General features: G+C 43.3%; 1 protein-coding gene across 1 annotated transcript; it reads left to right on the plus strand.

The window, feature by feature from the left end:
- Positions 1 to 13,180: 13,180 nt before the first annotated feature.
- SNX18 (sorting nexin 18) lies at positions 13,181 to 42,475 on the plus strand. Its single transcript, XM_068535337.1, has 2 exons — positions 13,181 to 15,000; positions 39,716 to 42,475. The coding sequence occupies exons 1-2, from the start codon at positions 13,377 to 13,379 to the stop codon at positions 39,967 to 39,969; spliced, it is 1,878 nt and encodes a 625-aa protein (XP_068391438.1). The 5' UTR covers positions 13,181 to 13,376; the 3' UTR covers positions 39,970 to 42,475.
- Positions 42,476 to 72,089: the final 29,614 nt, after the last annotated feature.

Genomic DNA, 72,089 nt, shown 5'->3' on the forward strand with positions numbered 1-72,089 from the left:
ATCATAAAGATCAGAGCAGAAATAAATGAAATAGAAACAAAGAAAACAATAGCAAAGATCAATAAAACTAAAAGTTGGTTCTCTGAGAAGATAAACAAGATTGATAAACCATTAGCCAGACTCATCAAGAAAAAAAAGGAGAGCACTCAAATCAATAAAATCAGAAATGAAAAAGGAGAAGTTACAACAGACACCACAGAAATACAAAGCATCCTAAGAGACTACTACAAGCAACTCTATGCCAATAAAATGGACAACCTGGAAGAAATGGACAAATTCTTAGAAAGGTATAATCTTCCAAGACTGAACCAGGAAGAAACAGAAAGTATGAACAGACCAATCACAAGTAACGAAATTGAAACTGTGATTAAAAATCTTCCAACAAACAAAAGTCCAGGACCAGATGGCTTCACAGGTGAATTCTAGCAAACATTTAGAGAAGAGCTAACACCCATACTTCCCAAACTCTTCCAAAAAATTGCAGAGGAAGGAACACTCCCAAACTCATTCTATGAGGCCACCATCACCCTGATACCAAAACCAGACAAAGGTGTTACAAAAAAAGAAAACTATAGGCCAATATCACTGATGAACATAGATGCAAAAATCCTCTACAAAATACTAGCAAACGCAATCCAGCAGCACATTAAAAGGATCATACACCATGATCAAGTGGGGTTTATCCCAGGAATGCAAGGATTCTTCAATATACGCAAATCAATCAATGTGATACACCATATCAACAAATTGAAGAATAAAAACCATATGATCATCTCAATAGATGCAGAAAAAGCTTTTGACAAAATTCAACACCCATTTCTGATAAAAACTCTCCAGAAAGTGGGCATAGAGGGAACCTACCTCAACATAATAAAGGCCATATATGACAAACCCACAGCAAACATCATTCTCAATGGTGAAAAACTGAAAGCATTTCCTCTAAGATCAGGAACGAGACAAGGATGTCCACTCTCACCACTATTATTCAACATAGTTTTGGAAGTCCTAGCCACGGCAATCAGAGAAGAAAAGGAAAAAAAAGGAATACAAATTGGAAAAGAGGAAGTAAAGCTGTCACTGTTTGCAGATGACATGATACTATACATAGAGAATCCTAAAGATGCCACCAGAAAAGTACTAGAGCTAATCAATGAATTTGGTAAAGTAGCAGGATATAAAATTAATGCACAGAAATCTCTTGCATTCCTATACACTAATGATGAAAAATCTGAAAGAGAAATTAAGGGAACACTCCCATTTACCATTGCAACAAAAAGAATAAAATACCTAGGAATAAACCTACCGAGGGAGACAAAAGACCTGTATGCAGAAAACTATAAGACACTGTTGAAAGAAATTAAGATGATACCAACAGATGGAGAGATATACCATGTTCTTGGATTGGAAGAATCAATATTGTGAAAATGACTATACTACCCATAGGAATCTACAGATTCAGTGCAATCCCTATCAAATTACCAATGGCATTTTTTATGGAACTAGAACAAAAAATCTTAATATTTGTATGCAGACACAAAAGACCTCGAATAGCCAAAGCAGTGTTGAGGGGAAAAAAACGGAGCTGGAGGAATTTGACTCCCTGACTTCAGACTATACTACAAAACTACAGTAATCAAGACAATATGGTACTGGCACAAAAACAGAAACATAGATCAATGGAACAAGATAGAAAGCCCAGAGATAAACCCATGCACCTATGGTCAACTAATCTATGACAAAGGAGGCAAATATATACAATGGAGAAAAGACAATCTCTTCAATAAGTGGGGCTGGGAAAACTGGACAACTACATGTAAAAGAATGAAATTAGAACACTCCCTAACACCATACACAAAAATAAACTCAAAATGGATTCGAGACCTAAATATAAGACCAGATAGTATAAAACTCTTAGAGGAAAACATAGGAAGAACACTCTTTGACATAAATCACAGCAAGATCTCTTTTGATCCACCTCTTAGAGTAATGAAAATAAAAACAAAAATAAACAAATGGGACCTAATGAAACTTCAAAGCTTTTGCACAGCAAAGGAAACCATAAACAAGACGAAAAGACAACCCTCAGAATGGGAGAAAGTATTTGTAAATGAATCAACAGACAAAGGATTAATAAAATATATAAACAGCTCATGCAGCTCAATATTAAAGAAACAAACACCCCAATCCAAAAATGGGCAGAAGACCTAAATAGACATTTCTCCAAAGAAGACATACAGATGGCCAAGAAGCACATGAAAAGCGGCTCAACATCACTAATTATTAGAGAAATGCAAATCAAAACTACAATGAGGTATCACCTCACACCAGTTAGAATGGGCATCATCAGAAAATCTACAAACAACAAATGCTGGAGAGGGTGTGGAGAAAAGGGAACCCTCTTGCACTGTTGGTGGGAATGTAAATTGATACAGCCACTATGGAGAACAGTATGGAGGTTCCTTCAAAAACTAAAAATAGAATTACCATATGATTACCATACCAGCAATTCCACTACTAGGCATATACCCAGAGAAAACCATAATTCAAAAAGACACATGCACCCCAATGTTCATTGCAGCTCTATTTACAATAGCCAGGTCATGGAAGCAACCTAAATGCCCATCGACAGACGAATGGATTAAGAAGATGTGGTACATATATACAAAGGAATATTACTCCGCCATAAAAAGGAACGAAATTGAGTCATTTGTTGAGACGTGGATGGATCTAGAGACTGTCATACAGAGTGAAGTAAGTCAGAAAGAGAAAAACAAATATCATATATTAACGCATGTATGTGGAACCTAGAAAAATGGTACAGATGAACCGGTGTGCAGGGCAGAAGTTGAGACACAGATGTAGAGAACAGACATATGGACACCAAGGGGGGAAAACCACAGTGGGGTGGGGATGGTGGTGTGCTGAATTGGGCGATTGGGATTGACATGTATACAGTGATGTGTACAAAATTGATGACTAATAAGAACCTGCAGTATAAAAAACAAACCAAGAAACAAAAAACAACTAATGCTAAACATTCTTTGGGTTATTTGTATGGAAATATGTTAATATAAATGTTTCAGACATTACATGAAATTTCTAAAAATCTTATATGTTCTGGTATAATGTTATAATTCTAGGGCTTCCCTGGTGGTGCAGTGGTTGAGAATCTGCCTGCTAATGCAGGGGACACAGGTTCGAGCCCTGGTCTGGGAAGATCCCACATGCCGCGGAGCAACTAGGCCCGTGAGCCACAACTACTGAGCCTGCGCGTCTGGAGCCTGTGCTCCGCAACAAGAGAGGCCGCGATAGTGAGAGGCCCGCGCACCGTGATGAAGAGTGGCCCCCGCTTGCCACAAGTAGAGAAAGCCCTCACACAGAAACGAAGACCCAACACAGCCAAAAATAAATAAATAAATAAATAAATAAATAAATAAATAAATAAATATAAGTCATAATTCTAGTTATTACTTTAAAATGTATATCTCAGAAATAACTAAATTTCCTTGTCAATTGCATTATTATGAACTTTCATCAAATCTTTAACCGTGGTCATTTTTAAGTCTTTTGTCATTTACAGACAGTTCTGGGTGTACTCTGATGCTTTTGCAAAAATGTTCCTATAAAAGGGTTTCATCTTCAAGGAATCCATGGAAAAGACTCTGACAAGTACAGGTTTCTGGTAACTGACTATACTGCTGACCTGAATGAATAAGCATTTTCAGAACTCTAATGGAAAACTGATGAATTCATAAAAGTGCTAACAAAAGATCAAGATGAAAAAAAAATTAATTCCATGGGACTGAGTGAACTGATGAGGATGATTATAATTGTTGTGACTTTCTGTTTGAATAAAAAAAACAAAATCCCACAAGGACTCAGAGTCAAAAAATATACAAATCAATTTTCACTGCAAAGTAAAGGAGCTGTTACAGTGGAGGATTACTGGACTGAATGTCAATATTATGACATAGTATGAGTGTGTTTTGTGTTTGGTAATTGCAATCATTGTTGCTTTTGTTGTGGTCATCCATTTACAGTGCTTGGTGTCAGTTTATTTATCTCTTGTTAAAATAAAATACAGCGTGTGTATGTGAAAAAAAAAAAAGAAAAAAGAAAAAAAAGACAATATGGTACTGGCACAAAAACCAAAATATAGATCGATGGAACAAGATAGAAAGCCCAGAGATAAACCCACGCACCTATGGTCAACTAATCTATGACAAAGGAGGCAAAGATATACAATGGAGAAAAGACAGCCTCTTCAATAAGTGGTGCTGGGAAAACTGGACAGCTACATGTAGAAGAATGAAATTAGAACACTCCCTAACACCATATACAAAAATAAACTCAAAATGGATTAGAGACCTAAATGTAAGACCGGACACTATAAAACTCTCAGAGGAAAACATAGGAAGAACACTCTTTGACATAAATCACAGCAAGGTTTTTTTGATCCATCTCCTAGAGTAATGGAAATAAAAACAAAAATAAACAAATGGGACCTAGTGAAACTTCAAAGCTTTTGCACAGCAAAGGAAACCATAAACAAGACGAAAAGACAACCCTCAGAATGGGAGAAAATATTTGCAAATGAATCAACGGAATAAGGATTAATCTCCAAAATATATAAACAGCTCATGCAGCTCAATATTAAAAAAACAAACACCCCAATCCAAAAATGGGCAGAAGATCTAAATAGACATTTCTCCAAAGAAGACATACAGATGGTCAAGAAGCACATAAAAAGCTGCTCAACATCACTAATTATTAGAGAAATGCAAATCAAAACTACAATGAGGTATCACCTCACACCAGTTAGAATGGGCATCATCAGAAAATCTACAAACAACAAATGCTGGAGAAGGTGTGGAGAAAAGGGAACCGTCTTGCACTGTTGGTGGGAATGTAAACTGATACAGCCACTATGGAGAACAGTATGGAGGTTCCTTCAAAAACTAAAAATAGAGTTCCCATATGACCCAGCAATCCCACTACTGGGCATATACCCAGAGAAAACCATAATTCAAAAAGACACATGCACCCCAATGTTTATTGCAGCACTATTTACAATAGCCAGGTCATGGAAGCAACCTAAATGCCCATCGACAGATGAATGGAAAAGAAGATGTGGTACATATATACAATGGAATATTACTCAGCCATAAAAAGGAACAAAATTGGGTCATTTGTTGAGACGTGGATGGATCTAGAGACTGTCATACAGAGTGAAGTAAGTCAGAAAGAGAAAAACAAATATCGTATATTAACGCATATATGTGGTATCTAGAAAAGTGGTACAGATGAACCAGTTTGCAGGCAGAAATAGAGACACAGATGTAGAGAACAAACGTATGGACACCAAGGGAGAAAAGCGGCGGGGGGTGGTGGTGGCGGTTTGATGAATTGGGAGATTGGGATTGACATGTATACACTGATGTGAATAAAATGGATGACTAATAAGAACCTGCTGTATAAAAAAATAAATAAAATTAAATTAAAAATAATTTTTTTAATTGGACTATGTTTTAAATTATATTAAAATTACTTTTACACTTTGAGCATTATAAAATACTACACAAACTCAGTACTTCATTAAATACTATTGTAAACCCATGAAGTGAGTTAGTTTTATTCCCATTTTGCAGACTAAGAAACTAGTGTTCAGAAAGCTCCATTCATTCATTCATTCATTCATTCATTTGACAAATATTTATTTGATTTAATATGCTGGGCATACAGTGGTGAACAAAGCAGACAAAAACCCCTGCCCTCATGGAGCTACTAGTCCTGGTGAAACCAGGTAGACACAGAGACATAGTAAATAGCCTTCCTTTCAGACACAAAGCTGCCCTTGAACCCAGGCCTCCTATTAAATCTCACCTACAAAACTCCTAGCAAGTGGTCAATATTCTTTCATAACATCAGGTTTGAGGAGCCAGCAGGGGGCAGAACTGCACCCCAGACAGTGGAAGTTCTCAGGACAACTGAGTAGCCGCCGGCCCTCTCCCCAGCCTCGTGACCTCAGCAGAGAACCCTCTCCACTGTCTGTGACACTGCTCTGTCCATGGAAGAGCTGCTGTGAAAATACAGCAGCAAATAAGATTTTAAAAGATGGAAGTGCTTGTAAAATCCTATGTATATATTTGTGTAATTCTTGATACAGTAAACAAAGAGCTTTCAAGTAAATTGTAAATATAGTGCTATTTATAATATTATACAAATAGCCAAATATAAATTAGCCAAATGTGAAATTTCCAGCAATCTCAGAAAATATGGAGTGGTGTTCCAGGTGGTTGAGTTAGCTTTAAGGTTGTTGCTCTAAAGAGAAGTGTCATTTAGCTGTCCTTAGAAATATTTAGTTATAGCTGGCAGCCGAGGGACTGAGGCAAATAGAGCCAGACACAGCAAGAGCTACTGAGAAGAGCTGACCTCCAGGGAGATAATAAGTGGGCATTCCCTCATTCATGCAGGGAACAAATATTTGTGGGTTTCCTACCATGTCTGTTTTGTTCATTGCTGTATTCTCACTCCCTCAGACTTGCTGCCCTGAAAAAGGTTTACACTCTAATAGGGAGAGACAGTGAATATATTGATGTGTTTATATTAGGTAGTAAGTGCTGTGAAGGAAAGTGGCACTGGATGATGGAAGGAGATGGGGAAAAGGGAGATGGTATTTATCAGAGTAATTAAAGCCCGCTGCCTCAGTAAACAAACCATGTAATCTCACTGGCTTACCCAACAAAGGCTTTTTCTCTCACAAAATCCAATTGGGGTTGGTGACTCAGGGGCCCAGGCTCCCTCCATCTTACTTCCGGGTTCTCCAAGGCAGGAGAAGAAAGGACGGATGGAGGAGCCACAGTGACTCTGAATGAAGTGAAGGTGCAGCATGGTGGATCTCTGGGGGAAGAGGAATCCAGAAAGAGAAAACAGCAAAGACAGCAAAGCTGGGCAACATGGAAAATCAACAACTCTTCTTAGATCCATAAAAGAAGTGAGGTCACAGGACAAACCCCCCAAAACTGGAGAGACCCACAGGAGAATATAGAGAATCACAACTTACAAGAGGAGAAACCTCCACAGGAACCAGTGCCAGGGTAGGAAAACCTGAGCTGTAATTCAGGAATTGCTGGAGGCTTAGTGTGGACAACTCTGAGAGTTACAAAGTCCAGGGAGATCCAGTCATCAGGGGGTCCCACACTTGTGTGCGTTTTACCTCTTGGATCTCTACCAGGTTCTCACAGTGAATACTGGAGAAGTATGCTGGCAGAGAAAAAGGAACCATTTTGAAATATGCCAGAGTATTCTGTTCTTCTTAATAAGGCCTGCCCTCAGGAGAAACTATTTAATCAGAGCCTAACCTGCTTGGGCTTTAACAGAGCCCAGCTGACCTAGGGGAAGGGAACTGCTCAACTCCAGCCCCCTCTAGCCATCCAGTCCCACCTAAGAGAAGAACATGTGAAGTTCACAATCCAGAGGCACAAGCTCATTAAACCTAATTGTAGACCTAATCATAGCCTATATTAAAGCTTCCCAGCCTCCTACACCTTACCATCTATTGCTAAAGGCCTAATTACAGCAGTTCCTTTTACCCAGTACATCATGCCTGGCTATCAAGAAAATATTACAAGGCATACTGAAAGGCAAAAAACATAGTTGGAAGAGAGGAAGAGCAAGCAACAGAACCAGATTCATATATGGCCAGGATGCTGGAATGATCAGATCAGGAAGTTAAAACAACTATGATTAATATGCTAAGGGCTGTAATGGATAAAGGAGACAACATGCAAGTACTGATGGGCAGTGTAAGCAGAGAGGAGGAAATTCTAAGAAAGAACCAAACGAAATGCTAGAGATCAAAAACACTGTAAGAGAAATGAAGAATGCCTTTGATGAATTTATAGTAGATTGCACATGACTGAGGAAAGGATGTGTGGTCACCAGCTTATAGGAGATGTAGCTCTTGATGCCCTTGAACTTGGTCTGCTTGGTGGGGTCATCTGTGGTACACTGGAAAAAGGGGTTCTCCTTCCACTTGTGGCTGTAGAGCCCCAGTACCACACAGCTTGTCCCTGTCCTTCCCCCTCTTATGACTGCTTTTCAGCATCATACTGGAAGTCCTAGCTAAGGCAATGAAGAATAGGATATAAAAGTTACACAGATTGGAAAGGAAGAAATAAAACTGTCTTTGTTTGCAGATGATATAATTGTTTATGCAGAAAATCCAGAAGAGTCAACAACAACTCCTTCCCGAAATTCATAATACATTATAGCAAGGTTGCAGGATGCAAGGTTAATATACAAAAGCCAACTGTTTTCCAGCAGCAATGAACAAGTGGAACTGAAATTAAAAACACTACACCACTTACATTAGCACCCCCCAAAATGAAATACTTAGGTATAAATCTAACAAAATATGTATAAGATCTACATGAGGAAACAACAAAACTGAGGAAAGAAATTAAAGAACAACTACACAAATAGAGAGATATTCCATGTTCATGAATAGGAATACTCAATATTGCTAAGATGTCAATTCTTCCCAACTTGATCTATAGATTCAATGCACTTCCAATCAAAATCCCAGCAAGTTGTTTTATAGATATCGACAAACTGATTCTCAAGTTTATACAGAGAGGTGAAAAACAAGAATAGTCAACACAATATTGACGAAGAAGAACAAAGTTAGAGGACTGACAGTACTCAACTTCAAGCCTTACTCTAAAGCTGCAGTAATCAAGACAGTGTGGTATTGGTGAAAGAAGAGACAGATAAATCAGTGGAACAGAATAGAGAGCCCAGTAACAGACTCATAAATAGAGTCACCTGATCTTTGACAAAAGAGCAAAGATAGGTTTTTCAACAAATGGTGCTGGAACAACTGGACATCCACATGCAAAAAAATGAATCTAGACACAGACCCTACACCCTTCACAAAAGTTAACTCAAAATGGATCAGAGACCTAAATGTAAAAATGCAAAACTATAAAAATCCTAGAAGATAACATAGGAGAAAACCTAGATGACCTTGGGTATGCAATGACTTTTTAGATATAACTTCAAAGGCACTATCCATGAAAGAAATAATTGGTAAGCTGGACTTCATTAAAATCAAAAACTTCTGCTCTGTGAAAGATAATGTCAAGAGAATGAGAAGACAAGCCACAGACTGGGAGCAATATTTGCAAAAGACACATTTGATAAAGGACTCTTATCCAAAATATACAAAAAAATTCTTAAAAATCAAAAATAAGAAAACAAACAACCCAATTTAAAAATGGGCCAAAGACCTTAATAGATACCTCACTGAAGAAGATATACAGATGGCAAATAAGCACATGAAAAGATGCTCTACATCATATGTCATCAGGGAAATGCAAATTAAAACAACAGTGACATACCACTACACACTTATTAGAATAGCCAAAATCCGGAACACTGACAACGCCAAATGATGGTGAGGATGTGGAACAAGAGGGACTCACATTCATTGCTGGTGGGAGTGCAAAGTTGTGCAGTCACCGCAGAAGACCACTGGCATTTTCTTACAAAACTAAACATACTCTTACTATACAATCCAGTAATCGTGCTACTTGATATTCTTCCAAAGGAGTGGCTAACTTATAGCCACACAAAAACCCACACAGGGATGTTTAGAGCAGCTTTATTCATAATCGGCAAAACTTGGAAGCAACCAAGATGTCCTTCAGTAGGTAAGTGGATAAACTGTGGCATACCCAGGCAATGAAATATTATTCAGCGCTAGAAAGAAGTGAGCTATCAGGCCATGAAAAGACATGGAGGAATCTTAAATGCATATTACTGAATGAAAGAAGCCAATATGAAAAGGCTACATAGTATGCTTCCAACTACATGACATTCTGGAAAAGGCAAAACTTTGGAGATAGAAAAGATATCAGTGTTTGCCAGGGGTTAGGAGGGAGGGAGGGAGGGATTAATAGACAGAGGAGTTTTAGGGCAGTGAAACTATTCTGCATGATAATATAATGGTAGCTACATGTCATTATACATTTGTCCAAACCCAAAGAATGTACAACACTGAGTGAATCCTAACATAAGCTATGGACTTCGGGTGATAATGATGTGTCCATGCGGAGGCTGTGTGTGTGGCGGGGAGGGAGCATATGGAAAATCTCTGTACTTTCTCCTCAGTTTGCTATGAACCTAATACTGCTCTAAAAAAAAAACAAAGTCTACTAAAAAAAAAAAAAAAAAAAAATGAAAGCCTCGCTTGGCTTGTTCCAGAAATAGCAAAGAAACCACTGTGGTTTCTCTCAAGTGGAAGAGAGGGATGGAAAGAGAGGCAGGGGCCTGGCCACCTCTCGGGCCAAGGGAAGAAGTGTGAAAATGCAGTTGTTTGGAGACATTTAGTGTCCCCTAATGACTTGTCTTTATAAAAGCGTAATGAAATAGAAATAGTTGATGGCTATAATGATGATTCTGTAAATTGAATTATGAATAATATGCTCCATTTTCTAGAGAAATCTTTTAAAAATGTATTACTGGGGCTTCCCTGGTGGCGCAGTGGTTGAGAATCTGCCTGCCAATGCAGGGGACACGGGTTCGAGCCCTGGTCTGGGAAGATCCCACATGCGGCAGAGCAACTAGGCCCGTGAGCCACAACTACTGAGCCTGCGCGTCTGGAGCCTGTGCTCCGCAACAAGAGAGGCCGCGATAGTGAGAGGCCCGCGCACCGCGATGAAGAGTGGCCCCCGCTTGCCGCAACTAGAGAAAGCCCTCGCACAGAAACGAAGACCCAACACAGCCAAAAATAAATAAATAAATTTATTAAAAATAAATAAATTAATTAATTAAAAAATTTTTAAAAAAATGTATTACTGTATCTACTTCCCTGAGTGAACAGTTTTTTTGTTTTTGTTTTTTATAAATCACATAAGGATTTTTTTTTTTTAATTTTATTTATTTATTTATTTATGGCTGTGTTGGGTCTTTGTTTCCGTGCTAGGGCTTCCTCTAGTTGCGGCAAGCGGGAGGCCACTCTTCATCGCGGTGCGCGGGTCTCTCACTATCGCGGCCTCTCTTGTTGTGGAGCACAGGCTCCAGACGCGCAGGCTCAGCAGTTGTGGCTCACGGGCCTAGGTGCTCCGTGGCATGTGGGATCTTCCCAGACCAGGGCTCGAACCCGTGTTCCCTGCATTAGGCAGGCAGATTCTCAGCCACTGCGCCACCAGGGAAGCCCTGAGGGAACAGTTTTAAGTTTCTAATACTGGAGTATATTTTCTAGATATCCAAGACCCTTAAGTGGTAGGGTCTTTCCTGCCATTAGGGTGCCACAGGGCCAGGTACCATGTCCCTGTTCTTCATGAACCCCAAGCATTTGCTCGTGCACTGGTGCTGCAAACAACCTCCGAATCCCAACGGTTCCTCAACCACTGCTCTACAGAGCAGCCCAACCTGTCTGTAAATGCCATACTCTCAAACTCCTGGAATTTTCACACCCAAAATGGATTTTCAGTCTCCCTCTCTATTTGAAAGCCTGAAGCGTTGCAAGTTTCCTGCTACTTTAACTCTTTAACCTAAGGAGTAACTACCAGGTGAATAGTAAGGATGAAACTAAATGTATTTATCTTAAATATTCTAGATTAGCTTCTCAGAAGTTACTAAGTACAATAAATTGTATTCTAGATGTTTCATAAATGTTGACTTCATGTTTCTGACCACCTAAATTGTTGATGCCGAAATTCAATGACCTCTGTTACTTACTGTGAGAATTGTCCTAACCCAGAATTTTCAGCTACAAATGGTGTAATTCAGAATTTGCTTACTGCATTGAATTAAGGTTTTGCATTAAGGCTAAACACTATGGGAGTGATTCTGGTATACTGGGTTGGTGGTTTTGTGCAGAATGCTTAGAATACCACAGCTCTTACAATAATTGTATACTCTTCTGGCTTGTTTCCCAGATTTGCTTGAAAAGGGTCAGAGGACAGGATGAAATTAATGACATACGAATGCTAACACCCAATCAGAGGTGTCTTCAAAGGAATAATTAGGCTAGACAATAAGAGGGGATTCTGAGAAGAAAAAGCTTTAGGCAACTTATACACTGAAGGAAAAGAAGATGTGAAACAAGGCAGACTGGAGTTGATTAATGTTTCAGGAAGTGATTTTTTTAATCTACTTATCTTAAAAATAATATAAATATAGTGAGACAAAGATGAATGGAGAGGGATGGTCACTGATCTCAGACTAGGAGCAGGGGTGTGAACACTGGTACCCATCCTGGGGCATATACCCCAAGATTGTAATTTAGGACGCCCATTATCTTTATGAAGGAGGACAGAGGTTTTGTTTTCCAAAATAACAGTAACAGCAGCAACAGCAGCAGCAAACACTTAAACTGTGCTTACCACGAATAATTCCAGTCATATATTAAGCTCTGTTTCATTTTCCTCATCTATAAATAGGGATTACATGATTATCAAATCCCCACAACAAACCTAGGAGTCCAATAAGTAACTTGCTCAAGGTCTTACAGATAGGTATTATCAGGAGGCCGATTGAACCCAGCAGCCTGGCGCGGAAGCTTAAGGTCTCATTCGTGTGTCTTAGGGAGGGGAAGGGATGCATGCAAACTTCTTTTAGTGTAAACTCTCCAGTGCCTCCTTCCCCACACCACCCTTAGCCTCTTAGTTGGTCAAACACAGCGCCTTTCCTTACTTTGCTCTTGTCATTCTCCCTTTTTGACCAAAAGTCTCCAGTGGGGAGAAGATGAAAGGGAGCTTCTCCACAGGCATCCTGTCTCTCTTAGCGCAATCGCTAATATTCATTGAAAATCCTTTAACAGACGCACGGGTTAAGTCATTGTACGAGTATTCAATGAGCGCTCAGAGTGCGAACGCTTATCAGCAACGCAAACATTTACTTACTTTCTAGGATACGTTTTTTAACTTAAAAGCCTAGAAAAGTCTCAGACAATTCACTCCTGAATAGAAACCTTCACCCGCAGCTCTCACCCCTGAGCCTCATTGCGCGTCACTGGCCACAAGGCGGCGGTGGCAGCCATGGAGTCGGACCGGGGGGCGGGCGCGGCGGCTCGGCCATCGCTTGCTCTCGCCTGGCGCGCGGCTCTCGGCCGTGGATTAGCGTAGCTGGGGACGTGGGAGGCCGCGGGCCCCGCCCCCAACCGGCCGCGGCGGCCGCCCCGCGCGGCAGTCGGCGCTACAAGCCGAGCGGCGCGGAGGGCGCGACCGGCGGGCAGGGGCACAGGATTGTGCGCCGCCTTCGGGGCTCCTCTCCGCGCTCCAGGGCGCGGGTACCACCGCGGCCCCCTCGGGCGGGCACCAGGCTCGGGGCGCCAGGAGTCGGGGGCAGCCCGCCGGGGCGCCGGGACCATGGCGCTGCGCGCCCGGGCGCTGTACGACTTCAGGTCGGAGAACCCGGGCGAGATCTCGCTGCGGGAGCACGAGGTGCTGAGCCTGTGCAGCGAGCAGGACATCGAGGGCTGGCTCGAGGGGATCAACAGCCGCGGGGACCGCGGCCTCTTCCCGGCCTCGTACGTGCAGGTGATCCGAGCCCCCGAGCCCGGCCCGGCGGGCGACGGCGGCCCGGGCGTCCCGGCCCGCTACGCCAACGTGCCACCCGGCGGTTTCGAGCCCCTGCCCGCCGCGCCGCCCGCCTCCTTCAAGCCGCCGCCCGACGCCTTCCAGCCGCTGCTGCAACCGCAGCAGGCGCCGCCGCCGAGCACCTTCCAGCCGCCGGGCGCTGGCTTCTCGTATGGCGGGGGTGCCCTGCAGCCGTCGCCGCAGCAGCTCTACGGCGGCGGCTACCAGGCCAGCCAGGGCAGCGACGATGACTGGGACGACGAGTGGGACGACAGCTCCACGGTGGCTGACGAGCCGGGCGTGCTGGGCAGCGGCGCGTACCCGGACCTCGACGGCTCGTCGTCGGGGGGCGTCGGCGCTGCGGGCCGCTACCGCCTGTCCACGCGCTCCGACTTGTCGCTGGGCTCCCGCGGCGGCTCGGCGCCCCCGCAGCACCACCCGTCGGGGGCCAAGAGCTCGGCCACCGTGAGCCGCAACCTCAACCGCTTCTCCACCTTCGTCAAGTCGGGCGGGGAGGCCTTCGTGCTGGGCGAGGCGTCGGGCTTCGTGAAGGACGGGGACAAGCTGTGCGTGGTGCTGGGGCCCTACGGCCCCGAGTGGCAGGAGAACCCCTACCCCTTCCAGTGCACCATCGACGACCCCACCAAGCAGACCAAGTTCAAGGGCATGAAGAGCTACATCTCCTACAAGCTGGTGCCCACGCACACGCAGGTGCCAGTGCACCGGCGCTACAAGCACTTCGACTGGCTGTATGCGCGCCTGGCCGAGAAGTTCCCCGTCATCTCGGTGCCCCACCTGCCCGAGAAGCAGGCCACCGGCCGCTTCGAGGAGGACTTCATCTCCAAGCGCAGGAAGGGCCTGATCTGGTGGATGAACCACATGGCCAGCCACCCGGTGCTGGCGCAGTGCGACGTCTTCCAGCACTTCCTGACCTGCCCCAGCAGCACCGACGAGAAGGCCTGGAAACAGGGCAAGAGGAAGGCAGAGAAGGATGAGATGGTGGGCGCCAACTTCTTCCTGACCCTGAGCACACCCCCCGCCGCCGCCCTCGACCTGCAGGAGGTGGAGAGCAAGATCGACGGCTTCAAGTGCTTCACCAAGAAGATGGACGACAGCGCGCTGCAGCTCAACCACACGGCCAATGAATTCGCGCGCAAGCAGGTGACGGGCTTCAAGAAAGAGTATCAGAAGGTGGGCCAGTCCTTCCGCGGCCTCAGCCAGGCCTTTGAGCTGGACCAGCAGGCCTTCTCGGCCGGCCTGAACCAGGCCATCGCCTTCACCGGAGATGCCTACGACGCCATCGGCGAGCTCTTCGCCGAGCAGCCCAGGCAGGACCTGGACCCCGTCATGGACCTGTTAGCGCTGTATCAGGGGCACCTGGCCAACTTCCCCGACATCATCCACGTTCAGAAAGGTAAAGCCTGGCCTTTAGAGCAGGTGGTGTGGAATGTGTTGTTCAGGCTGAAAGGGCGCCTTTGACAGAACTACCGTCGTCTGCTTCAGATTAATATCCCACAGGTCGGGAATACAGCAGGGATGTGGACAGCCAAGCGGTGCCCTGAGCGTAGGCCGGATTGTGGGCCGGTAGCTTCCTCCTTAAAATATTTGCAGACAGGGCGCCGGTGCTCCTCAGAGGAGTTTCTGAGGGTACTTTTGATGACAGTACTGTCATTTTAGAGTTCGAATAGTTGGGTAATGAGCTTCTGGGATCTGTAATCTTGTGTCTAGGGTAGAATTAGAAGGGGACCCAGACCATGTTAGGCATCCGTTTGGACACTGGCAGTGTCACTTAGTCGTGGGTTTCCGGAAGTGTGGATATAAGGGGGGGGGGGGGAGAATGGGTATCTGCAAATAAAGGTAAGTCCTGCTTTCGCCCTGCACACCACTCAGTCACTGCGCTGGTAGACATAAGGGTCAGTTCTCTGAGGTACTAGCTGGGGAAGCTTAGGAATTTCCTGCACAGGCTTCTTGCTTGCAACCTTTGTAAAATGAGGTAAAAGACTCACTCTAATTTCAGGAAGTTTTAAGAAAATTAATCTCTTTAGGTTCGGTCATTTTGAGTTTGGAGTCTATTAACAGACTGAAATTAAGAGTATTATTTAGGAGAATGATGCAGGGAAGCTATGTAGAATGTATAGCATCTCTGAGGACTGTGTCGGAGAGCAGTGCTTCTGGTATCCCAGTGAGTTAGCTGCCTAGCTGCCTGTCAGAGCTCGTTTCGTTAGTAGTTCTTAGAGTCCCTAACTACTGTTAAAGCACTAAAGTTTGCAGATTGTTTTTTTACAATCTGCAATAAATAAATTAGTAATTCCTGTCAACGTTAGTCACCAACTTCTGATAGCATGCCTCTAGTGAGGGAGAATGGGGAGGGGGTGGAGTTAGGGAGGCAGCCTTGCCTGTGAATGTCTTCTGTTCAGTGTGGAGAGGGAAGAGGGAGTCACCTAACTACCTTCCTGAGGTGGTGGAAACCTTGGGCCACCAGGTCTGGCCTTCAGTAATGAGATGCTCGTTGCCCTGCCATGTGGGCCAGTCCCCTTATGAACAGCCCTGATCTTTGACCTATTCTTCCTGGTATTGAACTAAAATTTGCCTCTCTTGATTCTCTTTCTGTTCCCTGGAACCACACAAAATAAGTCTATTCCTCACCAACATGTCAGCCCTTCAGACCTTTGGGGACAGCAGCTTCCTTCCCCTCTGCTGCAGTCCTTCCCCTTCCAAGTATGTGACAGTCTTCTAACTTACCAAAGGGGGGGTCCTTCAGACACGTTGACCTTGGCGTTGCCCCTGATAAAATGCACCCCAAACATCTGCAGTACTAGTTTCAGTAGAGAACAGTAACTTTCTTGGCAATTTACATTTTGTAAGTGCAGTGGAAGGTTGAATTAGCGACTTGAGCAGCCATATCGCTTTTGACCTGCATTGAACCTGCATCTACATTACTTATGCTTTTTTGCATAAATTGCTGTGGATCCTTGACGTTTTGGATGGTGCTGGTGCCACTGGCTCTTTGAGCCTTTAATGCAGGACCTTACGTTTAAATTCCATTGTGTTACATCAGTGCTGGGTGCCTTTTTAACTGTTTCTGTAAGTTTATGCAAATTCTTGGTAAATAGTTGAAGGGGTGGAGCCAGGACAGACTCCTGCAGCCACACACGGGTGACTGGCTACTACAGGGTTTCATCCATCCATTCACTGGTTTTACTGTCATCAGACCACACACTCAGTCTTGTCAGGTGCTCTGCCGTTGAAATTATTTATTAGAAAAGGTGTGATGTTTGCTCTAAGGTCTATTTTGAGTTTATATGTAGCCTGTTAAACCGTGTACATAGTTTATTTTTTTAACCCTAGAACTAAAATTGTTTCCTGCTGGGATTTGAGAAACTTCCTTCGTTAAAACCAGTACCATTTTTACGTTGTTTAAACAATTCAAGGGCACTAAACATAATCTTCAGGAACTTTGGAAAGAACACCAGTTGATATTCAACGTAGTTTGTTTCTGCTGTAGCCTTGGTGTGTAACGCACAGGGAACCTGTGTCCCTAGATGACGTGTCTTTAGAATGTACTGCCATTTAAAGCTATAGTGTGCAGTACATAAGGCTAAAAGCATTTGTTTACAGCCAGCGTTTATCAAGGATGCTGGTGCTGGCCATTTTTAGGAACACAGATGAGCTTTAGCCAGGCTAAAGCTTTTTGAACATGTTCTGGATGTTCACATGGTTGTAAAGAGCAGCTCAAACACCTCCCCACCACCACCACCTCTACACAATTGCTGTTGGAATGAATCTTTCTTAGTCTGAGCACTTGGGGATTTTGTTTGCAAGTTGTTTTTTCCTCCAAGGCCTCAAAGTGTAATCATATCAGAGGCCTTACTGTGACTTTTGAGAGGAGAGCCAAAAAAAAAAAAGTGAAAATCTTTAAGCAGCGTATACAATCTTTTGTTGTAAGTATTTTGTCCAAAGTTTATATTTCAACTTGGGAGAAATTTAAAAATTGAAAATAGTTATTTCAAGTCTTAAGTCTTCATTGTTTACGGTAAGAGAAAAGCAGTTTCACCACTTTTACATTTTACATGTTCTAATCATATATTAAGAGACCCACATTCAGTTGTCAGAAAATGATTAGAAAGTGCTTTTTAATTACTAAAGCAGTTAAAAAGGGGAGTTAATTAGTTTTTTCCCCCCCTTAATTCTGGGGGAAAGGACAGGAACATTAGGCTCCTCTGAGCCTTTTTCTTACCCAGGAGACTGCTGCCATCAGCCAGCTTTCCTAGCGTTCTGAACCTGTGCTGTTCCATGCTGGGTCTGCAAGCCACATGGGACTATTTAAGTTAGTTAAAATAAAATAAAGTTCAGTTCCTTAGTCCCACTAGCTATATTTCAGGTGTTTTATAGCTAGCAGCTACCACATTGGACAACAGAGGTGAGGAATATTTCCTTCCCGCTGCAGGTTCTAATTGGAGAGTGCCGAGCTGGACCGTTGGCCATAGTTTAACTGTAAGTCCTGTCATAAGTTTCCCCGGCAAATTGATGATCTTTTCACATACTTTCCCGATAGTTTGCTTTTTTCTTGGTCATCGCCTGGCATCTCCTCTCCATATAGGCTTAGGTGATAAAAAATGGGAGGGGAAACAGGTCCTGCTAGATCCCTCTCTACAGAACTGCCCAGGCACTCAACCAGTGAGTAATATTTCTGCAGTGGGAGGACGTCCACCTGCTTTGCAGCCTGCCTTCATGTCCCATTAAGAAAATGCAACTGGTCTCAGGATGGACATCTGAGGCTGGTGAGGAACCAGCTCCAGAAAGAGGGTGGAAGACTCAAATAATCTCAAATGTGGTGGACTGGGGTTTTCTGACTCTACTTAGTACCGAAACCATCGCTTAAACTTAATAATGGTTTTAGTATAAGTACTTTCTGCAAAAGTGAAGAGAGCCTTGTGTTTCCTTCAGTGAAAAGGGAATGGTTAGAATTCTGATTTTTTCATCAGCTGATGAAGTCTTGGATAAACAGACCTATTTCGGTTAATGGAGTTGAGTATGGGAAGAAGGCAGTTTGCTGTAGTTTGAAGTACAGTAGGTGGAATTCAGAACCTGTTTGAATTTTCTTCATATTTTGCTTTGTCTTCACAGGAGTCCCTTAAATCTTTGTTCATGGGCAGTTCATTGATCGCTGACTAACCAGTGTGCACAGGTCCATCAGTGAGCTTTGTAACCCTGTGGTCTTGATTGTCTTTTCTTGAAATGGCAGCCTTTTATCCTTTCCCTCTTTATTGCCCCTGCCTGCAGTATGCCTTTATAATGCCGACCTTGCTGAGTTTGGCGTGGTACATAGAATATATTTCACTGTCAGTTTCCTAGCATATTCAATTCTGTTTCCAAAGATACGATTAACCTCTAATATTTAATGAAGCTTAATCTGAATGGCAGCGAGTTGTGGTGGTTTAAAAGCTTTAGGCTTATCTCTTGGGGAATATTGCGAAAGGGAAAGGCTGTAACGTTAGATGATGAGAAATGTTGGTTTCATCTTTGTTTATGAATCTGGACTAGATAGCCAGAGGGAGTCACTTAAAGGGAAATTGTATTCCAGAGAAAAGGTATAAAATCATGTAAAAGTGATTGGTTGGTAAAATGTAGTCTTAGTGTGTGAAGCGAGGATGCAGAGCTAGATAAATAAACAAGGCAGTCCTGTTTTCTGTACTTGTAAATTAAACATGCAGGCAGGGTCTACTTCACTGCCCTCTGTAAACGTTCCAGATGGAGCCTTCTTTTGAACAGAAAACAGCCCCGGGACCTCAGGAATGGTACACCAGTAGTGGGCCTATCAGTCTTGTGGGGTAGAATTTCACCATTGTGCTTCCTTTCAGCACAGGGAGGATCGGTCTTATGTCCCTCAGACATTAATTAAAGATAGCCGGAGTCCCGGCAGGGCACACGAGGTGAGGCTGGGCCACCGTGAGCCCTTCCCTCTCTGCTCCCCTTTCTCCTGTAGCTAAAAATAGCCCTGAGAGGGTGGTGCCAGTAATACAGAGAAAAGGTCTAATACGCGGGCTGTTTACAAGCTCATCTTTATTTTGAAACTTCGGCTAGAAACCGAGGTCATTCATCTTTTTTCTTTAGCCCCGTCTTAACTGCACCCATTTCTCCTCTCCCCTCCATCCCCAGCTATTTTTTAAAGAAACTTCAGTTCCAGGCCTTAATCTCTGGCCCAACTGTATTTTCTTAGTGAAGATGAGGTTACCGTTGGGCTTTTGTTACAGATGACTGAATTCCTTGGTTGAAACGTCAGCATGACTGGCCACCAACAGTCTTGGTCACGATCTAGGTGGGGATACTGCTCACATCACCCTGTCATTGGTTTCTCTGACTTCTTTTTGGAGCCACAAAGCCCTCGTGAGAATCACACCGGGAAACCCAGTCTGTTAGACTGGGCACCACAGAGCCCAAAGGAGGCGGGGACCCACACTCCCACTCAGGTCGTCTGAGGACTCTCGGACTCAGCTGGACTTTCCTCTTTATTCAGAAGTATCCTCCTCACAAGCTCCTGTCTGGTCATCTTTGGATTTCCAAAGACTGTGCGGAACCCAAACAACCGATACAAACATGACACTTTTCTTAAACTACATTCCCTCTTTTCAGGCTGAATAAAAATCTTCTGTACTGTCTCTCAAAGTGTTTTAAAACCAAAGTGTAATATCAAGTTAGATTTGATTTGCCGTCAATTTATGATGATCACACACACACACACACACACACACACACACACACACACACCAATAGCACAATAATGCTTAGCTCTGTTTAGAGAGACTGGGCCCGGAAGACCTGTACTGTCTGTCATCCCACGTTTACAGAGCACAGACTCGATTCGTGTCTGCAGGAGGGACAGACAGGACTCTGATCCTCATGAATTTTGTTTGTTTGTTTGTTTGTTTTAAATTTTATTTCTTGGCTGTGCCAAGTGGCATGCGGGAGCTTAGTTCCCCGACCAGGGATCGAACCCGTGTCCCCTGCAGTGGAAGCGCGGAGTCTTAACCACTGGACCACCAGGAAGTCCCCTCATGGAGTTTTTTGACTAGTGGCAGAGAAGCTGTGTGCCACGTTGCTGAGAGCCCCCGGGCCTACACAGAGGAGACGGGGCTGGCCCAGGTCTGACAGGGAGCTGAGTCGGCTCTAGAGTCCCACAGGCAGAGTCTCACCACTGTGGACCAGCCTGGCATCTGGGCGACCAGTGTGTGATGTGAGGGAAGCTTTGGGCAGACTGTTTTAACCTCTGTAAGCCTTGTTTTCGCATTGCCAGAGTGGGAACACTTCCTCATAAGATCATCATGAGGATCAAATGTTATGGTTCTTAGTAGCTGCTCACTTAAATCCTTGATTTTTTTTTTTGCAAAGTAAAACGGGACCTTTAAAATGGGAGGTACTCTCCCTTAAAAGGCAATTCCAGGGATCTTATCATCCCTCTTGGTGGCCTTTTACCACCAGAATTGCAGGCAAAAGTATGAAACGCCAAGGGGGCATCGGTATAGCAGTTGAGCATTGTATTTTAACTCAGCTGTCCTGTATTGCACACCAGAAGAAATGGTAACGGAGGAATAAACGTCAGTGTTAGTGGGGTCACCAGTTTGCTGTCACCAGTCCCTCTCCTCCTCCAAATTACTTGTGGCCTTGCACAAAGCACTGGCATTTCTGAGCTTCAGTTCCCTCATCTGTAAATGTGAGGTTCATGATTTCCTAGGTATCGTTTTGTTGTTTGACTTTAATAGCACCGTTCCTACATTGAAAATAAAATACTCCTAAGTATATGATGAACATTTCGACGTTGTTTCAGGCTAGTTTCAGTAGCGTTCTATTTGCTTACGTGACTGTGTAATCTAGGAGTGTGAAAATCCTTTATCAGTTGACGTGAAAGAAGAGTCATGCACGTTCAGTTTGGATCAGCAAACATGCATGCAGGGCTTGCCCTGCCAGGTGCTGCGGATGTGAAAGTGATGACTATGTGGCCTCTTGCCTGCGGGCGAGAGCTCCTAGGTGCCCCGAAGCTGAGGCGAGCTGGGTTGCTGAAGCAGCTTCCCTCCGACCCCAATGAGGTTGTAATTAATAGGGCCACCAGAGAGAGAAGGTGTGACGGGCTTTTTCCCTCCTACAAACTGTACTTCACTTTGAGTTCTAGTACTGTCTCCTCTCCGGAAGTAGAACCAGCCTTGCGTTGTTGCTCTTGGATTTGTAGCTTGGTTAAACTTCAGTGTGGACGAGTTGTAGTCCGCGTCATTTCTGCTCCTTTTCCTAGAACTTTACATCTCTTACTATGATGTGACTTTTCTCTTCTGATAAAGAAATTGTATGTGTTATTTGGCAGGTAGGGAGACAGTGGTTACGGAGGGGAGCTTAACATCATTCGATTTATTCATGGGATCCTCTGAAAGATAAACCTGATCTTATTCAACAAATATTTAAGTGCCCATCATAGGTCAGGCACTATAAAGATGCTAGGGTTGCATCAGTAGTCAAAACAAAGATCACTGCCCTTGTGGCATTTACATTCTAGCAGGGTGGAGCCACAAGGGAAAACACGCAGTAAGTAATTATAATGTACGTCAAAGGATGATATGTGTTAGGGGAAAAAATTAAAGTGGAACGGTTCAAGTGGGGATGGGGAGGCAGGAGGCAGAATGAAAAGGGTGATCGTTGAGGCCTCCCTGAGAAGATGAGATTTCAGCCGAGGCCTGGAGGAGGTGAGGGAGTTAGCCAAGCAGGTATGGGGCAGAGCTTCTCAGGCAGAAGATACAGCTAGAGCAAAGGCGTTGGCATGGGTGTGTGCTGGCCAGGCAGGAGGAGGCCAGGTACTTGGAGCTAAGAGGGTCTGAGTAGGAGATGAGGTCCCAGAAGGTTCGGCTTATAGGGCTTTAGAGGTCATTATCAGGATTTGGAGTAAAAGCTCAAGTGAGAAGGGAGCCATTGCAGGTGTTGAGTGAAGGAATGATGTACCAATAGACCTTGGAAGAGACCTAGTCCAGTTGCTGTGTTGAGAATAGAATGGAGAGGGGGGAGGGGGTCAAAGGTAGGAGCAGGGAGCCAATAATCTAATAATCCAGATGAGAGATGATGAGACAGTGAGGAGGGGTCCCGCTCTAGGTATGTTTTGGAGATAGAATCTGCAGGTTTTCCTAAGGGATCAGATGTGGCACCTGAGAGGAAGAGGAGTCATCAAGGGTGACTCTGGTTTTTGGCTTCACCAACACTAAGAATGGAGTTTCCGTCAGCTGAGGTGAGGAAGGCCGTGAGTGGCACAGAGGCGGGGATGGGCCATCAAGACCTGAGTGTAATGCTTTGAGACTGACAGGCTCCTGCGTTCTGTTCCACATCTACCCCACCCAACACATGCACAGTCAAGCCTCAGGTCGAGTTCTCTTCCTTGGAGTATCCCAGCCCTTTTCCAAGTCACCATCGCTGATGGAACACTGACTGGTGTGCCAGAGACGATACATTGCTTGGTTAGTGTTTGGGGGTCAGAGTTTTTATGTTCCTCTGGTATGAAGTTCCACCGTTTTGTGCGTGCATAGTAAGTACTTAATGAATGCTTGTTGAATTAATGAAGTAGGCACTCCTGTAGTATTTTTTGGTTGATTTTGAAATAGATTTCTTCTGTGATTCATAGAATGTTTTTGTTTTTCAATTTATATGATGATGGATAACAGGGTTTAAAAGTGTACAGGAAATAAAGATAGGATCTGGATATGGTTTATGGGTGAGGTCATTAACATGTGAGCGATTTAAGAGTCTTAGACTTAAGTATCTACGAAATGACTTTCCAAAATTCATTGGGGCGGCGGGGAGGAAGTTAGAAAATGCTTTATGTGCCAGAAAAATTAATATTATGTACCTCAGGTTTCACTTTATATTGATTCCTGATGTTTAAACTTGTATATCCTATACTTCTTTCCTCTTCGGTAAGCCTTCATGATAATACTTTTACTGGGGTCCCTTTTGCTTCATTCGAAGCGTATGATCCAGAGTGGGTGCATTCACCCTGTTGAGTGACTTGGATACACAAAGTACTGAGGTGCTGAGCAGGAGGTACTTGCCCTCAGGGAAGATGCAGTTCCATGAGGGAGGGAGGATGTGTGTGCAGAAAGTTGAAATAGGAGGTAGATCTCACTTAGTGCCTGTATAATAAGAGTGCGTGGGAATCCAGAGGATGGAGAGTTGCTGTCGTTTGTGTTAGAGGTTTGGGTGGTAGCACTGGTTTTCCCTTTGAAAGATAATTGTATTTTGACTTTTGGGGGAACATTGATGGGAGGTGCATGGTTGATCTTGGGAATGCTTTAGGATAGCTTTGATAAGCCTATGAAAGCTGATACCCTGCAAGCCCAGGGCTCAGGTCTGTGAGGGAGGCTGACAGGGTGAGTTAGCTGTCACTGTACAGCGTGACTCATGCAGTCGTGGGCACGTGCCATGGTGTAAAGTAGGACAGAGGAGACATGATTAACTATGCGGAGTGAACGGGAGAGTTCAAGGGTGGCTTCTCCCAGTCTCAGTCTAAGAAGAGTTTTGAAAAGCAGTTGGAAGTTTGCCTGGTAGGCAGAGCAGGGAAGGGCATTCTGGGCAGAGGGAACCATACGTACAAAAATCAAGGATTAAATTCTGGGTGCCTCGCACAGTCAGCCTTGGAGTGGTTGCAGCTGTACATGGGCCCCACCCTGGATCTGTTGAATCTGAATGTCAGGAATGTGTGGCCTAGACATTGATGTTCTTAAGAAAGGTCCTCACGTGATTTTGATGTGCTGCTGGAGGTGATGGGGGGAGCATCATGGAAGATCAGACAAGGGTATTGATGTGGTCGGGCCTGCACTTCAGATGCGCAGGTCCTGGAGACAGGTGTGAAGGGTGGCTCAGGGTGGGGCAAGATGGGGAGTTCTTGCAATGATTCAGGCAAGACATGGTGCAATCCCAAACTGAGGCAGTGTCTGTGGGAGTGGGGAGGAGGAGACAGAAGGGGCTGTTTGCCAACAGGAGTGGGGCAAGGAACAGGAAGGAGCGTAAAATGACCTGCACACTAGGGCCTGTGGAGCTATCAGTGGAGATGCTTGGAGCTGGAGCAGGGGTCTGCAAACTACAGCCTGCGGGTCCAACCCACCCAGGTGCCTGTTTGTTTATAGCACTTGAGCGAAGGGTGCTTTTTACATTTTTTAAAGGTTCCATTTTTAATGGTTATATAGGCCTCGATTTTGCCTCGTCTTGCAAAGCATCAAATATTTACTATCTGACCCTTAAAGAAAATGTTTGCAGACCCTTGACTTGGAGGTCCAGCAGGTTAGGGAGCTGGTGTCTGTGTAGCTATGCCACCAGTTTTGACTGTTTGCTATGTGAGCAGCAGTGTCGCGGGCAGTCACATCCACTGTGTCTAATTCTGTTCAGGAGTGGGTACGGCAGCAGGGTGGCTGTGAGCCTGGACCCACAGCTATGTGGGGCTGAGTTCCCACCAGCAGCTTCTCTCAGCCTCAGTTTCTTTGTGTGGACCGTGGAATAACCACTTTCTATGGCAAATGTCTTTAAGCATTAACCATTAGCTGTTGTATTCGTTTGCCAGGACTGCTGAAACAAGTTACCACAAACCGGGTGGCTTAAAAAAAGTAGAAATTTATTCTCTCACACATAGTTCTGGAGCCTAAAAGTCCAAAATGAAGGTGTCGGCAGGGCCACACTCCCTCCAAGGGCTCTAGGGGAGGCTCCTTCCAGCTTCTGGTGGTTGCCGGCACTCCTTGCTGTTCTTGGCTCCAGTCTGCCTCCGTCTTCACCTGGCGTTCTCCCTGTGTGTCCCTTTGTCTCCTTTTCTTTTAAGGATGCTAATCGCGTTGGATTTAGGGCCCATGCTAACGCAGTACAACCTCACCTAAACTAATTACGTGTGCAAAGACCCTGTTTCCAAATAGGGTCACAGTCACAGTTTCCAGGTGGATGTGAATTTTGTTGGGGGGGAGATACTACTGAACCCAGCACAGCTGTTAACTCCCCTGCTGGGTACCTGTGGGAGCTGAGGCTCGGGGACGTAAAATGATTTCCAGGATTACACAGCTAATAAGGAGACAGCATTTGAGTTCACTTTTTGCCTTGACCTGGGTCAGTACTCTTTACGCTACAGTAAGTAGTACGTCTGCTAGAAAATTGAGTTTTATCCTGTAGGCAGTCAACAGCCACTAAAGGTTTGAAACTGAAGAGTGACATCGGAATTGTGATAAAAGTAGGGAACATCCTTTGGGGGCTTTCTGTGTGCCAGGCATGATGCTTCACATTTTATATGCATTATATCCATTTACACCTCATGGGAGATTTTGAGGTGTATTCTCTCTTTGTCCCCACTTCGCAGACTGGAAGTGAGCCACAGAAACCTAACTGTGAGCCCTTGGGGGCATCCCTCACCCAGTGCAGCCTGGTCCCCCAGAAGCTGCTCCTGTGGGCAGAGTACAGGCCGGCGGAGGCTGATTAGTAGACCAGGCTCGAGGCGGGCTTTGGAAGAGCAGGTGAACTGGAGACACCTGCCAGGGAGAGTGGTAGGGCTGGGTGAGGGGTGGCTCTCTTGAGGAGTCTAGAGTTACCTTTGAAGTTTTACGTTTGGGTGACAGAAAGTAGTGATGCCAGGAATAGAAATAGGCAGGTTAAGAAAAGGAGAAGGATTAGAGGGAAAGAGAAGGAATGGGGCTGAAGGGAGTCTTAGAAATCCTATTTTCTGGGGTTTTTTTTTTAATTCTACTTAGTTATATTGACATCTGTGATTTTCACAAAAGCCCACCTATTGCCCGCAGTGAGACATCTTTAAAAACTAGTAAATGGCAACATGGGTAATCTATAAGTTTTCATGCTTTTTGAGTTGTATTTCATGTCTATCTTAAAATGACATATTTCTAGCCGCTTTGTTTTGGCTTCAGCTGGTTATTTACGACTAGTTCAGGAAGTCCAGATGCGGCCAGAGTGAAGACTCAGAGCCAGTGGAAACCTGGTCCCTGCCAGTGTCAGGAAGCAGGAAAACCCCAGGGTCAAGAGTGTTCCTAAGTTTACAACAGCTGATTTCGAAATTGTCTCCAAAGCTTAGTGATTATAAAGCCATGTGAAGTTCCAGTCATAAGGGCCACAGCAGACGGCACTAAGGAAAGCGATTGATGCTGGGCTGGCTGCTCACCGCTGGTACCACCATAGCTTAAATAGCAGTTGGTTAACACCAGGGTTTACAATTACAATTCTAAAGTTAAAAACTAGACATTATTTGAGAAGAATACTGGAAAGAAAGATTCTTTGAAAATATTACTCTAACTGTGGTACGAACTGCAGCCCTCTGAGAAGCAGTCGTGGCAATCAAGGATCCTGGCTTTGGGCGTGTAGCTCACATCTCCCTGGTTTCCATTCTAAAGGGCCGGTGCCACCTCACTCTCTTCCTGCCCCATATAGAGGGGCCTATCTGTTTAGCAGCTTCTATTAGATTTATTTTAGCTTGGACCTCCCTTTATCTTCCTAGAAAAAAAGAAACTAAGGTTTACCTTTGGTTAAAGGTAGTTTCCAAAGTTCACTTTTCTCTTAGGTACAGGTATGTTTTGTTGTATGTCAAAGGTCATTTAAATTCAAAGTGCTGGCAGCTTGCGAACATACCTAATGCCGCTTTATTTGTACAGACCAGTATTCATGCATGTATATCAGGAAACAAAAGAATTAGGAAATTAGGAACTATGAACAATGGACCTCAGTCATCAACTGTATTCTCTGAATTTAAACCATTATATGGATTCTGTTTTACAACATCAGTTGTTTTTTCAAGTTTTATTGTATGTTATGATTATCAAGGATATCCTTTCTACCTTATTTTATTATGATTTTGTGGGTATACAATCTTTAAGAAAAAAAATGATACATGCTTTTCCTATTCTCAGATTTTAAAGTCTTTATCTATATTTGCTTGGCCATAGGCAAATCAACATTTTCACCATTGTATCCAGACGCTGCTGAAATAAAGACACTGTTTTACAGAATTCTCTTGAATCTATCACCCTAGTATCTTTATCACAGATTTAATATTCAATATCAGCTGAAACATAAGAGCATTTATTATATGTAAAATTTCCTAGCGATGAAAAGCCTATTTTACCAAATGAGCCACAAGAGATGTAATCACGTGATTTCCCTCTTCATTTTTGGAACAAGGTGAGCTGTGTGAATGTATGTACATAGTGAGTAAAAGTAATCAAATGTTTTAAGATGTGGTACGCTCAAGTGAATGCTTTCGTTCATAGTAAATGTCATTCTGCCCTTACACTTTTGGTGATTGCTGAATGAAGCTATAAGGACTGCTTAATTAGGATATAATAAGGCTTTTACCTAGAACAAACGACTTCTTCTTGTACCTTCAGGACCAAACCAAGCTCAGAGGCTTGAGTTCTTTAAATGATTAATTTTTTCATTATCAAGCAACCAGGTTTTTGTTGTTATTGCTTTTTGCAATTTATTATCCTTGTCCCGAGACCCTCTTCCCTCCTTTTAAAATGACTCAAAAGTTCTCTTTGCGAATTGAAAGTGAATTTTAAATTAATTATATCTGCATTTTGATAGTTCTTGGCTCTAAGGACACTTAATCCCTTCAAAAAATTGCCGTCACTGACTTGAGTTCAGTAGTACTATTCGTGCCCTCCAGAGTTTATTAATGTGGTCCAAATCTGGAGCCCACTTAGTAGGATGTGATTCAGGAATAGAATTTTGAGGGCCTGGAGGCAGGTCAGGGGTTGCCTCTCCCTGAGATGAGGCTTCTGGAGGGCTTGGCGAGGCGTGCTGTGTACCGGGGCTGGTCCATGGGGCTTTGAGACCTCAGGGAGGAGGCAGCCCCCGTCGGGTAGGTACAGGGAACTGCTTGCTTGGGCTGGGAAGTTGGGCAGCCCAGGTTCATGTGCAGCTGACACCTCATAAAGTTGCTTACCTTGTCTAAGTTTCCTGGCCACCTCTGAGAGAAGAAAACGAGACCCGCGAGGTGCAGACCACAGCTTTTGCATAGAGCAGGTGCTCACGTGGGCCTGTTTTGCCTGGATGGACGGCCGTCCTGTCTCTGTTACGTGCATGTCAGCCTTTGTCTTTTGAGCCATTTTACTAAAAAAAAAAAAAAAAAAAAAAAAATCAAAAAGTAAATATTGGAGCAGAGAGGGGAATCAAGGAGGAATCAACAAGTGGGTGGGTGGAGACAAAAAGGAGGAAGGAAAGGGGAGGGGAAAGAGTTAATGGGGAGTTAGCAGGGACCCAGAGGGGTGGGTACCAGTGATGAGAGGATAAGAGCAAAGTAGGCCACGTTGACCAAATTAGCATTCTCTTTCAACATTTTACGCATACGAGGGAATGAAGAAAAACAGGTCTAGTCGAGTCTTGGGCAACTTCTGTGCAGCTGTCCCTGTGCCCTTCAGCCTGTCTCCTGTTCTGTCCCTCACACCAAGGCCTGGGTTTTCTGGGGCAGGGTCTTGGGAAGACAGAAAATCTAGCTAATGTTTCTGGCACATTCATGATTTCAAAATTAAATAAAATGCTTTTTTTTTTTTTTTTTTTTAAGGGAGAAAATGTAGCCTTTGGATCCCTGTTGCTTAGTGACTGGGCCTTTTGTATAATTGGTCTGAGGAGGGACAGAGCATACTGAGAGTAAGAGAGTTGGTTGAAGAAAGGAAGGCAAAGTTCAGGTGCAGAAACTGGTGGGTTGGGAGCCTTTGGAGCAGCCAGCAAGCCCTGGGGGGGCCTGAGGGAGGTGGAGGAGAGGGCCTTAACCAGGGAAACTGAAAGGAAGCTGGACAACTTCTTCAGCTGAATTTAGGGCCTCCCTGGTTAAAATGCCTGAGGCACTGCATTGGTTTTTCACCCCCGTCTAGTTTTGCTGGGTCAGAAGTTGCCAGGAAAGTGCTTTCTCTCTGCAAATCAGAAGGAAACGATACAGCAGAGTTTAATGTAGTGTGACTGTATTTGCTAATGTGCTTTAGTTCAGCTGGTAGTGGGTTCTTAAAATGTGCTAATTGACTAGATGACACCAGAGCTTCACTGCTGTCATTTTAGAAAAACCAAAATGGCAATAAAATGCTTCCTAAACAGTTTTACTGATGTACATAATTTAATGGCATGCTGTGTAAATAACGTGATGCTTTTGAAAATGGTGCTGGGACTTCCCTGGTGGCACAGTGGTTAAGAATCCGCCTGCCAATGCAGGGGACGCGGGTTCGAGCCCTGGTCCGGGAAGATCCCACATGCCACAGAGCAACTAAGCCCGTGCTCCACAACTACTGAGCCTGCGCTCTAGAACCCGCGAGCCACAACTACTGAAGCCTGCGCACCTAAAGCCCATGCTCCACAGCAAGAGGCCACTGCAATGAGAAGCCTGCGCGCCACAACGAAGAGTAGCCCCCGCTCGCTGCAACTGGTGAAAGCCTGTGCGCAGCAACGAAGACCCAATGCAGCCAATAAATAAATAAATAAATTTAAAAAAAAAAAAAAAAAGAAAGAAAAAATGGTGCTGACTTCCTGGATTGTAATTAATCTATAAAATGAGCTTGTTTGAGTTTGAGCCCTTTAAGGTTATAATATTAATGAACTTTGTCATAGGATTGATTTCTTTATGTTTTTATGTTCACCACAAACATGTGTAATATTCCTCTGAAATTGAGTGCATGCGGATTATGAAGCAGGATGCTCGCTCCAGCCTGAGCATGCTTTAAAACTGTGCTCACATTGTAAGATACCAAGCGCATGGTAGGAGAGGGCTGGGAGTGAATTTAGGACATGAGTTCTGCTGGGTTTGGTGATGGTGAAGCAGGCAAAGTGCCTTTCCCTGAGACTGGGCAATTGCGATAAGTATAAAGATGAACCTGTTAGGAATTTTGCATGTATAGAGTCAGCTAAGAATGCCAAAGGAGTCTGGGAGATTTTGTTAATAGCAGGTCCTAAAGCAAAGCTGAAATACTGGTTTAGTTTTCCTTTTACCTCTCCAAACGTGGAAAGGGAAGGACCCTTTTCAACAGAGTGGAACAGAGGCCCTGCCCGGAATGTTAAGTGGGAAGTGGCAGGGCAGGCAGGCAGGGAGGAAGGGTGGGTTCTTTGCCAGGAGTTAGCTGTGGGACTTTGGACAAGTCACTTAGCCTCCTGTTAGAGAGACTGAGAAAACTGTACCAAAAACTCATCTAAAGCCCTTATAGTGCATTTAGAAAACAATCTGGGACCCAACTCTGCCCTTCTCACCGACGAATCAGCTCTCCCGGCTTCCCCAGTGGGTGCCTTGCCAGGACAGAGTGATGGATGAGAAGGAAGTCCTCAGGGTTCCTGCCCCACCCTTTGGAATAAAGGCTTAGGGTGATCAGCTCCTGGGTGAACCTTCTATCCTGTGGAGAAATTTTAATAACTTGTCCAGCTGATTTAGTAATTCGATTGTGTGCTCAGCGGAAGGTTCCCTCTCAGCCTGTAAGCCTTTTTAGGAGGGGCTGTCTTTGTGTTCCTTTCTGCCGCCCTCTGAGGAAGAAACCCCTGAAGTGTGTCCAGCTCAGCCCGGTGTCCTGAACGGGAGCTGGATTGCTTTTGCCTGTTCGGGAGCGCGGTCATGGGTGTGGTGGAAATATATTGCCCCACTTTCATTAATACTTTTTCCCGTACTTCAAATACACTTTAAGAGTTTATCTTCAGTTGTGTAACTTGGGGAGGCTGCGCCATTTTTCATTTGTTACCTTCTTGTTATTTTGTCTTGTTACTGTTTTTTTTTAAATGAAGGATATAATACTGCTCTGTGTTGTCAGCCCCTTCTTATTTAATGTCAGAATTTAACACTTGCCTCCACCATTTTCTTTTCATAGTAAAATCTTATTTTGCTCAAATATTCTTCCATATAATGTCTGTCTTTTAGCCCGAGAGACAGTTTTACAGTTATGTACTTAGGCTCCCGTTCTAAAATGTGTTTCCCTCTGATCCCTCCTATTTTTAATTTTCTTTCATTTTTTTTTTAACATCTTTATTGGAGTATAATTGCTTTACAAGGGTGTGTTAGTTTCTGCTGTATAACAAAGTGAATCAGCTATACGTATACATATATGTATCCCCATATCTCCTCCCTCTCGTGTCTCCCTCTCACCCTCCCTATCCCACCCCTCTAGGTGGTCACAGAGCACCAAGCTGATCTCCCTGTGCTGTGTGGCTGCTTCCCACTAGCTACCTGTTTGACATTAATTTTCTTTCATTTTAAAACCACTGCCCTAACCATAAGTGTTATGGGGTCTTCTGTTTAATACAACAGCAACTACTTTTCACCTTAGGCTTTATTTTATCATTTCTCTCCCTTAATTCTCTGATTTTCCTTTTCTGTTATGAAAGCAAGATAGCAATGTGATGTTTATGAGAGGAGAGGCGTGGCAGGGGATAGATACCTTCTAAATTAGCCACCTAAAAAGTACAGGTTTTGAAAACCCTTGCCTGTTTTTTTATTGATTGCATGATTAAAATGTGTGTTCCCTTTGCTCTTGAGATTCTGGGCCATGGTTTTAGCTTTTATTTACACTCCTCTTGGGTTTGGTAAAAAATGCAGTACGGCTGAGAGAATACTTAAAAATATGCTGTACTGCTTTGTTACAACTCTACAGCTGGTTACATTGTACCTCTGCAGTTGTTTCTTAAGCTACAAATTAATTTTTCAAGCTATCCTAGAAGTAGCAAGTCTGTAGTGATCTAACTCTGCTCCAGTAGTTTTCTTTCTCCAACTCTCACTCCTTAGAAGCTAAACCTGATTGGAAATGTGGCTGTCTCTGCCTTCCTTGTGATACTTAATATTTTAAGTATGAAAATATGTGAAGCGTAGAAGTGTGTACAGATAATTCCCAGTTTGAGAAACGGCAAACTGCGAGAATACGCCATTTGTGACAAAACCCAAGTGCTAGTTCTATTACTTAAACTGTTTTTCTTACATCTAACCAATGTTTGTAATATAATTTCTATTGGAAAAATATGTACCCACTTTGATCTTGAGAGAACCCAGAATTTAGAAATTCAGTGGGTTAAGAGAGAAGCTTCAGGGAAACTCCAGAAAGTACTGGATTGGCCAAAAAGTTTGTTTGGGTTTTTCTTTAAGATGTTACCGAAAACCCGAATGAACTTTTTGACCAACCCAATAGTTCTGTTTGTCAATCCCCAAGTGTTTAAACACCCATGCTATTTGTTCAGATGGATAGCTTGAGCTGTTTAAAGGATGCCACTTTTTTTTTTCCTGTTTACTCTCAGACGGTAAACCAGTTAATTAACTTCCATAATTAGCTTACTGAATGACTTGACTTTATCTTTCTCATAAGAAAGCAAACACACTAAACCCTTAGTGTTTGTTAAAATGTATAGGAAGAACTAACCAGAGGATTGTAAGATGAATATTTAAAAGCAAAATGGTTTTCTTCTTAAAGGAAATCATTTTTTAAACTTTGAATAATATTTTACAGAAGATAACTTTCTTTTTGGGGGGTTTGGTGTTGAAGGTTTTTGGGGTTGTCATCCTGAACTTTAACAGCCAGCTGCTTAGAGAAGAACTGGACTGCTGTCTCAACTCAGGAACTCTTATGATTTTTCAAAAAGTATATTGCTGGGACTTCCCTGGTGGCACAGTGGTTAAGAATCCACCTGCCAATGCAGGGGACACGGGTTCGAGCCCTGGTCCAGGAAGATCCCACATGCCATGGAGCAACTAAGCCCGTGCACCACAACTACTGAGCCTGTGCTCTAGAGCCCGCGAGCCACAACTACTGAAGCCCGCGCGCCTAGAGCCCGTGCTCCTCAACAAGAGAAGCCACCGCAAGGAGAAGCCCGCGTACCGCAATGAAGAGTAGCCCCTGCTCGCCACAACTAGAGAAAGCCCGTGCACAGCAGCAAAGACCCAGTGCAGCCCCAAAAAAAAAAAAAGTATACTCCTATCAGCCTGTTTTATTTATTTATTTTTTTTTATTTTTTTATTTTTTAAAGATTTGATGAAAGTTCATAATAATGCAGTTGACAAGAAAATTAGTTATTTCTGAGATATACATTTTAAAGTAATAACTAGGATTATTACTTATAACATTATACCAGAACATATAAGATTTTTAGAAATTTCATGTAATGTCTGAAACATTTATATTAACATATTTCCATACATATTTCCATACAAATACAAATATAAGATTTTTAGAAATTTCATGTAATGTCTGAAACATTTATATTAACATATTTCCATACAAATAACCCAATGAAAGTTTAGTATTAGTTGTTTTGTTTGTTTTTTTATACTGCAGGTTCTTATTAGGCATCAATTTTATACACATCAGTGTATACATGTCAATCCCAATCGCCCAATTCAGCACACCACCATCCCCACCTCACCGCAGTTTTCCCCCCTTGGTGTCCATATGTCCATTCTCTACATCTGTGTCTCAACTTCTGCCCTGCAAACTGGCTCATCTGTACCATTTTTCTAGGTTCCACATACATGCATTAATATACGATATTTGTTTTTCTCTTTCTGACTTACTTCACTCTGTATGACAGTCTCTAGATCCATCCACGTCTCAACAAATGACTCAATTTCGTTCCTTTTTATGGCTGAGTAATATTCCATTGTATATATGTACCACAACTTCTTTATCCATTCGTCTGTTGATGGGCGTTTAGGTTGCTTCCATGACCTGGCTATTGTAAGTAGTGCTGCAATGAACATTCGGGTGCATGTGTCTTTTTGAATTACGGTTTTCTTTGGGTATATGCCCAGTAGTGGGATTGCTGGGTCATATGGTAATTCTATTTTTAGTTTTTTAAGGAGCCTCCATATTGTTCTCCATAGTGGCTGTATCAATTTACTTTCCCACCAACAGTGCAAGAGGTTTCCCTTTTCTCCACACCCTCTCCAGCATTTGTTGTTTGTAGATTTTCTGATGATGCCCATTCTAACAGGAGTGAGGTGATACCTCATTGTAGTTTTGATATGCATTTCTCTAATAATTAGTGATGTTGAGCATCTTTTCATGTGCTTCGTGGCCGTCTGTATGTCTTCTTTGGAGAAATGTCTATTTAGGTCTTCTGCCCATTTTTGGATTGGGGTGTTTGTTTCTTTGATATTGAGCTGAATGAGCTGTTTATATATTTTGGAGATTAATCCTTTGTCCGTTGATCCATTTGCAAATATTCTCTCCCATTCTGAGGGTTGTCTTTTCGTCTTGTTTATGGTTTCCTTTGCTCTGCAAAAGCTTTGAAGTTTCATTAGGTCCCACTTGTTTATTTTTGTTTTTATTTCCATTACTCTAGGAGGTGGATCAAAAAAGATCTTGCTGTGATTTATGTCAAAGAGTGTTCTTCCTATGTTTTCCTCTAAGAGTTTTATAGTGTCCAGTCTTATATTTAGGTCTCGAATCCATTTTGAGTTTATTTTTGTGTATGGTGTTAGGGAGTATTCTAATTTCATTCTTTTACATGTAGCTGTCCAGTTTTCCCAGCACCACTTATTGAAGAGACTGTCTTTTCTCCATTGTATATCTTTGCCTCCTTTGTCATAGATTAGTTGACCATAGGTGCATGGGTTAATCTCTGGGCTTTCTATCTTGTTCCATTGATCTATGTTTCTGTTTTTGTGCCAGTACCATATTGTCTTGATTACTGTAGCTTTGTAGTACAGTCTGAAGTCAGGGAGTCTGATTCCTCCAGCTCCATTTTTTTGCCTCAAGACTGCTTTGAATCAGCCTGTTTTATTGTTAATCATTTTTCTTCTGGAGGTGGATCTGGGGGAAAATCAGTTTAGCTACATTTTAGTTAAAAGAGGTTGTTGCTGTTGTTGTTTTAAAACTTGCTCTAAATGTGTGGGTCCCGTTTTGTGGAGACATGATCTTCCTTGATTACACCTAGCACTCACTCTTCTACCAGAGTTTGTACATTTATAGAATGCTGTTTAATACATATGCTGCCTTGTATAGAGTTTTAATGGTTTCAGGCATGTAAATCTTGTCACATCAAAAAATAGTCCCTAAAATAGGAAGTATGTCTCTTTTTAAAAAACAAATCTTATATCTTCTCCTATTTCCTTGCTACTTGCAATCCTGATGCATCCTGCTAATGGATTTGAATTGCATTAAGTGCGTTAAACCAAAACTCCAAGTGAAATTGGCCTTTGGGTGCTTACTCTCCTCAGTGTTTTTTTCTGTCCTTCCTAGTTTGCAAAATAAAGTAATTTTTTGCTGGGATGTCCAACTGCACTAGAGCAAACAAAGGCAAAGCCCATCCAGGGACAGTATGTTACTGTTTTTGGTGGTAGTTCTTAATTTATATAATTTTCCAGTAGGATCTAAGTCCGGGGTGGGGGGTGGGGCGCATGGGAAGAGAGGCCCCCCTGCCCCATGTAAGTCTGAGCTTACATTTTCAAAATAATGAAATATGTGCTGCTTTTTCGATGTTTTGTTTTGTGGCATCCTAATCATATGCTACAAAGGTAAGAAAATCAGACATCTTATAAATATTAAAATCAGACATCTTATAAATATTAAAAGGCTTTGCAGGTACAATTAGTGAATTGAATGAGGTTCGTAAGATTCCAGAGGGAAATTTTCAAAACCTATATGGTTTATTTTACATACTCACAAGGTCTTCTGACTTGCGTGTCAGAATAAAAGTCCGGGACCTGCAAGGAAGGTGGGAAGGGAGAAGGGCAGTGCGGGAGCCCCAGCTCTGGGGCAGGGGGTAGGGAGGCCTGGGGTCAAGGGGAGGAGAGGGGACAGCTGATCCTCAGTGGCCCAGCCCTTATCCCCTGCACCCTGCCCACCGGCGCCCACCTTGCTTTTTTGCCTATTCAGGCTCCAGTTTCTTTTCTGAATATTTGTAGTGTTTGCTTTGAAGTCATTGTGCACTCAGATCCCATCTCCTCTGCCTCTCTCTGGGTTACCGTTGACTTTGAGGCTCAAAGAGGTTGGGTGGCTTTCTCAGTTCCCTTGTCATAAAATAGCAGTAATGTCTGTTGCAAAGTAGCAGCGGGGTTAGAGTTGGTACACGGAAAGTGCCTCGCCTATATTGTGACTATTTTTGGCCGCTACCATTTACTGTTATCTACGCCTGTTCCCTGCCTCTGCCCCCTCCTCCCCCCTTTGTCCTCAGCACTGCCTGGCATGTAGCGGGCCCTCCGAGCATTTTCCCTTGTGACACAATCACGTTATCTTGGAGAAAGCCATATTCAGCTCCTGTGCAGAATTCTGTGCTTTGTGGTCCTGTTTCACTTCATGTCATGGTTGTGTGCCTGTCCTCAGTGTGCTTTGCGAGGTGGTTTCCTCGAGAGCTTCCGGAGGATGGGGACTTGAACGTTTCTTGTGAGTCCCCCGTGTGCCAGCTCTGTGCTCTACACGTTAGACCTTCCATAAATGTTGGTAAACAAGCTGAGATTCTAGCCCCAGAGCCCAACTGTTTGGGGCTCTGTGTTATTTAGTAAAGAAACTTACAGTTGGGAGAAAAGTGAGTCTTAAATTCTCGGCTCCTTTAGTATGTACACTCAGAAAGCTTAAAGGTGTCAAATGCCAAAAGGCATTCAGGCCTTGGAGAGATTTTTTTTTTTTTTAAACTTTTGGGTTTATTTATTTATTCATTTATTTATTTATGGCTGTGTTGGGTCTTCGTTTCTGTGCGAGGGCTTTCTCCAGTTGCGGCAAGCGGGGGCCACTCTTCATCGCGGTGCGCGGGCCTCTCACTGTCGCGGCCTCTCTAGTTGCGGAGCACAGGCTCCAGACGCGCAGGCTCAGCAATTGTGGCTCACGGGCCTAGTCGCTCCGCGGCATGTGGGATCTTCCCAGACCAGGGCTCGAACCCGTGTCCCCTGCATTGGCAGGCAGATTCTCAACCACTGTGCCACCAGGGAAGACCCCTTGGAGAGATTTAATACTTGTACTGTGTCCAGGAGTTTTGAAAATGTATGCCGGTGTGATTCAAGTTGTGAAAACTTCAGTCTTGTTCATTTGTAAGTTGGTTTTACGGATGCACGTCTGCAGTCTGCAGTTCTGTGTAATAGAATGTCATTTCTGAGAATATGGTGATCTCATCTGGAGTCTGGCAAGCTGCAGGTTCGTTGACATTGGCACAGCTCAGGGCCAGGTTTCCGAGCTCCTCTGTGCGGGACTCTAGTAAGTAGAACAAGTAATACCTGCAGCATATTCGCAGGACAGGCCACAGCTGCTGCACAGCTGCCCGGGGGTCTGCGGGGGCAGGGCTCCGGCGCCTGTCCTCTGTGTTCACACGGTGGGCCTGGCACCTCGGCCCCGAATCACATGAACAGTCAGATCTCCTGAGACTTGGCTCTCTTGACTTCTTGTTCTCGCTCTCAACCATTTGAAACATACATTTCATATTCTCAGCCATCTTTTTGAAATATTTTTCTTTTCTTTTTTAGTTTTCTGTCTCATGCTTTCCTGGTCTCTTCAACTTCAATTTTTACATATAAACTGGGACAGGACACTTGTACAAATATAATGAACATAAGTTTGCTACAAAAAATTATTTTCTCTCTCTGATGGGGAGCGCTCTTTCTCTGTTTAGTATGAGACCACAAGCAGGCAGGTTTCACTGCTTCCCGAGTCCCATCTGCCATGGGGAAAATGTTAACAGGGCTGTATTTTCAGGGAGATGGCTTCTTAGGGGAATGGGTCAGGGGTCTTCCTGTAGCTGTGCCAACACGAACGGCATCTCCTCTGTGTGGTCACAGGGGAAGCAGGGTATTCTCTCTGCTCCAGGGCTCTCCTGCTTTTCAGAAAGATCTTCTTTAGAATAAATAAATGAAAATATACATACATACATACATACATACATACGTAGCTATAACATTTGTTGTCAGTGGGTTTTAATTTCTCAGGTCTTTGAGCTGTGCCCCCCCCCCAAAAAAAAGGACGCTGTTTAACCTCTAAGCGTATTTAATACTAGGTTTACTCTATGTTATTTTGTAGATTTGAAGAAATTTAGATATAGGGCTTTTCCCCTGTATATTTCACCATTAGCTAAAACTGAACATTTCCACAACATAGTTGCTCAGCTTCCCCACTGCCTTCTAAACAGGCTACCTTCCCCCCCTGTAGCATCACCATGTCCACAGACCACCAAGCCAGGTGTCCTAGACGTTTCTCTCTTGTCTTTCATCATGGTTTAGTAGAATGGGTGCCACGTGGAGTCAGGTATTCTGCATTCTTGAGCTGGCTGTGCTCAAGTGATCTGAACTTTATCATTTTTACGAACCCATGAATAGTCTTTATTTTTCCTACCCCCTAAGCATCCTCAGCCTTTTGTGTTTTCATATGACTATGCTTCTAGGGGAGGGTCTGTCCTCATATGGCGTCTGCCACAGAGATCGTCCTCTTCCCTCCTCCTTGCACACACCCTCTGGGGACATTTCTTGACTGGAGGCTATGACACCCTCTGGCTTCTTTCCCAGATCATCACTAGGGCAGGCTCATAACTCACTGATCTTTACAGCTCCTAAAGAAAAGGAGGCGAGGGACTTCCCTGGCGGTCCAGTGGTTAGGACTCTGAGCTTCCACTGCAGGGAGCACGGGTTTGATCCCTGGTTGGAGAACTAAGATCCCGCATGCCACATGGCCAAGAAAAAAAAAAAGGAAAAGGAGGCAAATTTTTACTTCACCGGGCCATTATGCTGCAGGTGTGGGTCTCCTGATAGAATGTGGAGTCAGAAGCAGGCAAGCATGCAGTATTCTCCCCTTTATAAATGTCTCTCTTAATATATGCATATATAATGGTGTCACACCTTTTCTCTTAAGAATGTAAAAACTGCAGAGTTTCTTAGTTTGTCTTTTTAGGGACAATTCCTTGCAGTTTGTTATCTGTCGTTTATAGTATCTCTGCCTGCAAGAGATGAAACATGCTATAGCTACTTGGTCAATGGCAAAAGCTGGTTTTGATAAGTGAAGTTGCAGCAATGGAGGTGTTTTCAGAAACTTTACCAGAGTTCTTCTTTTTTAATAAGTGATTATAGTCAACCCTTTAAATGCCAAAGGACTTGAAAATAGTTCAGGCAAGTATTTATAATGCCCAGCATTCTGTTTACTATGTAGCTGTACCACTGGGATACATATATATTTTTTAATTCATTTTTTTTTTAACTACAGGAGCTCTTACCAAAGTAAAGGAGAGTAGGCGACACGTGGAAGAAGGGAAGATGGAGGTCCAAAAGGCTGATGGCATTCAGGATCGCTGTAACACTATTTCTTTTGCCACTTTGGCAGAAATTCACCACTTCCATCAAATTCGAGTAAGAGACTTTAAATCACAGATGCAGCATTTCTTACAACAACAAATAATATTTTTCCAAAAAGTGACGCAGAAGTTGGAAGAGGCTCTTCACAAATATGATAGTGTTTAATGACTGGAGGTTGGATTATGGACTTTTTTTCAGTTCAAGGATAATTTCTACAGCAGAATAAAAACTGCTATCAAAGAGCTATTGCCAACTATCAGCAGTGGTACAAGGATGGTTTTGTGTTCAACTGAAACTCGGCTGAATATATAATTATGTAGGAAAGAAGCAGTTAATATGGTTATATAATAGAAACAGTACCACACATTGTAACTAAATTATACTATGTATGCCTACACTACCATTGTAACTTTTGGAATAATGATTATACTATTTGCCTTATTGCTTTTTGAAGTATGGGTATTTTAGTGCATACTTTGTAGACCTCAAAACCCATGAAGGGTCTCAAAGAAGCTGGCTGGATAAAAGCCTGCTGTGGATGCCTTTTTACTCTCACAGATTGGGATTACCTAAATTCAACTTATTCTCTGTTTACAAACTCCAACTAGAGCAGCTATGCGACTTTGTGCCTTTAGACTCTTGGTTTTTTCATTTCTCCACCCCCCCCCACCCCCTTTTTAAAGTAACCACAACTTTTCTGACTGAAAGAGTGAAAGGCCAGTGCACATAATGACAAACTGCTGGGAACCTCCTGTTGATGCTGGGGGCGGGGTGGGAGGATCAGCTGTCATCAGTTTGCCCAGCAAGTTCTGTCTCCTGATGCATGCTGGTGAGCACAGTGGAGGGACACGCATGCTCATCTTTGGATGTGGTGTCTGTTAGGGAAGAAAACGGTGCCACTCTGTTCCCTTAGATGCTACAGTAGCATAGCCTCTTCACTCAAGTGTCCTGGAAACTTGGTGTGGAGATTTCATCGAACATGTCTTACAACCCAGAGAAGGAGTCTAATCAATTGGAGACACGAGCACAGAATCAGTGACAACACACACTCGGTTTTAATTCTTAGGAGGGTTTTCTTTTCTTTTCTTTTCTTTTTTAGCTTGAAGATTTTCTTTTAACATTCAGTGTGATTTTTGTTTTGTTTTGTTTTGTTTTGTTACTGGATCTACACTGTTAACTGATGGAGACTCCACTGTGATTCACTCGTTTACTTAATCAAAAACTTTTCAGGGATGTCTGTAAAATTCAGTGTTATACGTGATGAAAAGTAGTGTTGGTTGATCTAAGGAGGGACCAGAAATAATTTCTACTATTCCAAATGCTGACGGAAAAAAGTAATTGTTTTTGTTTCTGTTTTTAAGTATTGATAAGCCCCCAGAACATTTAACCTTAAAAATTACTTTAAGTATATTCTTTTATTATTATAAGGGAAATACAATGGCTGATAAATACCAAAAAGATTCAAAAGCAGCTTAATTTAAAAAGCACAAAGAGATTCTGGTTAGAAATGCCAAAATCTCAATGTTTTTATAGTTGCTGAGCTCAGTAATGTGATTCTTGAGTTTACAGATTTAAAAACTGTCACTGAAAGGTTAAAGTATCTACTGTTTTTAATGAAGTCAAACTTATGCTGCCTCAGAAATCCCTGGGTATTAAAATGGTAACATAGAAGTAAAGAGGTCAGTTTGAAATGCTGGTGAGTCACATTGATTAAAGAAAAGGGTCAATTTGCAGATAGTCATACAAAGAGAAGGTTATTGAAATGATTATTCAACAGCACATTTACTCTAAAAAGTAATCTCACATGGGTTGAATTTTTAAGATCAGAGTATCATAATTTTGATCAAAATTTTATACCTTAGGTAACTTAGAGCCAGATTTAACATCATGTGGCTTTGTCTCTACTACCAACATGTGGAACTGTAACCAAATATATTGTTCTTTAAAAAATAACTTTCTCTTGTTGGTTGCAAAATACAGTTCTATAAACAAAACCCATATATATATATATGTGTGTGTGTATATATATATATGTGTGTGCGTATGTATATATATATATATGTGTGTGTATATATATATATATATAAAAATATGAATTTTATTGCAGAAGTTTGGAGATTATAATGATAGCATTTAATTTAAGTTTGAGTCTGTATTGGACAAATAAGCACTATGCTTTTCAAATGATTGGAAAATCAGTTTTACTTGCCTCCTTTTTTGGCAGTGGTTTGATTTTTTTTGTTTGTTTAAGTAAAAATCACTAAACTTTGCAATAGTAGCATTGAAATTATCTGAGGTGTCTTGTATGAATTGTGCTTTGGCCAGGGTGGACATAGCTTAAATTATAAAAACTAAAGATTAAAGAAAAAGGAAGTATAAGTTCATGCTGCCTATTTAGAAGAGAACTTTCATTCTTCGTAACTATGTAACATTATAATGCCACTGATTCATAAGGGGTTTAAATTAATTCTGTGGGGTAGGACACCGGAATTATTAGTGTTCATTTTCATCTAAGATCTTTATATCTCTAACGTTCTTGGTCCTATTGAAACATTTCAGTATACAAAAATACTGCAATGTTAATACCCAAGAGAAAAGCCATCATAATGTGTATGCTGGTCATTATGATCAGTGTGGTACAATTTTTTAAAATAAACTATCATGCCCTTCATGCCATTATTTGTCTTTATTTCTATAATTTATACTTCAGATATATGATGTATTTAGAACAGGAGGGCATGCACTTGAGCTTGGCTTTGCTATTTTAATTAGAGACAGAGTCGTTTATATGCTGTAAGTATAATGCAGCGAGACTGGTTCTACAGCCGTGCATTGGAACCCTGTTTCCCTTCTAGGCTTTTGTATCTGAAGGTACAGTTTAAATCTGGAATAAGGGAACACATTTGAAAATGAAACGGAAAGTCAGTGCTCCTTGGCTTGAATAGAGTCATAATTGGGATTTTCTTAGGCTTCACTGATACAGTTGTCTTAGATTTATTCATAACAATACAGCAGATTCTTAAATGCCGATTTTTAATTGTCTTGAATTTTGCTGCTGTTCTCATCATTAAGGACTTGAAAAAATGTTTTAGTCTCTCAAGTCAAGCATGCAAAGTTTATTGTGTAAACTTTTAAATGTCATTCTTTCCTAAGTTCATTTTTTCTATTCATTTACTAAGCCATTTTTTCCATTTATGCCTTTATTTCCTCAGAATCGAATACCATGTCTGATACTTTTAAATCCATAAGCATTATCCAGTTTTCTCATTTCCAACCTTATCTTTGGCTAACAGAATAAGTAAAACAGGATACTATTTATTTACAGGCTAAAAATGTTGCATATTGTTTTTTTCCTTCAAAATGTTATGATTAGTGCAGATCAGCCATGTTTATCTTTTAAAAATAAACAAAGGTTGCTTTATTTCTCAGCTTCAATGGAATATTATAATTATTTTTTCTCCAGTAGTCAAGGAGGCATTTATTTAATGTGAAAGACTTAAACAGAAAGATAGAAGAGTGAGTTCACTGTCTTAAGCTTCCATCTGCAGTTGCCATATAAGTTGTTCATGAAATTCTGTAGTAAATTTGATTAATTTAAATCCATAAGCCATTTGGCTGGTCCCACTGAGTATCTGCTTATGTTAGTAACTTCAGTAACTGTTAAGCTTATAGCAATAAATTGTGAGTGAGATGTTTTGAAATAATAGCTGTCGTGAGTCCGGCACCTGATGCATAGTAGGTACTTAAGGAAAGCACTTCACACGCTGTCTCTGTTGGAAACTGACGCTGTTGGCTGCCAGCTCAAACCAGCCTGATCCAAAATGTAAAGGGTCACGGGTGGGTACCGGAACCTGGCGAACCCCACACGGGGCCAAAAGTCCCATCTTTTGGGACTAAGAACTAAGAACTAAGAACAAGAACTAAGCTTGCCCTCTATGTGGGGCTTTTTAATTTGTCAGTTTCTTTTCTTTATGGGTCTATTTTATTTTTTTCCTGTGGCTAGGCTTTCTCAGCACCTTCTAATACATCTAAAACGGCCAAGCCATCTTGCAGTTCATAAGTTTCCTTCGGCCAGTGGTGGACATCTGACCCAAGCTGGACAAATCAGCTGTGGCCTGGGATTAGGGGGTGGGGCATGAGAAGGAGAGGTTCTCTTAGAGGGTGTTTGAGGGAAGAAAGGAAACCACAGGAGCTCATGTCAAGTCAAAGGTTTAATTCCACTTGGTCAGGGTCAGAATCAGCCATGACAAGTTCCCCTTGGTCACAGGTAGAAGCAACCAACAATTCTCCACGTGGTAGGCTCTGGTGAGTCTGAGGTGGGTGGAGTAGACTTCTAGGCAGAGTACAGAAGGGCGCTATGCTAGGGGTCTGGGGGCAGGAACATGGAAAAACCCAGCTGAGGATTCACTTCTATCCCAGGCCTCTGAGTTGGTGGGCAGTTAATCTAGGATTGGATCATAGCTAAAGCCTTTCTAGGGATCATGAGTTCGTCCTACTTGGTCCTGACCCTAGGATGTCCCAATCCCATCATTCCTATGGCAGAGATGGAGCTTCCAAAAGTGGCCTGTTTTATTAAAGGCAGTTCAACTTCCTTGGGTGAAAAGGGGCTTAGAAACACACAAGGTGTGTGTATGGTATTCCTTTGCTGTGGGTCCCATCAGCCTAGCTGGAAATGATTTGTAAGTTTGAAATGGTCAGATGCATCAGATCTTATTTTTCTAGTGGTTTAAATTTTCAGTCACTCGAGGAAATGGCTTTCAGGACTTAACTAACTGCTGAGTTGCTGGACTTCTCTGTGAGCATAGTGGGGAAGCTGACCCAGCATGTCAGTGAGAAAGGCAACACATTGGAGCCAGGGGTCATATTCTAGCTTGTCTACTCCCTGAATGACCTCAGGCAACTCACCAACCCATCTCTGAGCCTCAGTTTCCTCATTTGTATGATAAGCCTACTTAGACTTTTATTAGAGAGTATTAGATGAACTAGTATGTACAGTCCTTAACTATTTGGCAGTACTCCCTCTCTAAATAACCATAGGAAGTGATAAAAATTCCAGAAGTAGGTACTTAATAAATGATAGCAATGCTCCCAAACGTCGTGTGATCTTGAGCTAGTCACTTAATCTCTCTGAGCCAGTTTTCTATCCGTAGTGGGATAGAGTATCCGCTTCTCAGAAATACTGCAAGAATGGAATGACATATGAAACGCCCTGAGCCCAATGCATGGCAAGAGTAAGAACAATAAAGATCCCCTGTGATTACGTGAGAAGGGATGAGATGAAGGGTTTAAGTAATAAGAACTTCACATCAGCCGTAGGAACCCACAGTCCGGTCCCCGTCAGGCGGGAGTTCCCACTGTCAGCCATGGCGCTCTCACCTTGGCACCTGTCTTGGCCAGCTCTCCCCATCCAGCCCGGCCTCAGGTCCAAACACCCCTCCTGGTTCCAGAACCCTAGCACAGCATCCTTGCATATTCTGACTAGAAGCCTAATTCACTACTGCTCAGACTCACCAAGTTTCTCCTGCTGGGGTGGGCAGGGGCTCAGCTCTCCAGAGATCAGCCCTTTTCCATAAGGCTCCCCACTTGCTCTTAAAGAGTTTAAATACCAGTATGTTCAGGAAGTTGTTCTCTACCAGAATATCTGAAGACAGCTTGGAATTGTGTTTTTGCTTACCAAATTAATAATGATTTTATTGACATCTGCTGTCCTGTATTTGAACAAAAATACCTATGGGGAAAGCGAAACCTGTAATCCTGGGAAAAAAGGCAGTTTTCTTAACATGTGGTGCTTTTTAATAGCTCCTATTCTAGAATCCATGGGAAGAAAATTTGACTTTTTAGGTACCCATGCTGACAGGTGATCCCATGATAAATTGCACAGTTATCTGAAGGATTAAAAACTGTAGGTGTCAATCATCTAAAAAAAAACCAAAGATCTTCAGATACCAATATAGAATTTTCCCAAGAAAAATTACATGACAAAAAGAAAAGGGCAGAACACTATTTTATATGCTGCCCTTTGAATAAAAGAGAAAACAATTATGTTTGCTTATATATGCCTGGATTATTTCTAAAAGTAGAGACGAACAATTGGTAACAAGGTAACATTGTTTGCTTTGGGTTCTGAGAACTGGGCAGCAGGGGGATAGGGGTGGGAGGGAGATTTTTATTTACATGCCTTTGCATATGTTTGAATTTGAATGATTGAATGTATTTTTTGTTTTAAAAATAAAAATAACTAAGGATAAATTTTAAAATCGACAGAGGGACTAGCCAAAAAAAAAAAAGATATACAAAGGAGGATAGAGCCATATAGCTCTGTGCCAACGCCTCTTGAGACCCGGAAGCAGGTTGTCCCAACGTAGAAGGAACAATCTCGTGTGAAGGGTGGCCTCACAGTAGTGAGCAAATCAATCTTCACTGTGTTATTCCTTGTTGAAATCCAACAGCATTATTAGGAAGTGCACTGTTACCAGAATGGGTAAAGTAGACTGTCGAGAAACGTATGACCAAACCACAGTCTTGTTTTCTGTGGTGCAGGTTACTCTTTTGTCTTCCTCCCTGCCCTGTGAAACCTTCCACAGTGCTCTAATCCCTGTGTCTGGTGCCTTCTCTGCACCCCTGTCACTTCTGTGATGACATTTAGCAACTAAGCACGCATGGATCCTGGGCTGAGATGGATTTCTTTTTCCTACCACTTAGATTTCAAGTGTGTATTCTGCTCTAGCTATGGTACTATAACTGGCCATTACGTATATTATTTTATCTACAGAACTCACTTACAAAACCATTTTACAAACAAGGAAACTGAGGCTTCCAGACATTCCGTGATGGTCGCAACAGCCAGCAAGAGGCAGAGTTGGGATTTGAACCCAGGTCAACTGACCCCACAGCTCGGGTTGCTCCTATTTGAGAACAGAGGCACAAGTGCTTGAGCTGAGGAGGAGGTGGCGGTGATATTCCCCCCGAGGACCAGCCCTGTCCCCCATCCTCACCGCCCCGGGACCCGGCAGTGATCGAGGCCTGGGCAGTAAGTGCATTAGGACTGTGCTTGGAGAACAGAGGACCTCTGGGACTCGCCAGGTTTGTGAATCACACTAAACTAAACTGCATCTTATGAAAGAAAGGAAATGACAAAACTCTGCGTTCGCACCACCAGCACAAGTGGTGGGCCTTCTTGTGAGGGCTGTTTTCCACAAAGACAGCCCTGTGTTCTGGTTCCAGGAGAACAGAGGTGTCGGCCGCAGGAGGACCGGCTCTGCTCAGCCGCGGGCCGGCTTCCGCGCAGCCCGCCCAATTCGAATCAGCACCTGGGCAGCAGGACCCACGGTCGCACGTCACTCCCTACCCAGCCCTTTGTGATCAGCCATCGTTTTGACTGTCAGATCCACATATGCCAGGTTGCGGCTGTGTGTTCTCCCTACACACAACTGGCAGAGTTTGAAAGGCACAAGCTGAGCTCCAGGAATCAAGAGGAAAGCTAGCCTCCGAGTGGGTGGCCAAGGGGGGTCTCACAGGTCAAGACCAGGAACTCACCATCATGGAAGCTGTTGGGAGTCTGAAGCCCTAAATAAGATGAAAAAGTCACCAGTTGCCATGCTGGTTCTTTCACTCCTTCAATACGAAAACTTTGAATGGAACCGGACCACATGCCTTCTGACCAGCGCGTCCTCTCTCCTTTACTCTGTGGGAAACCAAATCATCATCAAAAGGTTGCTGTGAAGAAGGTAGTTACCCCAACATCAACACACCTTTGAGTCGCTTACCTTCGAAAACTTGATGAAGCCATTGGTACAATAGAGATATCCTAGATGCTTATTCATTTGTTTGAACAAATACTTACTGAATGCCTATTTTCCAGGCATTGTTCTAGGCACTGGGAATACAGCAGTTAACAAAAACCAACCCAAATCCCTGCCCTCATGAATTTACATTCTAGTGGGGGAGACATAATAATCAAATGTATTAGTGAAATATAGGATATTTAGATGATTATAAGTGGCATGGAGAAAAATAAAGTGGGGTGGGGAATGAGTAGTGAAAGGTGGGAGAATTTGTTATTTTAAATATGGTTGGTCAGGACAGGCCTCCCAACCTGAAGTAAAGACCTGAAGGACTTGAGAGCCCTGTGGATACGCAGGGGAAGAACATTCCAGAGCATCAACAGCAAATGCAAAGGCCCCGAGGCCAGGGCACAACCAGCGTGTTTGAAGCACAGCAGGAAGGCAGTGTGGGATGGGAGTGGGGAGTCAGGGGTAGGGGTAGAGGTGGTGCAGGGCTGAGTAGGAGGAGAAGAAGCCCAGAGGTGGGACTCCAGGTCATAGAAGGCTACAGGCTATTGGGAGGACTTTGGCTTTTACTCTGAGTGAGATGGGAGCCAATGAAGGGTTTGAGGGGAAAAGAGCACGATCCGCCTCATGTTTCGACAGGGTAACTTAGCTGCTCGCTGGGGCCAGCAAAGGCAGAAGCAGAGAGGCCAGTTAGGAGGCTTTGTGATAATCCAGACACAGTGGGGGCCACACTAAAATGGAGGCAGCGGAGGCTGAGGACAGTTGGGTTGAGTCCCCTGACCAGGGCGCCATGTCCCCAGTACGGAGCTTAGCAAGCCCAGGAACAGTGCCTTCCTTGTTTCCTGTGCCCCCATATGGCTGATGACCACCCCTTCTGACTAGATAACTGCTTACTCTATAATGTCACCGTCTGTCTTGCTCTGATTTCAGGACCATTCATTCTCCTTAGCGTGGCTCTTCTACTAAGCATTGATTTTGTAACTCAGCTCTCAGAGAACACTCTTATTTAAGTCCCTAGGGGCCCCTCCATCACTGTCCCCAGGGATAAGAGCCTGACTAGAGGTCTGACACAGAAAATTGACTTCCATGGTTCTGGGTGCATGCATCTGTATTACAGCAGTAGATTGGCTATCCTGGTCACGGCCTGAGAATCTTGTCTCTCTCTTGGTACAGTGATGTCTGCCTGGTCACCATGATGGTTACCTCTGACCAGTGCTGGTGTCTCCAACATAGGGGTTGTGGAGCCAGCGCTTGCCTCTCCATCCACCCTGGGGACCTCCTAACTGCCTGGTCAGGATGCTGTCACGTGATATTTGCAAACTGAATTGACAAACTTTAACAGACTGTTCACAATTCTTTTGGATTCCTTCCCACTATGCAACTGTGTGCAAACACTAGATGCATTGCTCTTCATGGTTGGGCCTTCACCATGCTCTGTGCTCTGCCCGCTGGGTGCCCAGGGTGCCCCTGCAGTACCACTGTCTGTCCTTGGTGAGCCTTTTTACTGAAGCTTCCTTTGGCTCCCTTTTGTTCCTTTGTCTTTTGTTTTCATTTTTTACTATTGTTTGTCTTTTAATAAATATCTGTAAATGAGTTGATAAAACTTTAAGGGATTCCTGTCTCAGTCTCTCCTACTTTCATTTACGGTATTTTTTGACCCTGGTTTTACATTATCATCACTTGAGGAACTTTAAAAAGTGTTAAGATGCCTGGACCCCACTCTAGACCAAATGAATCAGAATCTAGAGAGTGGGGCACAGGCTTCAGCCTGTTTTAAAAGCTCCCCAGATGATTTTGATGCACAACTTGTCTTTCTTTCTTCCAGTCAACATAAACAGGGCCTGGCACCGGCAGGCTGTTGCAGCTTCTCATTCACCAAGGCACTCAAAATTTCCCTCTACATGAGGTCTTACAGAGTCATAACCAGGGAAGGGATTGAAAGAAGAAAATGTTCATTATATAAATTCAAATCTCTGTTCCAGTCCCAGAACACATGCTCTGTCCTGAACTTGGAATGAATACGTAATTTTATTTCATTGTATTTTGTATGTGTTAAAAGGAACGATCTGTTAAATATAAATCATTAAAATATACCACAAAATGGTTTTCCTTTTTTTTTTTGATTTTTATTTATTATTTAGTTTTTGCTGTGTTGGGTCTTCGTTTCTGTGCGAGGGCTTTCTCTAGTTGCAGCGAGCGGGGGCCGCTCTTCATCACGGTGCGCGGGCCTCTCACTGTCGCGGCCTCTCTTGTTGCGGAGCACAGGCTCCAGACGCGCAGGCTCAGTAGTTGTGGCTCACGGGCCCAGCCGCTCCGCGGCATGTGGGATCTTCCCAGACCAGGGCTCAAACCCGTGCCCCCTACGTTGGCAGGCAGATTCTCAACCACTGCGCCACCAGGGAAGCCCCTTTTTTAATGCATCAGGGCTTTAAAGAACCAGAAGTGGCTCCAGCCTACCTGGGACCGAGGGGCTTCGGCCTGGAGGGAAGAGTACAGGGCAGGGACTTCCAGGAACCAGGTCTTCCTTTTCTGGCCCTGAGACTCTGATCCCTTCATTCTCTCCTGAAAGGAAGATGTTATGGTTCTATTATGAAGGTGGGGAAACTGAGGTTCAGGGAATGTAAAACTAATTATGTAAAAGTCCTTGTGTAGGGTTTTAAAGTTTTCTGGTTTTTTCAGATGCTACCTCACCCACACACCCACATTGGACATCATACCAACTAGCCTTGTGTAAGCTGTTTCCTCCCCTGGGACGGCCTTCCAAGTCTTCTTTGTCTGGCTGAATCCCGCTCCTCCTCTGAGCCTGGGTTCAGGCATTTCCTTCTGGCAGCTGTCCTGTCCCGCCTTCCCACCCTGACTTCCCGCATGAGAAGCTCCCTGTGCGAGGTACCCATGCTTTCCTCTGCTTTGCCATGTCTTGCACTTGGCATACTTCTCTTGCTTCTTCCTTCTCTAGTCAGTGAGCTTCTTTTCTCTATATTTTCCAATGTTTAGCATAGTGCTTGGCATATTTACAGGTTGATGGTGAGAAGGAAATAAGACTGGGTGACCCCAAAGTACTATAATCTCAGTGTTCTATTTGCTATGCATGTATAATTTATTGACTGGAATCTCTTTGCTATATTTTCCCTCCCTTCTATTTTAAACTGATAGGCAAGGCCTCACAGAAGCAGAAAGAGAGGTTATCTCCCACAGCTCTCTCTTTGATGAAAGCCTAAAATCTTCAACATCCGTGGTAATGATGCAATATTTTGTCAGGCTTTTATTAATGGGTGTTTAGGTTGTTTACAATTTGGGGGGGGGGGTAGTCACAAATGATGCTGCAGTGAGCTTCTTTAGTCATTGCATTAGTTTCCTATTGTTGCTGTAACAAATTATCACAAACTTGGTGGCTTGAAACATAAATATATTACCTTACAGTTCTGGAGATCAGAAACCCAAAACAGATTTCATTGAGCTAAAATTAAGGTATCAGCAGGGCTGCATTTTTCTATGGAGACTCTAGGGGAGAATCCTTTTTCTTGCCTTTTCCAGCTTCTAAAAGTTGCTTCCTTCCTTGGCTCCTGGCTCCCTTCCGTCTTCAAAACCAGCAAATGTTGACTGAGTCTTTCCCACACCAGCATCGAATCACTCCTACACTGACTCTGCTGCTGCCACTCATCCACATTTAAATGACCTTTGGGATTTCATTGGGCCCGTCTGGTATCATCCAGGAGCATCTTATATTAAGGTCAGCTGATTAGCAACCTTCATTCCATGTGCAGCCTTTATCACCTCCCGCCATGAACATGAGATATTCACAGGTACTCAGGTTCTGGGGATTAAATTGTAGGTATCTCTGGGTGACCATTGTTTACCTTACTACAGCTACATATCTTTGAACATTTGTATGACTGTCTTTGTGGAATAAATGAACTAGAAATGAACTTGCAGGGCTGGGGGGAGCAGGGTGGGGGGAGAATGCACAAAAATTTTTAATTGCCCTCTTAAAGGTTTAGATTTCCCCTAGCACGCCCCTATTTCCCTCACCCTAACCAGTACTGAGTTGTTTTTTTTTTTTTTTGGCTGTGCCATGTGGCTTGTGGGATCTTAGTTCCCCAAACAGGGATTGAACCTGGGCTCTTGGTAGTGAAAGCCTGGAGTCCTAACCACTGGACCACCAGGGAATTCCCAAAGCCTGAATGTTTTAAATATTTGCCATTCCTACTGTTAAAAATCAATTAGTACTCCAGAATTTGAAAACTGAGCAAATCTGGCATGTGCATTGACATTAAGAAGCTGATGGGGAGTTCCCTGGTGGTGCAATGGTTAAGAATCCGCCTGCCAATGCAGGGGACATGGGTTTGAGCCCTGGTCCGGGAAGATCCCACATGCCACGGAGCAACAAAGCCTGTGTGCCACAACTACTGAGCCTGCGCTCTAGAGCCCGTGAGCCACAAGTACTGAGACCATATGCCACAACTACTGAAGCCCGTGCACCTAGAGCCCGTGCTCTGCAACAAGAGAAGCCACTGCAGTGAGAAGCCTGTGCACTGCAACGAACAGTAGCCCCCGCTCGCCGCAACTAGAGAAAGCCCGTGCACAGCAACGAAGACCCAGCACAGCCAAAAAATTTAAAAAATTGTTTTAAATGAAAATAAGCTGATGGGACACAAAAGTGTTTGTGATCCAAAAGTTGATTGAGTTTGCATTTCAAAGGACTAATGCAAGTGTTTTTCATCTACTTCATCTTTGAAACTGTGTTTTGCTTAGGTTAATATTTAAATAATTTTGCATTCTCTAAGTACCATCAGTCAATGAGTAAAGATGTGGCACAGAATCAATGGGAAGGGAAATACCCTATGATGGACATTTTCTTGCTAGTAATTCATAAAATAGGATCTGAAACCATTGGTTTATTAATTTATTAATTAGTCCATTAGTATTTAATATCCTCTTAATGCATGCCAGGTACTACCTGACTTCCAAGAATTTCCAAAACCGTATAAAGGATAAGACACAAGTGCCAGTACATGGTAGGCGATTTGAGAATTGACTGTTCTTGTGTAAAATTCATCCATTGCAATTTATATGATTTAACATTATAATAGATCACCTTTATTTTGGAAAACTTTATGATTTTACCTAAATAGTTAGATATCCAGGCAATATATCAATATAACATGCAGTTGCCAAAACTTTTGTTTCTTAAAAATTTGTTGTCTCAAAAAATAATCTAAAAAATTGATTTTCTGATATAAGCCAGTCACAGAAAGACAAATTCCACTTATAGGAGGTACCTAGAGTAGTCAGATTCATAGAGACAGAAAGTAGAATGGTTGTTGCTGGGCTGGGGAGAGGGGGAAATGGGACTTGTTTAATGGTTATAGAGTTTCAGTTTTGCTAGATGAATAGAGTTCTGGAGAACAGCTGTAGAACAGGGGAAGGTACTAAATACTACTAAACTGTACACTCAAAAATGACTGAGACAGTACATTTTATGTTGTGTGTGTTTTACCACCATTTAAAAAAATCTAAAAAACTGGTTATCTACTAAGCAGTCATAAGAGAAATTTACTGCAAACATTTATTGAGTGCCAACTCCGTTGGGCACTTCCATGCATCACCTTGTTTAATCCTCCCAACAACCCTCTGTGGTAGGTATTAATTGATCTATTTTGTAGGTGAAAAGACTAAGTAACTTGCCCAAAGTCACACAAACTGGGATTTGAGCCAGATTTATCTTTCTCCTGCGCCCTCATGCCCAGTAATTAAAGATGCGTGAGTGAGATGAAAGTGTTTTGCACTGTGAACACCATCTCAAATATTCTCTAAGGTAGACATGCCCATATTAAAAGTGACACAAGGACACAATTACTTAACTGGAATATAAAATTCCTAGAAACATTCACTGGCTTCCCCAGCTGAGGTTTATCTTACTAAACAATTAGGATTTTAATTCCCTTCCTTTCTTCCCTCTTTTCATTCTTTTTTTCTTTCAATATTAATGTCTACATCACGGTCACACAGAGCAGTACAACCTATGTTGAGGTAACTTATCATTAAAGCTGCCCCTGCCCGTACCATTCTTTCATTCAGAGAGGGCTGGGAAAGATCTGTAAGGGACAAAGGGCTTGCCCTGCCCATTCCTCCTCTAATGTGGGCCCTGGATGACATCACATAAAAAGTCATTTCCTGCTTGGTCCTTATCTCTAATGCTGACTAAATTATTAGCCTTACTTCCTTTACTTGTGTGTAATGGAATTTAGGAATAAAAGTAAAATCACTTCCTATTGGAGTTTATACTTAGGCCCCTTAAAGTTCATGTACTTGGACGCTTTTTTTGTCTCTGGGGACCATGAGATTGTTTGATGTAGAAAAAGAACAAGCCATTAAACATGTCATGCTGAAATTCAGTGAGAATCATGGATTACTTACTCATGTTCTAGTGAATGTCTTTCGGACCCACAAACTTGCTGAAGATTGGGAAGGAGTAAAACCTGACTCATACAGCCATGGAGGTTTTAAAATTAATTAAAAAGGATGGCTGTCGTTATAAACTAAAGCACCCCATGTGGCTCTGAGACAGGCTGGACACTTTTCTGCAGGGCTGCAATACTTGCACATGGACACACCTGTCCTCGGGCAACAAAATACAAAGAAACTGTATGGGACTAAAAATAACTGCATGCATGTGCAGTTAGGGCAAATTCTGGACAAAAGATACAAAAGACCAAAAAACCCAACTGCCACTTTTGAAGCAAAAACAGGGTGCTGGGAGCAAAAGCAGGGTACTGCGCATGCCCCCGGCACTCAACACCACCAGAGGGGTGGGCAAAACACCTAAGTCACCCCTCCGGCCTGACCCCTGGACACACCTCTACCCTCACCCCATGTAAGGAACAAGCTTGCCGCCTCTCAGGGAGCGAGCAAGCAAGCAAGGGAAACTGTTGTTTGTTCTTGTTCCTCCCTGCGGTAGCAGGGGCCCCAGTAAAGCCTTGCCTGAATTTCTTGTCTGGACTCTAGTTAATTTCTATTGATTGAGGAAGGCCAAGAACCCTGGTCGGTATCAGCTCTTTGATGGTGTCCTGTGCAGCCTGCGGCAATGAAAAGAGCTCTGGACTTACATTCTCATTTTGTCAAGAGAATCTGGAGCTGCCTATCCCAAAGGGAGGCCGTGGCACCGAGTGACAAATCTCTATATGAGGCCTTCCCTGGTGGCGCAGTGGTTAAGAATCTGCCTGCCAATGCAGGGGACACGGGTTCGAGCCCTGGTCTGGGAAGATCCCACATGCCGCGGAGCAACAAGGCCCGTGAGCCACAACTACTGAGCCTGCGCGTCTGGAGCCTGCGCTCCGCAACGGGAGAGGCCGCGACTGTGAGAGGCCCGCGCACCGCGATGAAGAGTGGCCCCCGCTCGCCGCAACTGGAGAAAGCCCTAGCACAGAAACGAAGACCCAACACAGCCAAAAATAAATAAATTAATTAATTAAAAAAAAAAATCTCTATGCGAAAGTGTAAACCATCAAGCATATTCCTTCAGGGTCCCTGTCCCATAAGGAGGGATAGTGGTGCCCGAATTTGTGTTCTCCATTAGGAGACCAGGCTGGTTATTGAGTAGCAACTACCAAGAGGGTGGCCTCTAAGAAGTTTACACTTAATCAGTTATAAATGTCCATATTTAGATGGCTCTATGATCAAGCGTCAAACTAGTAAATCAACCTTCACTGAAAACCGATCATCTCCTTTACCCCCTTTGATTATCAGCAATTTTCTCTTTGTCCCCCAAAACTTATTCATTCATTGTCAAATGCTGAAATAGGGTGCTTTTAATGCAACAAATAGAGAGTGACATTTGTTGGATAGAATTAATGGCCTTGAGAATGAAAATACTCAGGGTCTTCTGACTCTTAGATTTTAAATAGACCTTGTGTGTCTTTATTATTCCCCTTATCAACAGGAAGCAGATATACAAAGGACAGAACCTGATACAAGGCAACAAGTTTTAAAATTTATATTTTTTTCATCAGACCATGATTATTTGGGGAAGCTTAACATCCAGCTTGGATTTTTCTGAAGTGAGGTTTTTGTTTTTCTGATGATAAAATTAATACCTGATAAGTAATACCTGATAAGTATTATAAAAACAATTGCTCCCATTTATTGAGCAGTTTTCCTTTACGGCTGAAGCTCCCTGCTAAGTGCTTGGCAACAATGAGCTCATTCCATCCTGACGGCCCCGTGGGGTAGGCACTAATATTACTCCATTTACTGACAAAGGTGCTCAGGCCCCATGAGTGAGGTAACTGGCCAGAGGGATTTAAATCCAGGTCATCTAACTCCAGAACCTGTGTTCTTAATGATAGTAGAGTCTCTGGTGTTTCTTTCTGGCTTGTCTTCTAAAAATATTATAAAGGCAGAAAAATTTTGCGTTAGATTTAAATATTCTTTATACCATTTGAGTAGAATGTAGTGGTCATGAGAAAGGGAGCTATAAGAAAAGGGACCATCTCCTCTCCCCTGCCTTTTTAAAAAATATATATATATTTATTTATTTATTTTAGGCTGTGTCGGGTCTTAGTTGTGGCATGTGGGATCTTTTGTTGCGGTGCGTGGGCTCCTCTCTAGTTGTACCACGTGGGCCTAGTTGCCCCGCGGCATGTGGGATCTCAGTTCCCCGACCAGCGATTGAACTCATGTCTCCTGCATTGGAAGGCAGATTCTTAACCCCTGGACCACCAGGGAAGTCCCTCCCCTGCCTTTTGGATGCACGATCTCAGGCTAGGACTCCACCTGATGCTCCCCCTTTGTAATCCATGTCAAAGTAGCTCTAACCCTGGCAGGGCTGGTTTGACCTTTTAGGAGACCCCTTGAGAGCCCATTTCTACAGTTTCCCCCATGATTTTGTATGGGTCTGATTCTTTGTATTTCCCTTTCTGTTTGAAATAGCTTGAATAATTTCTTTTTCCTGGAGCTGAACCCTGGACTTATGTGACATATCTATTATATGCATATATAATTTTTATAATTGAAACCAGATACAGGTTTACAAATTGCTTTTTTCAACTTAATGTTTTCTCATAACTTTTAACAAATTTTACAATTAAGTGTTTACTAGTTGTATGATATTCCTTCATATAAAGGTAGCATCATTTATCTTCTATTACTTTATTAATGGACATTTAGATTCTTTTCAGATTTTTACTCTTATAAATGAGTACTTTTTTTGACATAGTGCATTAGTTTTCTATTGCTGGTGTAACAGATTGCTATAGACCTGATGGCTTAACACAACAAAACTTACCTTGAAGTTTGGGAAGCCAGAAGTACAAAATGACCTTCACTGGGCTGAATTCTAGGTGTTGGCAGGACTGCATTCATGCTGGAGGTTCTAAGGGAGGATCTATTTCCTTGCCTTTTCCAGCTTCTTGAGGCTGCCCACATTCCTTGGCTCCTGGACCCTTCCATCTTCAAAGACAACAATGGCTGGTTGAATCCTTCTCACACTGCATCACTCTGACACTGACTCTCCTGTCCCCTTTTTTCACTTATAAGACCCTAGTGATTACACTGGGTCTACCTAGGTAATCTATGATAATCTCTCTGTCTCAAAGTCATCTGATCAGCAACCTCAGTTCCACCTGCAGCCTGACTCCTCCCTGCCATGTAACATAACATATTCACAGGTTCTAGGAACTAGGATGTGCGGGGACCGTTTGGGAGAAGCATGATTCTGCCTACCACATGCAGTAATTCTGCTTTGAAGAGTCCATCCAGCAGAAAGAAGCAGAGATGCAGATAAAGGAAAATTTGAAAGCTTCTGACATGTCGAATATAATTGTACCAACTTATATCCCATTTACAAATTAAAAACATTCCCGTCTCATTCTCACCACAGTATTGCTAGCACGGAGTATTACTGTTCCTCAATGTCTTTCCAACATCGGAGATTAATAAATACAACACCCGCACGTGATAGAAAATTCAAACGGTACAAAAGAGTACACAGTGCAAAGTAAGTCTCCTGCTTACCTGTATCCTCCAGAGGCAACCACTGATGCCAGTTTTTTATATATCATTGTAGAGATATTCTGTACATTTATAAGCACATGTGTAGATGTGTCCCTCCTTTTTACATAAATGGTAGTATACTATGCACGTTCTTCTGATCTCCTCATAGGTTTTTGAAATAGGATTGGTGTGGGTAAATAAATATACTATCTCTGATCTAGAAGTTCTATATGTTCTAAAATAGCCACAATTAAGATTTGTTTTATTTTAGTGAATGATGGACCATATAGAGACCCTCTCGTTTTTTACTTACAAGCATGAGTGCATTAGGATTCCATTTTTTGTAGGTGCAAAGGCATATTGAAAGAAGTTCAATCTCTAAAGAGATATGCAACTCCATTATTAGATCTTAATGTTGTGTTTACACTATGAAAATGGATGGTGTGTTCTGTAATAAGAAAACAGTAGCTGTTTCAAGCTCAGAGAAACTTACAGCAATATATCAAAATGTGAAATAAAGCAGATTTTTCTACTATGAATTCATATTTTTATAAAGAATTATACTGTCACCACATCTAATAATCTCTTTCTGAAACTCTCTGTAGCATTCCCCAACTGTGGTTTGGAAGATAACAGTTGTTATGGAAAAAAAATCTATTATCAATGAAATTCAACCCAGCTTCCTAATATTCAAATAATAATCAGTTATAAAACATAGAGAAAAAATATAGCATTCACAATAGTAGCAAAAATTGAACACATAGGAAAAAACATTAAACACATAAAAATAAGCTATGAAGTTTTATGAGACTATTAAAGAGGGTGAATAAATGGAGAGATATAATTTTTTTTTAAGTATAGACTCTTAAAAATAATACAACTTTCCTCTGGTCTCTACATTTAATATAAACACAATCAAAACTCCAGTAAATTTTTGAAGAAAATTATTAAAATGATGCTAAACTTTATCTGGTAATTAAAGTGTGCTATCCTAGAGAAGAAGAGTACAAAAGAAATTTCTTCGTCTTCTAGATATTGAGCCTTATTATAAAGTTACAATAATTATAATAGTATGATACGGAGACAGAACTAAACAGATCAATGGAACAGAATATGAAGTCTAGAAATGGACTTTAATTTTAAAGGAAACATGTAGATGCAAAAGAAGGTCCTCAAATCATTGCAGAAAAGATATCATTATTCATAAATAAATTGGGACCAATTTGCTTCCTGTTTGCAAAGAAAACAAATTATAATCCTTACAAAATTATAAATCCTTACGATCAGATTTATTTACAAAACATAAACCATAAACATTTACTGGAATGTTGTTATACTCTTGGGAAAAGAAATAATTTTGCTTCTCTAGTTTTCTTCTCTAGGATTTGACAAAACATTCCATTCCACCCCACACTCTTTCTTTAGATTTGTCAAACTTGTGCAAGTACAATCAAATTTTGCTGACTTGGGAACAAAGGTGACAGCCTTATTTAAGCAGAAGCATGGATTTTAGTGTGTGTGTGTGTGTGTGTGTGTGTACGGCAGGGAGAGTATGGATGGTGTGCTTTGGTTCTCGGGAATTGTGTGTGAGGACAAAGGTCACTGGGAAATGAACTAGAGTGAGGTTTTTCTGGCCCAGGAAAGGTTGGGGAAGAGTAGAGTGTGAAGGATCCTGTCGGAGCTGTATGTACGGTGAAGGCCAATCAGAGGGAGACCTGAAACAGGCAGAGAGTATCATATAAATTTTGAAGTAGGCAGGTTTAGGGCTTTCCCCAGCCCGAAACTGCCTTGGCTGGGAGTTGAGGATGTTTCATTTTGTTCTTATGAAAACATCAGGGCAATGTGATGAACAAAAGGAAAGGCAGGGAAGAACAAAAGGAAGGCGCTGGAAGGATGTGTTTTGCTTTGCACTGCATGTCCTACTCTCTTTATAGAAACCAGAGCCACTTAAGTAGTTCACTCTAAACCACCAGAGTATCTGCTAATAGGCAAGTGAGTACAGACAAGATCACAGATTTAGCAGAAGTGGCTATTGGCTGTAAACAGAGTGATGGCGCCCTGTAGGATACTCAGGAAGTATCCCATGCTGGCCCAGCCTCTCAGAGCACCTTGGCACCCACTTCTTGCCTGGTGTCTTGGGGCTCCCTCCACCTCTGTGGGGGCCGCTGGGTGCCAGTTATGCCTGGGATCTCTGCGTGGAATATTCTGTGGAAGTGGGGAGTTGCTGCTGGAAAGGAATGTTGGTCCTTGGGTTTGGGAACTTCTGCTGTGTGTGATGAGTGCCTTCCTCCCTAATGTACTATTTGCTTTTACAGTTTCCTTAGAAACCATGCACGTAATACTTAACTCACCCTTGGCTCCATCCTGACACATTTTTTGTGGAAGTCACAAGAACTGTTCTTTTTAATTGTGGCCTTTTGCTTCTCCCCGCATTCCCTCGGTCTCCAAAGCGTGACCATTCAAGAGGGCCAAGGCCTCATTGGTCAAGCCAAGATTTGTGTCTGTGCTCTTGGCAGGACTTGTTGTTAACCTTTAAATACTACATCTCTGAAGGAAATGGATGTGCTCTAGTGACACACTTTATGTTAGAGACTTTGTTGGCAGTGGTAGAAATAACATCAGCAGTACACAGGCCCAGTTCCGTGGCATGTGTGGGCAACCCCATGCCGAGCCATGGAGATGCATAAGCTGTGCCCTTGCCACATCACCTGGTCTCCATCGTCAGGCCCCCAGTGGACACTCCCACTTCTCTTGTTGTCCTTTCCACCTTCTCTCCACCCCAAACTTCTGCACAACCACTGCCCTCCCCATTCCCAAAGGAGGGGGAGCTCTGGGTCTGAAGGAGGACAGTGCCCAAGAAAGTGCCCAAACCTCTTTTTTAGTTCCTGCTACTTCCATATAACCCAGCCCTGAAGAGACTAGACTTAGCCGTGGGAGTGCCAGGTGACTTAGCTAAAACGAGCTTTGGTTGCAAAATAATTTGGGTGTTGATTATGCTTATGGTACAGAGAGGCCTCAACCTTCATTACTTGTGGCTGGAAACACAACCCCCATATTTAAGTGGTACATTTTTTCTAAACAAAAAGTGTCTTCTTTTTTCCTGATTGTCTGAGTAATATGAACTCATTGTAAAAAGAATTGAGAAAATACAGAAGGATGTAAAGAAGAGGGTATCCATCCCCACCCCTGCCCTCAAATAATCTTGGTTAACAGTTTGGGGTCAAATTTTCGAGGCTTTTCCTATGCATGCACATACATTCATACTTAAAAAAAAAATGTGACTGTACCATTCATGATGTTTTGTAAACCACCTGATCTATTGCCACACAAAACCAACCTAAAACTTAGAGGTATAAAAGAGCAACCATTTTATTATAGCTCATGAATTCTCTAGGTGAGGAGTTTGGAGAGGACATAGCTGGGATATCTTGCCTCTTCTCCATGAAGTCCAGGGCATCAGCTGGGAAAACTCAAATGGCTGGGGGTCACTGGAACATCTGGGGTCTGAAAATACCTAGAGGCTTCTTTCTTCACTCACAGAGCTAGCACCTGGTTTGGGCTCAGTGAGATTTTGAACTCAGCTGCAATTGTTGACAAAAGTACCTGCATGTGACTTTTCCATGTGGCTTGAGCTTCCTCACAACATGGTAGATGCAGGGTAGTTGAAGCTAATGACTAATCTAATGATTGATGTCCTTATAAGAAGAGAGAAATTTGGACCCAGGCACACAGCCACAGGGGGAGTATGCCATGTTAAGATGGGGGTGATATATCTACAAGCCAAGGAATATCAAGGATTGCCAGCAACCACCAAAAGCTGGGAAGAGCCAAGGAAGGACCGTCCCCTAGAACCTTCAGAGAGAACAAGTTCCTGCTGACACCTTGATTTTGGATTTCTGTCCTCTAGAGCTGTAAGAGAATAAATATCTGTTGTTTTAAGCCACCAAAGTTTATGACAAGTACTTTGTTACAACAGCCCTAGGAAGAAAACGCAGTTACCCACCCATATCGACATAAATCTGCATCATAATTTCATAGTTGCACAGTAACCATAGAACGCTTAATCATCATTTACTTAATCAATCTTAGATAGGTCTAAGAAATTTCGTTCAATAATTAGCATGGGAGGGCTTCCCTGGTGGCGCAGTGGTTGACAGTCTGCCTGCCGATGCAGGGGACACGGTTTCGAGCCCTGGTCTGGGAAGATCCCACATGCCGTGGAGCAACTAAGCCCGTGCGCCACAACTACTGAGCCTGCGCGTCTGGAGCTGTGCTCCGCAACGAGAGGCCACGACAGGGAGAGGCCCGCGCACCGAGATGAAGAGTGGCCCCCGCTTGCCACAACTGGAGAAAGCCCTCGCACAGAAACGAAGACCCAACACAGCCAAAAATAAATAAATAAATTAATTAAAAGAAAATTAGCATGGGATTATAGTCTATGCAATTAAGTGGGTGACTCATAATCTCTCTCACAGACTTACTTTGTTTCCTCCACAGGGGCCTAGCATTCAATGCATATCAATTAATTTGTAATCACCAATACGAGAGTACCAGAAAATACAAAGTTTGATCACCTACAAGTATTATATTAAAGGATTCCAAATATTAAGGATATTAAGGATTTCAGGAAAGTCCTGTCACTTCTGGAAAACTGCTTGGTTAGGTGACTGCAGGAACAGGTTAAAACTTCAACCTAACAGAGCACTCCTCTAAAACATCAAATATTTTAAAGTGAAAGTGATTGTAGTACAGAAAGTTTAAATCCCATGGCTCCTCACTGATGGGATACTTCCAGTTGCCCAGCCACAAAAGGAGTTTTAAACATCTAAGCCTCTTTGCCAAGTGTTAAGAAATGACTCAAATGTAATCCTGGCAGACGACTAAAGAAACGTACCCTGTGCATTCTAGACCTTTTCTGCTGCTTCTTTATGACTTCTGGGTTGGATGAGGCCTCCTGTGTTTTCCTTCTCAAGTTCAGTTCTCTGTTTGTTTCTTGGCTCCATTTGTGACTTCCTCTACGCAGAAGGGAGGGCATGGGGCAAACCTGGAAAGGAACCACGGTTGCCCCTCCTTGTCCCTCACGGTGTCAAGTCAGAGCAGCAGGTGAAGTGCTTATTTCTGTAGATTACGAGGCTGCATGCCCTTCCAAACTCCTCTTTTCTTTTCTTCCATGGACCACGAGTCTTCTCCAAAAGTGCCTGTAGGAAAAAACATAAAGCCTGTTTTAACTCTAAGATGCTTGGCAGTGCTTTTGCTATTTTCAAAAAGTCTTTAGCTTCTTTGAACACAACGGTCTGGACAACTGTTTGGAGCGCAACAAAAACTGCTCTGAATCCTTAGTTCAGTGTGGAAATCCAAAGAAAATCGTGCTGCACACGTAGGTGCTCGTTGAGGGCTACCTGACGGGAAGGGGTTGAAATTTTCACATTTTCTGAACATCCGGGAGGCGGTGTCCTCGGGAAATGCCCCCAGAGAGACGCCTCCCCCCCCATTTCCCTCGGGGCAAATGGAAATGTATCTGCTACCTGGATGGAGAGTTCTTTTTGCTGCTCCCTGAGGCTGAGTTCTGTGTCTGGATGGGTGGGGCCTCCCCTGTGGCTCACCGCTGTGCTGGCTCCCAGCAGGCTGGAAGTCCCTCCTTGCGAGGCTGCGTTTGGGTGGGGTGGGAGGGTGAGGAGGGAGTCTGGGCGCTGCACACTTGCCCTTTCTACTCCCCTGCAAACGATAGCTGAGTGTTTTGTTGGGCCCCTACTCTGCATCACACTCTAGGATCAACCAGATGACCAACCCGGCTGGAGGGAAGTCACTAAGTGCCTCCCCAAGATCTAGTTTCCTTTCTTTGCTAATAGAGCCCTAATTTTTGTGTGTGTGGGCGGATGGAGGAGACGACAACCTGTTCAGCCCTAGGTGATTGATTTATTCATGTTGCCAGCCTCCCGTAGAGGTGACCATGTAACTGTTCAGATGAATCCTGATCTTAAGGATAGCAGATTGTAGTTTCTAAAACTGGTCACAGCAATACTTTCAGCCCTATCTGTTCCGCCAGCTCCTCACCACCCCCGCCCCTCCAACTTTGTCACTGCTCGATGAACTGAATGCGGTGGACATGATCCTGTGTGACTCCTGGAGCAGGGTCATGAAAGGTGCTCTGGCTGCCACCCGGCTCTGGCTCTCCTGGGACACGTGCCTTTGGAGTCCCGAGGTGTCCTGTGAGCAGTCCAGCTACCCTGCAGCCACTGTGCTGAATATCTGAGCGGACGAGTCCTAGGATGATTCCAGCCACCCGCCCCCCTGCTTGGAGTCTGCCAGTCGAGGCTGTAGACAAGGTGCATCAGAGACAAGCCACCTCCCCACGTGTATAGTCCTGACCCATGGACTCCATGGGCATCGTGAGTGGCTGGTCCATGCCACTAAGTTTTGTGGGGTTGTGTTATGTAACCATAGTGACTGGAACACAAGGCCACTATGGGTTGCAGGTATCCTTGAGGCTTGGGGTCCTTGGGATGTAGTGGTTTGGACCCCTCTCAGCAGAGTGGCCAGTGGGAATGAAGTCCCTGGAGAGTTTCACAGCCTCTGATTCCCCATCTGAACTAGGTGGCTGGGTTCGATCAGAATAGATCTCAGCCCGCTGGGATCATTAGCCTTTGCCCTGATGGTACTGGTGAGGACCAAGGACAGAACAGTTTGTTGACAACTTTTGGCTGCTTCAGCACCATCCTCCCTTTCTGGTCCTCAGAGTAGCATCTAATTCATCAGAGTAGCAGCGTGAACTTCAAACCATGGCTGAACGATGCAAGGATCATTCCCCTTCCTCCTAATGGGGCCACAGCAGCCCTGGAACCTGGTGTTTATTTGGTGTGGAGCAAATAGCTGTGTTGTTCTAAGTGAGGATTCGATTCTGAGCTTGATTTTAAACCTCAGTCCTCTAACTCCATCAGGGCTAAGCCAGGACACCTTGGCAAGTCATTCATCTTCTCAGAAAGTGTTTCCCATCTGTAAGAAGGGAGATGAGAAAACCCATGCACAGAATTAGTATGAGGATGAGGAACACTTAGATGTTTCGTGAATCCGTATTAAAATAGCACTCTGCCCCTCTCCCACCCCCTACTGCTCTAGCAATGGCAGGAGAAAACTTAGGAGGCAATGTATTCTAGAAAGCACAAATCGAAGCTAGCTCAGGGGAGACAGAGCAGAGTCCTAGGTCTAGGACTTTGCTTTTGGTAGGGCCTCATTTTTATGGAGAAGAAAATTGGAGCCCAGAGAGATTAAGCAACTTGCCCATAGTCACACAGCTAATTTATGGGAGGGCTAGGATTTGTATTTAAGTCCTTGTTGTTCTTTCAGCCACATTAAGCTGAACAAAGCAACTCAGGAGAAGGGATGCAAGAGGTTAAAGCAGATGTAGGGATGAAGTGGGATCCAGTAAGAGCTGAGGGCTTGGCCTTCCTGAAGGCAAGTGAAAAACTGAGACAGGGTGGCTGAAGTTCTGGAAAGGCCAGGAGGAAGGGGGAGGAATTACACATAGTTGTTTCCTTCCGTCTCCTTCTGGGTTTTGTGTGCAGGAACTGAGCAAGCGGCTACAACACCATGTGTGGTTGTTGAAACTCCCATGAATTTTGAGAGCCCATGGTGTGAAGTAAACTAGGTCAGATCCAAGCCTGACACAAAGCAGAAAGAATGCCACAGATTTGCAAGTTGTGACACAAAATGCCCTGTTTGCTCCCAGGCTTGCTGGGTCCCACCTCCTTCCCATCTGTAATTAAAGCTCTTCAGGAGGGGCTGGGTCTATGGCTGTGGAAAATCAATGCGGTATTTCTGGATGTCAGGTGAGCTCCATGCCTCTCAACTCTTCAACCTAAGCCCATTAATCAAGTCTGATGACTTAATTTACTTTTGAAACAAACACATCCATTACAAAGTGATACATCACAAACATTTCCACTTCCCAAGTGCCAGGGGAGTTAGCCCAGAGAAGAAAGGAGAATTAAGCCTTTCTCTAAACAGAAACATTCTGCCTTGTAAAACCGGAGACAGAAGATAGGATCTGAGAGCGTTGACTGGCTTCTGTGCTGGAGATGCCAATCATTTCTTCTTTGCTCCCAGGACCCACAGCAGAGGCCCCAGGGCCCTGACCACCCTGCCTCCAAAGCAGCAGCTGGTCAGCCCTTGGGGAGCCCAGCCGATTCTCCAGCTGTGTGTGTACTTGGGAACAGGAAGCCATAGGCAGTGAGCTGAAAGCCATATAGACCAAGGAGCTGAAGCTGCATTTTATTTTAAATTAATTAATTAATTAATTTATGGCTGTGTTGGGTCTTCGTTTCTGTGCGAGGGCTTTCTCTAGTTGTGGCAAGTGGGGGCCACTCTTCATCGCGGTGCGCGGGTCTCTCATTATCGCGGCCTCTCTTGTTGCGGAGCACAGGCTCCAGACGCGCAGGCTCAGTAATTGTGGCTCACGGGCCTAGTTGCTCCGCGGCATGTGGGATCCTCCCAGACCAGGGCTCGAACCCCTGTACCCTGCATTGGCAGGCGGATTCTTAACCACTGCGCCACCAGGGAAGCCCTGAAGCTGCATTTTTTTTTTTTTTTTTTTTTAATGGTAGGTTTCTGCTTTTAAGATTTATTATTTTTTTTTATTGATTGATTGATTGGTCGCTATGTCGGGTCTTCGTTTCTGTGCTAGGGCTTTCTCTAGTTGCGGCAAGCGGGGGCCACTCTTCATCGCGGTGCGCGGGCCTCTCACTATCGCGGCCTCTCCTGTTGCGAAGCACAGGCTCCAGACGCGCAGGCTCAGTAGTTGTGGCTCACAGGCCTAGGTGCTCCGCGGCATGTGGGATCTTCCCAGACCAGGGCTCGAACCCGTGTCCCCTGCATTAGCAGGCAGATTCTCAACCACTGCGCCACCAGGGAAGCCCTGAAGCTGCATTTTTGACTGATCTCCGGAGAGACCAGAATGAATCAGTTGTACAGCAGCAGCGAGAGGTCCTACTGCCGCAGGGAGAGAGACGGTGATGGAGAGAAGTTACCCGGTTGCAGATGCTTCCCTGCTGTCTGCGTGAGGCTTGCTGTACTTCCTGCTCTGGTCCGGCAAGATGTCCCTGAACCCTTAGAATAATTTCCTCCTCATTTCTATGAGCTTGAGAGGTTTCTATCTCCTGCAACCAAATGCTTTTCTTTATTAAGATACCTACTGTGTGCAATTCCAGGTTCTCTGGAGAGAGTCAAGAATGATCAACATAAGGTAGCTAATTGATCCCTTTGAAATAACCTCCATGTCTTTAGTTCCTTCATAAGTACACCCACACTTATCTACCATCCTGTTTCACTTACCATATCGTTTAACCAGTTTATTATTTACTAATTATTCAAAGTTTGTTCATCTTTACTCTCTAACTGGACTGAAAATGGCCTGATGTCAAAAACCAGGTCATATATAATTTTTGCACCCCCTAATGGTGACTGGGACAGTATCAGACATATTTTAGCCAATAATTATAATAATTTTTAATTTTTTTTTTTGCTTAAATAGCAAAGAAAGTGATTACAGAATCAAGAGCCAATCCAGTTATTTAATAAATGCAAATTTCACTTATTCCCTCCTTCATCCATCCATTTATCAGTCACTGGTTCACTTAATCCATCTGGTTTGAGTGGCTTGGAGTTGGAGAGCTTGGAAGAAGCTAAAACGATTCAAGCTTCCTGCAACTCCCCAAATGGAAGGTGATATAAGGGTCTAGTTAGTAGGATGCAGAGGAAGGTACCCATGTGAGGATTTTAGGAGTGAAATCAATGATACTGAGAAACTAGAAGGACTGTGGATTGGAAAGGGAAATTAATCAAAGATGGGGAACAATCTTAGATTGTTCCCAAGAGGACTCACTGGCAAGGTCCTGGGTGTGGCTAGGGGGTGTGTGGCTGGCCTTAGGAGTATTGCAAAGTGCATTTTCCTCCCTTTCAAGAAATTATTTTTCTTGAAAAACAAAGAAACAGTAGTTTCTAACTATAGGAGTTGAACAAAAGAAATATGTTGTCCTTCTGAACAAGGTATGATTTTGCATTTGCCAGATGGGCTCAATAGTCATCTGTCAATAATGCATTTGTTTGTCCACATGTAGACACATTTAATTATTTAACGAGTTCATACAGTCTGGCTCACGTTACACTGGCTAGAACACACATACACACAAAACACACACACAACACACACACACACACACAGAGTTCCAAGGTAGGCATTTGCCTGATGGGGATTATAAAACTGGTCAATAAAATAAAAAGCATTTACAGAACAGCTCTGCAAAGTACAGCTTTAACAAATACTAGCCTCTGTCATTTCCCCTTCTTAAACTTGGATTTACACTTGAATTTTATATTCATTTTTGAAGGATTGCCACATTTAGCGGAAGGTCTCAAAAGGGTTTTTTTTGATGGTACTTACAAAAAAAAAGTCTGAATTTATAGATTTAGAAAGTGATGGGCTAATTGGCTTTTCAGCAGGACTGCACTTGCTCTCTTGCTCTCTCATTTTTGTTAGGAGCTTACTTTTACAATTTATGATTCATGTTCATGATTTTAAAGCTCCTAAGAGCCAAGCACTTCTGACTTCAGGGAGCTCATGAGCAGGGCATTCTGACAAGGTAGAAGTATGACATGTTTCTTGGGGACATTCTAAAACCAATCTCCCATGACACAGTAGAAGATAGCTTAGAACTTTTGACTTTTGCTTTGGGGGAAACTTTGCTCAAAAGTGAGTACTGACTGTCCTAAGCGGTGTGAAGCTGGGGCCAGCGGTTCCCCAGGAAAGGGCCATGCAGGGGGCTTAATGGAGGAGGTGGGACTCAGAAAGGATGCTGAGGAAGCATTGGAGCTAGAAAAGCAGAGAGAAAGGGTAAAGGCCTATCAAAAAAGCTGACCCCTAGTCCCAAGGGAGCAGAGCGTTGTTTAAAGAGTGTTGTGGGAGACCAGATTAGAGTGGCCTGTTCGGCCAATGAAGGTTGTGATGTATCTTTGTATTCCATGACCTAGAGTCCACTTCACTTCTCTTCTATATCCTCTCTGTGCCAAGGTGTAACGTGAATAAACCCTGAATAAATAGAGTTATATTTGGGAAGACGAATCTGGTTCCGCTGTGTAGGGAAGATCAGAATGAGAAAGACACTAGAGGTGGACGGTGGGGACCAGTTAGGAGCAATTGTCTAGGAAAGGAATGAGTGTTTTAGGAATTTGCCTGGGATTGCTTTCTCACTCTGGGGTTATAGATTCCAAAACAACATCATGCTGAAAGGGAGATTTAAAGAATATGGCCTGGCCTGGGTTCACGTGGGTGTAAATGAGGACGAATGTCTCGTCTGCTTCTTCCCAGGCTCTCCTCTGCGCTGTGGGCTTACCCCCTGCTCCCAGGACTCCCTTCTCCCTCCCTTGTACAGGGGACTGGGGTGCATGGGCAGCTTCCTGCTTACACCAATCAACAATCAACAAAAAATGTCCCCAGTTTGGTAAAGGCTAGCAAGACTTGTGGGCAGCTGGCCATTTGGGGATCTCTTGTCCAGACGGAGCAACCCCCAAACCATCTTCCCTATCAAAGTCCTCCATGCGGGTGGTGGTGGTTTTATTTATTTATTTTTAAAATATTCATTTATTTATTTATGCTCTGCCAGGTCTTAGTTGCGGCATGTGGGCTTCTTAGTTGTGGCATGCAAACTCTTAGTTGTAGCATGCATGTGGGATCTAGTTCCCCGACCAGGGATCGAACCCGGGCCCCCTGCAGTGGGAGCGTGGAGTGTTACCCACTGCACCACCAGGGAAGGCCCGGGTGGTGGTGGTTTTATTTAACCCAATCTCTGTTCAGTTACTGTCGCCAACATAGCAAAACATCCAACTGTTGATGCCTGTTTGGATCTAAAGATGCAGAGCATGCTGTGTTAAGAGACAAACCCAGAGACACCACCACAATCACCTCCAGCCAGCACTTACTCACCAGACTGAGCTCAGGGCCATTGCCAAGGCAGTGGCATTTCCGGCTCTTTATAGGGCATTATTCAGGGATCTGAGAGCCAAGAAAGCCAACACATTGTTCAGGTTGCCTGTGAGAGTTTGCCGAGGCCTGGGCACAGGGCCTCCGTAGAAATGGGAAGTAGAGAGCTTTGTGGAGTAAAACTCAGGTCATGGCTAAAACTCTGCTTTCAAAGCTTTAAAAACTTCTGGTCTTCTTGTTAAAAATTAGGAAAGTGAACAGGCCCCTGGAACTAGACACCTTAATCCTGTATCATTTATTATGTTTTTAAAAATCTCTTAGGGCTTCCCTGGTGGCGCAGTGGTTGAGAGTCTGCCTGCCAATGCAGGGGACACGGGTTCGAGCCCTGGTCCGGGAAGATCCCACATGCCGCGGAGCAACTGGGCCCGTGAGCCACAATTACTGAGCCTGTGCGTCTGGAGCCTGTGCTCCGCAAAAAGAGAGACCGCGATAGTGAGAGGCCCGCGCACCGTGATGAAGAGTGGCCCCCACTTGCCGCAACTAGAGAAAGCCCTCACACAGAAACGAAGACCCAACACAGCCATAAATAAATAAATAATTTTTTAAAAAAAGTAACATTTAAAAATCTCTTAGAAGGCAGCAGTTGCCTGTGTCTTAAATTGAAATTATTTGTGACTGGGTCAGAAATCACAAGACATCCCATGAGCATTAACTAGAAAAGTTCAGGACACAAAGTTATATGGTTTCAATGGTAACGTGTTTTTTAAAAATTTTGCGTTTATATCATTTTGTTCTAAATGTAGAATCTATTTAGAAGTTGAAAAAAAGAAAAGCAAAATACATAATTTACTATCACTGGCTTTAAAAGAATAAAACCAGCCATGATATCTGGTTGTAGGGGAGAGGGTTAGTAACGGTGTTTATGTTTCCAATCCTTCCAAATCTCATCTGTCCTTGAGAGTCTGGTTCAAGTCTCTTCTTTATAAAGCCTTTTCTAAAACAGCCCAAATTCACCTCTTTCTTTTCTGAACAGCTATAAAAATTATAGTCAATACCATACAATTTAGTCCTTCCTTATAAACTGTATCATTTACCACTATACGTGCTGCTCCTGTTTCCTCCAACCAGATGGCAAGGTATTTTAGATAGCATGGATCCTGTTAGGCTTCTTGTTATTTCCTAAAAACTGAGCATGTTCCTGAGTGCATCAGCACTCAGTGTATTTGATCAGCACTTATTGAAAGAAAATATTATTGAGCAACTAAGTGGGGCTCATTTCAGGAGCCAGGTCTGGCTCTGGGTCTTCCCTTTACTGCAGGGGGAAGCTCGGGCTCAGTGTGGTCCAGCTGGACATGCGGAGGTAGGTCATGATGATGTCAATCACTCCTTGTTGACAGCCACGACCGGCAGGGGGACATACTGGTTAAGAACAGTCAGCAACCTAGGCTCAGATCTAATTTTGCTCACTTATTAGCTATGTGGCATTGGACAAGCTACTTTACTAATTTGTACTTTCCTTGTGTATAGAATGGGAATAAAAATAGTACCACCTCATAACATTTTTTTCAGGAATAAAATAAGTTATGTAGAACCATATGTCCCACTTCACCAGTTGGTATGTAGGGAATGCAGTTCCACCCACAGCCTCTGAATATGCCACTTGAGGGCCCACATGTCCAGATTAGGAAGGTTCATACTCCTATTCCTTCCCTGTGGACCCACTTCCAATGACCAGCCTGGAGATACAGAAGTGCCTACTTTGTCTCAAGGGCTAGCCCTGGATCTTCTCACCTTGCTGGGGTTCCAGCCTTCAGATGACCTCAGCTGTAGCCATGCTGCTGCCAAAGCATGATGATGGCAACCCATTGCAGCCTGGGTGATCCAGAGCAGCTGTCCTCCCTTCTCAACTAGGAGGGAGGCTGTTTCTGGTTTCCTGATGTTACAATTTTTTAATAAAACTTCCCCTCATTGCTGGAGTTTACTCTGGATCAAGGGGAATAGTCAATCCATATATAACCCCCAATGGCTTATGGAGCTAAGAGAGGAGGATACCTCACCTAAAAGTTTCATCTGGTCTAAGGTAAAAAAAAGCCATGATTTCAGTTTCAATCAAGTCTTTGTGTAGCTGGAGCCTGGCCATAGGGGTTTGTGGCCTTGTTATTTGAAAGGATTAATAATAGGCCAGCCACCATGTTCTTGGATTGGAAGAATCAATATTGTGAAAATGACTGTACTACCCAAAGCAATCTACAGATTCAATGCAATCCCTATCAAATTACCAGTGGCATTTTTTACAGAACTAGAACAAAAAATCTTAAAATTTGTGTGGAGACACAGAAGACCTTGAATAGCCAAAGCAGTCTTGAGGGAAAAAAAACAGAGCTGTAGGAATCAGACTCCCTGACTTCAGACTATACTACAAAGCTACAGTAATCAAGACAATATGGTACTGGCACAAACACAGAAATATAGATCAATGGAACAGGATAGAAAGCCCAGAGATAAATCCACACACCTATGGTCAACTAATCATT

Source organism: Eschrichtius robustus, chromosome 2, assembly GCF_028021215.1.
Source record: "Eschrichtius robustus isolate mEscRob2 chromosome 2, mEscRob2.pri, whole genome shotgun sequence".
NCBI classification, from domain to species: domain Eukaryota; kingdom Metazoa; phylum Chordata; class Mammalia; order Artiodactyla; family Eschrichtiidae; genus Eschrichtius; species Eschrichtius robustus.

What these genes read in the sequence shown, in the direction of transcription:
- SNX18 (XM_068535337.1), top strand. Translation starts at nt 13,377, where the DNA reads ATGGCGCTGCGCGCCCGGGCGCTGTACGACTTCAGGTCGGAGAACCCG. An exon ending in CATCATCCACGTTCAGAAAG is followed by an intron (nt 15,001 to 39,715) that starts GTAAAGCCTGGC and finishes TTTTAACTACAG; the next exon opens with GAGCTCTTACCAAAGTAAAG.